This window comes from Osmerus mordax, chromosome 18 (assembly GCF_038355195.1).
Source record: "Osmerus mordax isolate fOsmMor3 chromosome 18, fOsmMor3.pri, whole genome shotgun sequence".
NCBI classification, from domain to species: Eukaryota; Metazoa; Chordata; class Actinopteri; order Osmeriformes; family Osmeridae; genus Osmerus; species Osmerus mordax.
The window spans coordinates 13,085,876-13,151,379 of NC_090067.1; the positions used below are offsets into that span (position 1 = coordinate 13,085,876).

At 49.5% G+C, this 65,504-nt stretch overlaps 3 protein-coding genes across 4 annotated transcripts in view; 2 read left to right on the forward strand and 1 right to left on the reverse strand.

Annotated features, from left to right (window-relative positions):
* The window catches only part of tgfbr2b (transforming growth factor beta receptor 2b), a 16,505-nt gene extending 15,849 nt beyond the window's left edge, over positions 1 to 656 (forward strand). For both annotated transcript variants that reach the window (XM_067255781.1, XM_067255782.1), the window contains exon 8: positions 1 to 656. This exon is cut by the window's left edge and continues 690 nt beyond it. The gene's annotated coding sequence lies outside the window, so the exon portion shown is untranslated.
* Positions 657 to 9,412: 8,756 nt separating this feature from the next.
* Positions 9,413 to 57,649, forward strand: stt3b (STT3 oligosaccharyltransferase complex catalytic subunit B). The gene is made up of 16 exons (XM_067255462.1): positions 9,413 to 9,861; positions 36,630 to 36,738; positions 40,412 to 40,699; positions 44,413 to 44,478; positions 47,642 to 47,741; positions 49,384 to 49,482; positions 50,140 to 50,286; positions 50,477 to 50,525; positions 51,351 to 51,505; positions 52,391 to 52,599; positions 52,710 to 52,897; positions 53,314 to 53,485; positions 53,994 to 54,167; positions 54,362 to 54,475; positions 56,565 to 56,771; positions 57,187 to 57,649. The coding sequence occupies exons 1-16, from the start codon at positions 9,602 to 9,604 to the stop codon at positions 57,259 to 57,261; spliced, it is 2,412 nt and encodes an 803-aa protein (XP_067111563.1). The 5' UTR covers positions 9,413 to 9,601; the 3' UTR covers positions 57,262 to 57,649.
* A 3,982-nt stretch (positions 57,650 to 61,631) lies between these two features.
* The window catches only part of LOC136962541 (oxysterol-binding protein-related protein 10-like), a 15,962-nt gene continuing 12,089 nt past the window's right edge, over positions 61,632 to 65,504 (reverse strand). Inside the window, exons 4-8 of the mRNA XM_067256333.1 lie at positions 64,636 to 64,783; positions 64,014 to 64,200; positions 63,431 to 63,613; positions 63,071 to 63,224; positions 61,632 to 62,894 (exon numbers count right to left, since the gene is read on the reverse strand). Of these exons, the coding sequence (XP_067112434.1) occupies positions 62,850 to 62,894; positions 63,071 to 63,224; positions 63,431 to 63,613; positions 64,014 to 64,200; positions 64,636 to 64,783 (717 nt within the window). The 3' untranslated portion in view covers positions 61,632 to 62,849. The remainder of the gene's footprint in view (positions 62,895 to 63,070; positions 63,225 to 63,430; positions 63,614 to 64,013; positions 64,201 to 64,635; positions 64,784 to 65,504) is intronic.

Sequence of the window (65,504 nt, forward strand, 5' to 3'; positions counted from 1 at the left end):
ATGGGTGACAGAAGGGACTGGAGCTTTGTAAAACGGAAAGAAAACAAGGAGTACATTAAGTTTCATTTCACAATTCCAAGCAGGGGAATCCTGTGACTTATAAAAGCGCAGATTGAAGAAGACTGAGAAGATGAACTGTACAATAGAGGCTGTGAAGTCATCTTTGGAAGAGGAAAACTAGGACAGGAAGAGGACTAGGGAAGAGGAAAGGAAGTTGTCTTCCCTCCTCTTACATTTAGTCATTTAGCAGACGCTCTTATCCAGAGCGACTTACAGTAAGTATAGGGACATTCCCCCCGAGGCAAGTAGGGTGAAGTGGTTTTATTCGCCATGTAAGTTTTCACAACACTGAATTTACTGCGGCAAGAAGGTGCATACAATAAACATATATATATATATATATATATATATATATATATAAATAAACATACACACACACACACATATATACACACACACACAGGCTCACACATACATGCATTCACATACACACATGAGTATCATCAACTCCATCTTGCTCAAAATGAAGATATGATGTAAGTGGTTGTGAAAAGGACGACTATCAAAGTTCTTTCTTTTTGAAGAGGTCAGTCTGACCTCCCCTGTGTATTATGTACAAAAGATATAATTAAAGAGTTTCAGTATTCATTCTTATAAAACAAGCTTTTTCACATTTTATGGGATTTCAAACTGAGGTTGTCAAATGTGTTTGTGTGTGTGTATCTGTGTTGCTGACTGTGTGTGTGTGTTGCTGACTGTGTGTGTGTGTGTTTCTGACTGTGTGAGTGTGTTTCTGACTGTGTGAGTGTGTTTCTGACTGTGTGTGTGTGTGTTGCTGACTGTGTGTGACTGTGTTGCTGACTGTGTGTGTGTTGCTGACTGACAGCCCTTTGATACCTGTCCCAGACTAGTCAGACAGAGCAGGTATGTCTGCCGCCACGGCAACAGCCCCCGGTTACCGCTCTGGTCCCTGCGTCCCCTAGCAACGCCATGGAAAACACACGACCGTGCCAGCGAGGAACGCTGCCTGTCGCCTCCTCGCCTGCCCCCTCGCCTGCCCCCCCGCCTGCCCCCTCGCCTGCCCCCCTCCACAAAGACTTCTCTCACAATGGTTCTTTCTACTACCAACAGATAAAGTAGGTGTGTGTGTCTGGCACCTGTGTGTGTGTGTGTGGGGGGCACATGTCTGTGTGTGTGTGTGTCAGCCAAGCTAAATTCACAAGGTTAAGAGCTTCTGAAACTCAAGTTGTTCATACAAAACCAGCTGCTTTTACCAGCGGCTCACTGACAATGTAACTGCTTAAGAGTTTTTCTTTCAAAACGTGTGTGTGTGTGTTATCTGAGGAAGCATGTACTTTGCTGGGGAACAGATGCAAACGAAGGCGTCATGTTCTATTTCCAGAGTGTCTGTGAACAAGTCCAAACAAGCTGTTTCTCTTTACTGAAACAGTCGCTATACACCATCTAGCAGTGCTGTGAGTCCACCGTTCTCAGACACAACATCTGTTCCAGTGGGGGGGGTTTCTCTCTCTCACACACACACACACACACACACACACACACACACACACACACACGTCAAGCAGTTGCCTTGTACTTCTCTTGCTAAATTTCTCCACAGTTTCACATTTCTCCACAGTGTGTTTCTGTCTTGTAACATAGCAAAGCTTTCCTGAGGCAGCGTGCTGTTTGGAACCAAGCCCTCAATAGCTCTGAACATGCACATCTACGGAGAGATAACCACAAAACACACAATTAAACCTTGAAGTTTTTCAAAGGTAAAGCTACATATTACTCTAGGATAGTGACCATGTAGGGGTAGCGTGCGTCTCTGAAAAGATTAAACCAAAACTGTGGTGTTGTATTTTGCTGAACACTAGAGGGCGAAGTGGTTCCATTAGAACGGACCCTGAACACATCTGTACTCTGACGTCAGAGAATATTGCATCAATACAGTAGTCTTAGCCTCGGTAAACAAGTTGTTTTATCCCCCAGATTACCATTTCCTGTCTCTACGGTGCTTCATGTGCATGTCATTTCCTGTTATGGTCCATTCTCTGGGCTGGTGGAATTGTACGAGTTGGGCTGCGACTGTAATGAGGTATATTTCCATGACTGAGAGGCACACTCACAGCCACTGCCTGCCCAAGCAAACACTGGAGCTGTTCTGTGTCCTAGTGTGCCCTGATTGGGTTTTAATGGCACCCTTTGGTCAACTTAGCTTCAGAATGACACATTCAGACTCACATAAACACAAGCCAAAGGTGAGAAAGTCGCCCTCTCTCTCTCTCTCTCTCTCTTCCTCTCGCTCCAACTAGTTTTTCTCTCGCTCTTTCTCTCTCCACCTCTCTCCCCTCCTCTTTCTCTCCTGTCTCTCTCTTTCTCTTCTTTTTCTTTCTGCCTTTCTCTCTCCCTCGCTCTTTAAAGTTCTCTAACTCTTTCTCAATCTGTCTAACACAGACAAAAACTTTTTCTGGCATTACATCACCACGTAAATTCACCACCTAACTTGTTTTCTTCCAGCTTTCCAAAGTCTGAAGAAGGCCCTTGAAGTTGTTGAAAATATATGTTTGCAACCTTCTGTCACTTATAGTCATCCTCCCAATTAAGCCTGTTGTCTCTAACCTGGCTAACTCAGAGACGATTGTAGGCGTGGGCGGTCAAAATGAGAGAAAAATATACACGATTGCTACGGTGGGTTTGTAAATTCCTGCCGGCGACCACAGATTGATGGAGTGAGGACGACGATCTCTTGCCAACGCCGAGACAGGTTGCCACGGCGACGCGTCGTTATTCGTCCCCCCCTGTGTGTGTGTGTGTGTACACCCTCCAGAACCCTGCTGCCTTCCAGTCACAGACTCATGGTCAGCAATGACATCACCCTCAAAAAGCCAACAGGGCTTGGCATGCTCCTGTTCACTCTTTCTCTCCTCTCCCTCCCTCCCCTCTCCCTCCCTCCCCATCCCTCCCTCCCCTATCCCTCCCTCCCCTATCCCTCCCTCCCCTATCCCTCCCTCCCCCATCCCCTATCCCTCCCTCCCCCATCCCTCCCTCCCCTCTCCCTCCCTCCCCTCTCCCTCCCTCCCCCATCCCTCCCTCCCCATCCCTCCCTCCCCTCTCCCTCCCTCCCCTATCCCTCCCTCCCCCATCCCCTATCCCTCCCTCCCCCATCCCTCCCTCCCCTATTCCTCCCTCCCCTCTCCCTCCCTCCCCTATTCCTCCCTCCATCCCCTCTCCCTCCCCTATCCCTCCCTCTCCTATCCCTCCCTCCCCTCTCCCTCCCTCCCCTCTCCCTCCCTCCCCTCTCCCTCCCCTCTCACTCCCTCCCCTATCCCTCCCTCCCCTATCCCTCCCTCCCCTATCCCTCTCTTCTCTATCCCTCTATCCCTCTCTCATCCCTCCCTCCCCGATCCCTGTATCCCTCTCTCCTCCATCCCTCCTTCTCTCCCTCTATCCCTCTCTCATCCCTCCCTCCCCGATCCCTCTCTCCCTCTATTCCTCTCTCGTCCACTCCCTTCTTTCCACTGAGACAAAATCGGTGCAACTTCGTTTTAGAGGTGTGAAAAATGCTCTACCAGACAAGAGAGGCCGACCTGAGGAGAATCGATTGGTCACGAGCAGAGCCCAGACACACAGTCCTGACTCGGGGCTGAGGACGGTCCTCTCTCGTTTTATGCATGGTTTTAATATTTGGATACGTATGACCTATATAATTCATCCAGGCAATAGGTTATCTTACGAAATATATGTCTGCAGTGGGATGTGACTAAAGGGGATAAAACCGTGCTTCTCTAAGTTACACTCATGTCTCAAACTCTCGTCCTTCTCAATGTACTGGTGTCGTGAAAAAGCCCATGAGAGCAAATATATGCATGAAGAGAATGTGAACCATTAATAACGCTCATGTCCTGATAACCCTTGCACTAAATTGAACCGAGGGAGGGTGTAGCTGAATGGTTAGTGCGTATAAATGCAGATTAAGAAAGCGACGGTTCAATCCCTCCTTCCAATACTGTGGCAATATGGGTTGTTTCTTGTCCATGGTACAGAAGTACATGTGACGCGAAAAAAGCCTGTTTGGTGGCAATCGGCTTTTCCGTCGGTGAGCCTGTCGAACGTAAACTTGGATGACTTGGAAGTTTTGAGTTATAATTGAACAGCACTCCTTATTTACTACATTGCCGCCAGACATGTCTCTTTTTCTTTCTTTGTTCAGTGCGGTAGCATCACATAAATCTGTTCCTGCTGGAATGGGAGAGTGGGTCTGTGAGGCCACTCAACAACCTGTGAGGGGAGTCATTTGTCAACTGAGGCAGCTTGGAAATTGGGAGCCACACTTTTCAACATCTGAATCCTGTTTCCCTCCGCCCCCCCAAGGGATGATGTCAGGCGAAGTTTTGTTTTTGTTTTCTTTTTCCTCACTAAATTTCCCATCCCTGAATGGCAGGCTCAGTCTCAGACTCAGGCGCTTAAAGCTTCTACAATCCGTAAGACAAGAGAACTGTTGATGATGCTTATCTTACTTCCGGAGGCAGAAACAGCCTCAAACATGTCAGAGCCTTCAGGCTTTGACATGTTAAATGATTAATATCGACGTCTCAGTTTCATGCCGTTTGACGTTCGTACCTGCAAGAGCGGTCCTACGTCTGGCGTAGAATGGCACAAATAGGCTACATTTACATTTAGTCATTTAGCAGACGCTCTTATCCAGAGCGACTTACAGTAAGTACAGGGACATTCCCCTGAGGCAAGTAGGGTGAAGTGCCTTGCCCAAGGACACAACGTCATTGACACGGCCGGGAATCGAACCAGCGACCTTCTGATTACTAGCCCGATTCTCTAACCGCTCAGCCACCTGACTCCCTACAATAGGCTAAGTAGCCTATTGTGCACACACACAAATGTATGTGAAACCATTTATACCATTTTAATAAAACCTACGACTGTCAATAGGAAGAGTAAAAACTAATACAGAAACGCAAATCCGGGCCCCCGTTGTATAAGAGACTGCCTCTGCCTCAACTATTACTGCGTGTGTTGGCAGTAGACGTAAAAAACTATTTTAATCTCTTGTAGATTAATTACTACATTAAAGAATGAGTGTTAGACTCTGCTGTTTTGAAAGAAAATATCACCAAGGGCGCGGTATTTATAAAGAATGTTAAAACGTTCACTTCACTTACATTTCCAATATTTTATTCATGTATTCGCCAGTAATTTGTCAGTAGGCAAGGATACAAGGTTCTAATCAGACATCTCATTACGTCAAATCAGGAAGTGCAGCAGCCCATAGGGTATCTAGAGAAGTTCTACTCTACTTATGTTTCATCTGCAAACATGGTCTGGAATGTAGGCTATACCATAAACTCAAAATATCACATCATCGTTTGGATGTAGCCTATATTTTTGGACTGAAATCTAACTGCGGGAGTGAGACTAGCAGGGGACAGACTAGCTGGGGACAGACCAGCAGGGGACAGACTAGCAGGGGACAGACCAGCAGGGGACAGACCAGCAGGGGACAGACTAGCAGGGGACAGACTAGCAGGGGACAGACTAGCAGGGGACAGACTAGCAGGGGACAGACTAGCAGGGGACAGACTAGCAGGGGACAGACTAGCAGGGGACAGAATAGCATCCCCAGCCCCCAGGTGTGCGAGGCAGCAGGCAAGGTCTCTCTCACACCTGGACATGTTCGGTTCGCTGGCCAACAGCAAGGTGAAGTAATGAGGCGTGTTCAAGGTGAAATGGCGCGTCACTGATCAGAGGAAGCAGGTGACCTGCTCTCTGACCGAAGACCCTCGTTGTCATGGGACCCGAATTTGACTGACAGCTCCGACTGGCCTGAAGACAAGAGCTCTGACGTTGACAGTGTTATTCATCAAGTTGCCCTCTTTCAGCCTCGACAATCAACTCTGCAGCTCCTACTGGGAGAGCAGGATTGTTTAACTGACTAGTTTTCATTCAACTTTTGAATCTATCAACAACAACAAAAAACCTTTCCTCTAAGAAAGCAGTTTAAGAAAAGACGTCGACTTTAAAGGTCCCATGACATGCTGTTTTTGGATGCTTTTATATAGGCCTTAGTCTTATAGCCATAATCCTAAAAGTCTAACCCTAACACAAAAAATGAAGGAAAAAAGGTTAGACTTAGGGATTGGGTAATGGCTATAACTAATCCTGATCCTGACTCTGCTACCACACCTGACCGTAACTATGTTGTTGGTTTAGAGTTAAGGTCAGCTGTTTCCCTAACCCTAACCCGAATTTTTTAATTTAGGCTAGGGGAACTCATATTAATGTTAAATAACATTAAGTGAAATTGTTGTGTCATGGGACCTTTAATAGTTCTGATCGTGTTAAAATAAAGCCTCTCTTGCTTTTCTACTTCCTGGTTCTTCGTGGTTATTCAAATATGCAGAACAAGGCAGATGTGCCGCTATGAATACAGACACCCACTGTGCCAGCTTTTAACAGCGTCGTTCTTGAAAACCCAACCTGAAGCAGATTGTGCCACCAGAGCACTCCGCTCTACAATTCACACACCATCTGCAGAGAAAGGGGGGCGTAGCTCAGAAGTATTCTGCGTGAAGGAGAAAGAAAAAAATAAAGAACCCAGGCTGTTTCCAGAGAGTCTGTATGCTAGCTTGGAAAGCTTGCATTACAGGTAACACAATAGTGGGTGATATCAGTGCAACTCAGGGGAGTCAGGTGGCTGAGCGGTTAGGGAGTCGGGCTAGTAATCTGAAGGTTACCGGTTTGATTCCCGGCCGTGCAAAATGACGTTGTGTCCTTGGGCAAGGCACTTCACCCTACTTTCCTCAGGGGGAATGTCCCTGTACTTACTGTAAGTCACTCTGGATAAGAGCGTCTACTAAATGTAAATGTAAACTCACAACACATTGCTCGGGTGATTTCAGTGCAACTCAGGGAAATTGTTGAAGCCAATGGATTGTGTGAGACGAGACATCTGTATCTTCCAGACCACTCTGTCTGCATCCTTTACACAGTGTCCTGTTTAAGATTGCTGCAACGCGGCCACATCAGCAGAGATTGCCCCTGATTGTGCAAGGACATGACAATGCCTAACAACCCTTTCAGTATGGCGAGGAAGAGAACAAGAGCTAGCTGATTTTCCCCCAAACACACATCCTCCCCTCCTAATTTGTGTTGTTTTCATGACAAACGTTGGTGAAGACACCTGCAGACTGCTTAAAATATTATTTCCCAGCATGCCTCCCTAATAGTACTCATGAAAGCTGGCAAACAAGCAGTCACAAAAGATAGCAAAGCAAACAAACACTCAGGGCTTTGTCTCTGGAGGAAAGGAGGAAGGCAGAGACTCTTTGCCCAGCAAGCAGAGACTCTTTGCCCAGCAAGCAGAGACTCTTTGCCCAGCAACTGGTCTTCTCTCTGCTGGTACTCACAGAGACCTTGACAATGGAAACAACATTTGGAGCTTGCATTTCCATTTAATTCAAAAGGTCACATTTTCTCACTTTGGGTATGTGTGGCATGTGAGTTTTTGTGTGAGTGTGTTTTTGCCTGGGTATTTGAGTGCGTACATGTGTGTGTGTGCACCCATTGATGCATGAGACAATCTTGGTGAATGGAAAGTATTGTTTGTGTGTGACTGGCTGAATCTCTCTCCTTGAAACAAGGATGCAGCAAAGGCACGCTTCTGCAGTGCTTTGTCTGGATTACCGGACTAATGTGATTCTGGTCTCACCCAGCAGTCATCTTCAACTCACACACTTTCCTCATATCCTCTCTCTCTCCTGTCTGCGTGTGTCTCTCTCTCTCGTCTCTCTCTCTCTTCCTCTCTCGTTCCTCCACCTGCTCACATCCAAACAATTTTTCTGATAATCACGCCTCTCTTTTCCTTTCTACTTTCTCTAATCTGTTTTCTAATTTAATCCTGTCCTCCGTTATTCCTCCTCCTCTCCTCCTGCATTCTGATCCCCCTTTTCTCTGTTCTCCTTCATCCCATAGGGAGTCAGGTGGCTGAGCGGTTAGAGAATCGGGCTAGTAATCAGAAGGTTGTTGGTTCAATCCCCGGCTGTGTCAAATGACGTTGTGTCCTTGGGCAAGGCACTTCACCCTACTTGCCTCGGGGGGGGGGATGTCCCTGTACTTACTGTAAATTGCTCTGGATAAGAGCGTCTGCTAAATGTAAAATGTAAATCCCTCTATCATGGCCCGCTGCACTCGCTACGCCGGCCAAAGCTTCCATTACCTACATCTTGTTCCACCATGAATATTCACCCCCTCGTCTATGTGCTTCACCTGTCTGTGTAAAGTAGCCTTTCACCCTGGTCCTCATGCTCCCTTGTCCTGCATGTTTTAGACGTTTCCCTGCTCAAACACACCAGATTCTAATGAATGGGTCGTTATCAGGCTTCTGCTGGGCTGGATAATGACCCGTTCATTTGAATCTGGTGTGTTGGAGCAGGGAAACATCTAAAACATGCAGGGCAGGGAGGCCCCAGGACCAGGGGTGAGAACCACTGATGTAAACTGTACTTCCTCCGGAACGCCGGGCCTCAGTTTGAGCTCGCAAGTCATGTGTTCTTGTTAAGACTTCCTTTTCTGTGTACAGATTATTGAACAAAACATGATACATCCTTTTCCTCTTTGATCAAGGACGTGTTGCATAGAGTAAATGTTAAAAATAAGCACTTTGAAAACAAACAAGGATCTGCAGGAGCAGAGTGATACCAGTGCAGTGGTGACATATTTAACACATGCTTTCAGCCAAAGTGATGCACAGATAGGGATTTGAACCTTCAGACTTTAGATCTGCAATAAAACGCTCTTATCATTGAGCTATAGCTTACCCATTCCAGTGCAAGACATAGTTTGTGCAGTGTTGACAATGACACAGCATTCTGATCTCACTCCCCTCACGTCCAAGAACACCGAGGGGCAAAAAACCCCATCACCTTTCACAGTCAGCATTTGCAATGTAACACTTTCTAATTGTACTATGATTTTATACTATCTCTTTGATGCGTCAGTGTGTGCTTTATTCGGTTTACCATCCAGGTGGGTCTCGTTTGAGAAACGTCTTGTTTGAGGGAGACGGCCTGTAAAACCGTTTCCTGTTCCAACAGTAAATATTTTTCAATGAAAAAACGTAAAATTGAGAAAAAAAATTACAAGGTTTTTAATGTCCCTTTTTTTTATTTCTCTCTTTCTCTCTTGCTCTCTTTTTCTCTGATTCCATTGAATATAAAATCTGTCCATCATTTTGGTTTCACCCAACACCAACACCGACCAACGGTTCAGCGGTCTTTGCTCCGCCCACTTTATACCTGTCGTTCTGTGAGAGGCTGTCAGAGATGCCTGTCCCGCCTACTCGATCCCTCCCTACCGGCATTCAATCCGATTGAGTTTTGCAGAGCGTGAGTTTGCATTGAGGATATAATGGTGGTTATCTACGCAAGCAACTGCAAATAAAGGCCGTTAATCGATAGAAAAGGGGAGAGAGAAAAACGTACTAAAACCAAGGGACTTGTACGCAACGACGAACAAGGCAGAAAGGGGAGCGTGGCAGCAGGGCGCTCGGTTAGACCCGCTGATTCCGCAAACCACGCAGAATATGGCGGAGCACCACTCAGCTACCGACGGAAAGCACAAAGCGTCCCCCAATGCCGGGGGCTCGGTGCAGGGCAACAGCCGACCCATCGCCGCGGGTGGAGGAGGGGGAAAAGTAGGCCTGTCTGGCGGTCTCACGCAGCCGGCAGGCTGGCAGTCTTTACTCTCGTTCACCATTCTTTTTCTGGCCTGGTTAGCAGGATTCAGCTCTAGACTTTTTGCAGTGATCCGGTTTGAGAGCATCATCCACGAGTTCGATCCATGGTGAGTAACCAGCTAGCTGTTTTAGCATGCCGTCTGTGTGTATGTGTCGATGGTCTTGGGGGTGGTTGGTACAAGCAGTATGGCGATCAAGTTGACAGCTTGTCAGAGGCTAGTGGCAAGTTTTTCTAAAGTTGCGCAGCCACAATCCAGTCATGCTGCTGTCAGTGGTTGAATTCTTGGCCTCACGTTACCCTGCCAGCTAGCTAGCTGCTCAAGTGTCCTGACCCTCTCCTTAATAATGCCGTTTCATCGTAGCTGTAGTTAGTGCTAACGTCAGCGAGCTAGACATCCAAGCCAATAAACTTTTTATGCACTTCTATGTGTCGTTCGATTTTCCAAGTAAGTTTTCTTAGGGCTAGACTTAGCAGAGCGTTGATAAAGTAGTTGGCTGGCTAGCGGACATATAACTAGTTGGCTAGCTACTGTAGCTAGCTCTAGCTAGGCTAGCTATGTGACGCTCCTCGTGGGCGTCCTACTCGGTTAACGTTAATTCATTATTCACGGTGAATCGCTAAAAGCTTTCCTGGCTTTGTTTTCCGGTGTCTCCTTGCCAGGACGAAAATATAGGTGTTTTTGTCGTTTTGGGTTTGAGTTAAAGCTAAATAATATGCATCCTGTCAATGAATGAAAACTCGATTTGAAGGATGGTCAGGTTAGCGGGGGCTGTCTAGGAAATTAGCTTGGTCCTGCAATAAATCCGTCCAGTTTTGCTTTTGACGATTTCCCTTCTCTTGTGGACGCCAATTTGGCTCTTTGCCCGCGTACTTTCAAAAATGTGACGTCTGGAATGTGGTTTATTGGAGAGGTTAACGTGGCGCTCGGCTATATGGAAGCGTACCCGGAAGACGTCCCCTCGTACTTAGTAATGCCTGTGCGTACTGTGCACTGCAAGGTTTAATGGTGTCCGGCGGTAATCTGTCTCCTAACATTGTTGTGTCATAATCCGCTAGAGAGTTTAGATCCGTCATCATCATTGTCGGTAACACTTTAATGAGAGGTGGAGGTCGAGCAGGTCTTGGCTATCTCAGAGCTTGCTGCTTTTTGTTGAAGTTCATTCTTAGTTTGTGCACTTGGTACAGTCTGCTTGTATTGTTAAGGTTTCGTAGCTTTTATTTTGGTCATAGGCGACATCCCTATTTTTGGGAATAAATAAATCATCCAAATTGATGTGCTTGACAGTGAAAACAAGTTCCGTTGCAACTAAACAAATTTCACAGTGAAATGAGGGAATTGGATGGTTAATCCGATTGCCCGGTGGCTAGAAAACTATTGATTTGCTCACAGCTGAGCGTCCTACTACTTTATAATGCAATACTAAGCATTATGTTGAACAAAGCAATTGGGAGAAGCTAGATTGCGTCATCATCAGCAAATATCAAGGAGATTGCGAAACTGGTAGACGCTGGTTGGAGTATAAACTAATTAGTGCAACGGTGATAAATCAATTCAGTTATTTATTTTCTGTTCCACTGGAGTTCCACATTATCCTTGTCTTGATTTGACCCTACCTGGAACTGATTGCAGTTGGCAAAAATTGCAACCATTTAGTCAAAATCGTATCTTATCTCGAATCCTGCAACCAAAACCAAACCACAAATTAAAGTACAGCTGAGTAGACTATTGCCCATCTAGGTGACTAAGGGGCAGAATCATTATAGTTCAGCCTTTCTTGCAGCAATATATCTACATTTACATTTAGTCATTTAGCAGACGTTCTTATCCAGAGCGACTTACAGTAAGTACAGGGACATTCCCCCGAGGCAAGTAGGGTGAAGTGCCTTGCCCAAGGACACAACATCAGTTGGCGTGACCGGGAATCGAATTGGAAACCTTCGGATTACGAGCCCGATTCCCTCACCGCTCAGCCACCTGACTCCAAATATATAACTTCCTTTGTTCAATATTTGAGATGCTCTAGCCTGTGTGTGCAGAGACTTTCAATATTAGTCTCTTGGTTGATTTACCACCCCAAGTCTGTTGGTACGTTGGCCGTGGTTTATTGATTGTGTGCATGTTGAGGAGGTGAGGTTGGGGTGTTCCACCGGTCAATTCCTTTCTGGCCCAGTGGGTCATGGGACAGAGAGAGGGTCTGTGTTTCCATGGGGGGGAGAGGGGGGCTGCGTCTGTCCAGGGAGGAGAGAGGGGGAGAGGGGGGCTGCGTCTGTCCAGGGAGGAGAGAGGGGGAGAGGGGGGCTGCGTCTGTCCAGGGAGGAGAGAGGGGGAGAGGGGGGCTGCGTCTGTCCAGGGAGGAGAGTCAGAGGCACTGTGTGTTAGAGGCTGAACTGGATGTTCATGTAGGGCCTAGCATTCACTCACTCACACTCGCGCACACACTCTCACTAGTTCTCTCGCAAACTCTCACTCACTCACAATCTCGCACACAAACTCTTTCTCTCCAGCTCTCTGAGACACACACACACCCTCACCCTCCTCCAGGGCTGCTCTGGTACGTATCCTGGATGAGAGCCGGACTGAGGGTGGACAACAGGTGCGTATCTGCTCCTCCAGCCCTTGTCTGCTGTCTGAGGCAGGGCAGAGCTGTGGGGGCAAGGCTCTGCAATCTGAGGCAGGGCAGAGCTGTGGGGCCAAGGCTCTGCAATCTGAGGCAGGGCAGAGCTGTGGGGGCAAGGCTCTGCAGTCTGAGGCAGGGCAGAGCTGTGGGGGCAAGGCTCTGCAATCTGAGGCAGGGCAGAGCTGTGGGGGCAAGGCTCTGCAGTCTGAGGCAGGGCAGAGCTGTGGGGCCCAGGCTCTGCAATCTGAGGCAGGGCGAGGGCCAGGCTCTGCAGTCTGAGGCAGGGCAGAGCTGTGGGGGCCAGGCTCTGCAGTCTGAGGCAGGGCTGAGCTGTGGGGGCAAGGCTCTGCAGTCTGAGGTAGGGCTGAGCTGTGGGGGCAAGGCTAGCAGGCTGTCCATCTGACACTCCCAAGCTGGAGTTGGTTAACCTTGGATCGACCAGGACAACCAGACGGCCGACTGCAGCCTGGCCGGTAGGGAGGGACCCGTGATGAGTTTTGGGTGTGAATGGAAAAGTAGAAAAAGAAAAAACGGTGATAAATTCATGTGATGTAGCCCATCCAGACGCAAGATTCATGTGATGTAGCCCATCCAGACGCAAGATTCATGTGATGTAGCCCATCCAGACGCAAGATTCATGTGATGTAGCCCATCCAGACGCAAGATTCATGTGATGTAGCCCATCCAGACGCAAGATTCATGTGATGTAGCCCATCCAGACGCAAGATTCATGTGATGTAGCCCATCCAGACGCAAGATTTTCTTTCTCCTTAGAGAAACGGAGAGATGAAAGGGTCCTTTGCTGTAGAGAACTTGCCATGGAGGCAACGATTGTTAATCAAGGTGAATTAGTCAAATGGAAAACACTTCTGTAAAAGAGGAGACCAAGGTATTGATTGATTTATCTAAGATCCCAGATTTCATTCCCTGCAGAGACCACAGGATCTCCATCGAGTGAAATATTCAGAATAATATCCTTTTTCCTACCTACATTTAGTCATTTAGCAGACGCTTTTATCCAGAGCGACTTACAGTAAGTACAGGGACATTCCCCCCTGAGGCAAGTAGGGTGAAGTGCCTTGCCCAAGGACACAACTTAATTTTGCAAGGCCGGGAATCGAACTGGCAAACTTCAGATTACTAGCCCGATTCCCTAACCGCTCAGCCACCTGACTCCCTTTTCACATGTTAATTAATAAGGAAATATAGAATTTGCTGTCCTTCTTACTCCCCTGTGTAGGAGTCCTTGAAGACACACACGACATCGCTAACGTCTCTTGTTGTGATTCCATCCGCTCATCTAAGAAGACTATTTGAAACCCCCTAAACCACAGCGAAGGATCAAACTAGCGTTTGATCGGAGCACGCTTTGTTGATTTAGTTGATGTGAAACTGTTTCCTACATGGAGGCAAGGAGGGAGGCAGGGACACACAACGTCTGGCCCAGTGTATAATGAATGACCCAAGGTTCCTAGTTGGCTGTAGATTAACCAATCTTTCCAGCAGCCCAGGGCCTGGACCAGACACCCTCTCACCTTCTGCCCTGTAACAGGGGAACAGTGTCATCTTTAATGGAGCGCTTGATACTAAGCTCAGGATTAACGGCCATTTCCCCCCCCCAGTCCTCCCTGCAAAGAGGGTGGATGTAGGGACATGGAGATCCAGAGAGAGGGATGGATGGATGTAGGGACATGGAGATCCAGAGAGAGGGATGGATGGATGAAGGGAGAGAGGGATGAAGGGACAGTGAAAGGAGAGAGAAGGATTGAGGATATGACAGAAACTTCGGTCATGGATAATCCTAAAACGAAAAAAACAAAATGCAATTCTAATGAAAATGAAGCTTTGCATATACAAGTCAAGATTAAAAAGGGAGAGGAAGAGAGTGTGATATTGAAGGATGGAAGAGGGAGGGATTGGAAGACAGAGAAGGATTGGAGAGAGAGAGGGAGAGACCGGCAGGCGCTGTGGCTGGCGAGGCGTGTGGTGGTGACAGAGCTGTCCCTGGGCTCCTGGTGCCAGGCGTTGGAGCTGAGCTGGCCCCCTGAGGGGGCCAACAGGAGAGCATGATAACCAGCCCTGCCTGCACATAAACAGCCTTTTCTGTTTGTTTTCTTCAGGATTAGCTGCTCCCAAGTCCGTACCCACACCAGAGCTCAGCTAGATACAAACGCACACGCACCCTCTTTTTCTCTCCTCTCTTTCTTTTGCTTACACACACACATTCACATCTTCTTAATACCTTGCTTCTCTTCTCACTACTAATGCTTTCATTTCATTGATCGTACAGGACTAGTGTTGCGTGGAGGGCTGTTTAATGGAATGTTTCTATATGAGGAAACCCAGGCGGGTTCCAGACGACTCTCACCGTAGCGGGATACTTGTGCTCCCCTGGTGGGGAGGGGGTGAGGGAGAGCAATATGGGATCCCAGCTCGATTAGCATATTTGCTGATGCCCCTTCACGAATTAATGAATTATGCATGGGCCAGGCCTGCCTGTGTTCACTAGCCCGTCGGAGTGCAGCACTGCTGTCCGGCTGACAGGAAGTAAGACTGCCGCAGCAGGAAGTGAGACCGCCCGGCAGGAAGTAAGACCGCCCGGCAGGAAGTAAGACCGCCCGGCAGGAAGTAAGACCGCCCGGCAGGAAGTAAGACTGCAGCAGCAGGAAGTGAGACCGCCCGGCAGGAAGTAAGACCGCCCGGCAGGAAGTAAGACTGCCGCAGCAGGAAGTGAGACCGCCCGGCAGGAAGTAAGACCGCCCGGCAGGAAGTAAGACCGCCCGGCAGGAAGTAAGACTGCCGCAGCAGGAAGTGAGACCGCCCGGCAGGAAGTAAGACTGCAGCTCTGCAGGCAGGTGGCTCTGCTGCTGCACCTGTACAACTCATCCATAGGAAAGATGTGCTTGTCATCTCTAACAAGGTTAGAGATGGCTCTGTGTCTGTATGAGTGCACATACAGATACAGTACATACCTGGAAGGCAAGTGTTGGACTCCAGCCATCTCCCCTCTCCCTCCCTCCCTCCCCCCCTCTCTCTTCTCTGACCATGCTCTGCCCACTCCCGTCCCAGAGAACAGATCTGGAATCTAGGGCATTAATGTTGCTCAGAGTCTAAGGGAGCTGATCTCATGTCAGCCAGCCACAGGGAGGCGAGTAGCCTATCCTTGTTGCCAGGTGATAATAGCCCTCCCCCTTCCTTACACACACACACGCACACACACACACCTCAGACAGACAGGGCTCACACAGAGATGAATAACTGAGTCGTCCGGCAGCGGGGGGCGATGGTGGAGCAAACACCAGACCCCCCCCCCCCCCCCCCCCCCCCCGCTGCTCTCCTTTCTCTCATCCTGCCAGCCTTTCATCCCGGGGATACAGTCTGTCTACCCTGGACGGAGGAGGAGGGAGGGAGAGGGAGGGGGGGGAGCTCTGAGGCTTTGACAGCCAGAGGTCGGAGGGGAGGGTTGAAGGAGACCTTTTGGTTATCTCGCATCCTGGGCCCTTACTGACAGGAGTCGTGAGCACACGGTGGGGAAGCATCTGGAGGGGGGAGGGGAAGGAGGGAGGGAGGGGGAGAGAGAGCGCGAAGGGGGGGGAGAGGGGGAGGGAGAGAGGAGGATGATAATGATGGAGGGACGGAGGAGGGGATAAAAAGAGTACACTGCCAGGCATAGGGGAAGGTTGTTGGAAGAGGTGGAGGAAAATCAATTGTCCAAAAAAACAACAACCTTGTATTATCAGTGAGTTTATCCTCCCTCACGTAGGTGGGGGGGTCATCAGTCTTCAGCCTCAAGTGAAATTGAATTTCTTGGGTGGCTTAAAGAGCACTTGGAGCCTAGTCTGTTTTAATACAATAAACTGCTTAATACGTCTCAGCCCGAAAGTTGAAATAGCTTCACACAGCTCATATTTGTGTCTCCCCCCTCCCTTTCCCCCCTTAAACCCACCCAAGCACAAATACAACTTTCTTGAAACTGCTTTCCTTCTTCTAACTTTTTCTAGTGTGTTTTGTCAGTTTAAGTGGGTTCTACAATACACGGCCTTGTCAGTCTGTGGTGTCCCGGAGGAATGGCTTGGCTGGTGGCAGGTTTCGTGGATTGCTAGCGAGCTGATTAGCTGGCATATTCAGTGCCTGGTGGGATGTTTGCGTGCTGATTGGCTGGCTTGGGCCTGCGCCGCGGGCTGTGAGGGGCCAGCTGGCGAGGTGGCGTCCCTGGGGACGGGAACGGGGACGGGGGGTTAGGGGAGACTGCAGAGGGGTGGGGGGTTGTGAGTGGCACTGTAAGAGGGTCTCCGACTGTTTCTGGTGCTGTATGTTCAGTGAACATGCACACTGACACACACAGACATTTGCATACACGCAGGCACATACATTCACACACAGTATTCAATTGGCTGATTCATAGAGGCTCCTCTGCACATTTTAGCTGTGCCAAAGGGTGTCTGCCGGCACCCTGTGTGTGTGTCTCTCCGTGTGTGTGTGTGTATGTGTGTCTTGAGGAAGGGTGTTTGTTTTCATCCTCAATCAACTTTCCAAACTGGATGACATAATCTCGATCCGGCGACATTCCAGAATACCTCTCTTCTCTCTGCCTCTCTCTTTTTTTCAGTCTCTCTCTGGCTCTCTCCCTCCTTGGGCGGGGGGGGGGGGGGGGGGAGAGCAGCGTCAGAGACAAGCAGATGCAGGGCAGACAAAGGGAGGGATGGCTGGGGAGGGGTGAGGACAATGATTGATATGGGAGAGGCGGGGGGGGAGGGGGAGTGTCAAAGATATCCAGATGGATGGGTTAAGAGTGAGGATGATTGAGAAGTGTGTGAGAGAGAGAGAAAGGGATGTCAGCTGGACGAGGGAGGAAGAGGGACCCGTCACATTCCTGGGGGGAGGGGGGAGGGGAGGAACTCCTGGGGCCGGGTCAGAGAGGTGTGTGTGTGAGAGAGAAAAAGCCGTTAAACCATTGATGGAGAGCAAATATGTGTCTTCAGACACAGTGGAGAAACTCGTCCTCGGTTTCTCAGGCAGATTCCTGCTTTGGAGTTTTTTTTTTTTTTTTTTTGAGTGCCGGATACTTTTCTGTAGAAGGCCCTTTGAAGTCTCTTACAGGCATGGCGAGGAATCTTGATTGTAGAGTTTGCCTGCGATTCATGGGATTTCTTTTAAAACCGGATTCTCGACCTTGCATTTATCAGTGTTGGAATTTATTTGATGTATCCAAGTGGTTTGGTGCATCCACACGTGCAGTGGAGCGGTGTTAGGCTGACAGCGAATCGAGACGAAATACGCGAGCAATATTCCGCCTCCCATTCATTTTCAATTGACGTAATGTGACAGCCCCTGCAGGACAATCGAGCCAGGCCGCCTAGCAACGGGAGTGAACCATGTTCTATGCGTTTATTTGAGCATTTGTGGACGAGCAACATCAATATGTTGCCAGTAAACACTAAACTAGACTAGCTAGCATAACATAGTTAGCACAATAAGGAAATATATTCAAGGACGTATATGCAAATCCAAGCTCTGCGGCTCTGCGCTGGTCATGAACTCAAGCCGGCTGTGTAGGTGTTGACTTGAAAGGGTGAAAGGTTGACTACGTGCAGCTAATTAGCTACGGTTGTTAGCTTTAAGAGTCCGCGTTTGCATTGTGTGTTTTATAGTAAACAGATGAGGATAGCGATGGCTAAAATGGTACTAACTAGCAGCTGCGTTTGTTTAAATCTCGATCAATCATACAAAAATGTATTAAAAAAACAAAACGGGCGATCAGAGATGGCAAGAATATGAACCTCACCTGTTTAGTTTACATGACGTCAGTTGATTGGTCGACGCGTCACAGTGCCACTAAAAAGTGGAACATTTCAGAACTTTTTTTAATGCTCCACAACGTTGGAACCCTTCACTCGGCACTGCCCCTCAGCCCCTCCCCCAATGCGCAGTGGCCCCTCCCTCCCTCAACTGCATGTTTGAAAAAGCCTATTTGCGGAATAGAACACAACCTCCAAGTCTTCTGGCAGTTGAAAAAGGATTTGAGACACAGCAAAAACATTTGTCATTAATTCAATTAAACCCAATTCGTTTTAACACTGTTAAGATGTGACCCTCAAATCCATAAGGGGCTTTTTATCATCCAGATTGAACGTTTGGTTTAAATTAAACACCCTCAAGGATACAGCCTAATTTGAGCCTAGTCAGTTTAATCTACTTTACAATAGGCTGGCTCATACAGCCTTGCTGACTCGTTATCCCTGTCTCACTTTCAACTGGCCTGTTGAGGAAATCCACCTGCTGGGGCTTAATCAGTAGCCTGCTATTTCACAAGCTGACGAGCGTTACTTCCACCTCAGGGTCCAGCTGGAAAAATTAGACGAGAAGTTAATGTTTGCGTGGTGGTACGGGGTGACAAGGTGGGGCGAGATGGGAGTCAAGCTAAAGGTCATTTGGGGGAGGGAGGGAGGGGTGGGTGGGGGGAGGGGGTAGAGATGGTTTGTTTGGTGCCTGTTTGGCTGCTTAAAAATAGCTTGAACCATGCCAGTTGCCAGTTCTTTCAGATGCTAGGGTGGGGTTTATGGCTATCTGATGCTGGGTTTATGGGCTGGACTGAGCTAGGCTATTGGGCGGGGCTAGCCTGCTATTTACCTGGGCTGGGCTATTGGGCGGGGCTAGCCTGCTATTTACCTGGGCTAGGCTATTGGGTGGGGCTAGCCTGCTATTTACCTGGGCTGGGCTATTGGGCGGGGCTAGCCTGCTATTTACCTGGGCTAGGCTATTGGCCAGTGCCCCTGAAAGTGCTGTAGGCAAAGCCCTTCTGGGTGGTCAATGCGGATAGGCATGGGTTGGATTGGATGCATGCTTAGGGGGTTAGTATAACAGGTGTTAGCTTGTCTGTTCGCTCCAGGCTTTGCTCAGACCATTATCTCAGCAGGTTGTTCCGGTCTAAGAGTAGGCCCTTTAGCCGTCCCTCAGGTAAGACTAGCGAGGCTCCGTGAGAGAAAACAACTTACAGGGGACTACACTAATTTGCTGAAGACTGAACCTAGCCCCAGAAGGCTTCTCTTGTTGAGAACTGCCTCAGTGTTTTCCTGCTGAATTCCAACAACCTTCTGCGAAACACCTTGGGTTTTCTCTGCCAGTGCTAGGAATTCCCCGCGTCCAGATTTAATCCGACATACCGGTCCACTTCAAACCCCATTCTCCCGTCTGTCGTCCAGACCAAATACATTTCCCCGAAATTAATAAATATTTTTTTTTCTTTTTTCAGCCAGCTCTTCAATTTAATTTGTCCTTGAGGCGTGGAGCCGGCTGAGCCAGGAAGTCATTTGCCTTACAAATGCTAATCAATGTCCCAAGTTTCATAATCCCCCCAGTCTGCTGATCTCCCCCTACTGTCTCAGCACCACGTCACTGTCTGAACCCAGCGGGTGTGTGTGCGCGCGTGTGTGTCTGAGGGGTTGTGCTTGAGGACAAGATGTTCGTGAGGGCTAGTTTTGTGTGTGTGTGTCGGAAGTCGGTTGTTCTCCCTGACCTTGAACATCCATCAGATTCCTCATCAGTGTTCTCTCCCGGTACACCGGTCTGAACAAGCGGGCCAGATCTAACATTTCAATCATTTAGCAGACGCATTGATCCACAGCAACATCCAAATGGTGCAAGTAGGACGAAGATCAAGGATGAGAATCTCGTAGTTCTAAAAGTGTTTCGATGGTCAGAGCTGAGAAACTGGTCTGGAAAGTACCAACATGGGTTGACGTGAAGCTACTGTTTGCTTGTCCTCCGCTTGAACGTTGATAAGTCAATTACCGAGTTAGGATAAGAATAAAGGGATCTGACACCTGTTAACCTCACTATAGAAATACAAGGTAGAAACCCTGGTTCGGTATGTGTGAACCAAGTGAAAGACTGCGATCCGTTTGTTTAACGAGACAGTAGGCGTAGATCTTACAGAACACTGCAGGCGATACGGAACCGTGCCAGCTCTACTACCAACCGTCTTCTTTCTGCTGTAGAGCACCAGATAACCGCAGAACAATTACCTTTTCTAGATTAGTCGCCACTATCAACAATCTGCTTTCCGCTCTGCGTTTTTTGTTGTTGTCCTCAAACTATTTTCTTCTTATTTAATCATCAACAGCTGGAAATGAGAATGCATATTAGAAGCTGTGTAAGTTTGGTCGCTGTGAAGAAGAGAAAATGAGTTGGCATCTGTTTGCCTGCAGCGACAGACCCGAATAAAACAGAGCGGCGGAGGTAGAAATATAGTCTGGAATTTTCCGTTTATTTTTCTCCTCAGTGTCTGAATGTCTGTCTCTCTGTCTCTGTCTCTCTCACTCACTCACAAACACACCTTGCTCAACACCATAACGTTAGCTTGGCCATAGCTAATGCTACCCTTACCCCCCCACCCCCCCCTCCCCTTTCCCCCCAAAAGACCACCATCAGAACAGTCTATGGATGGGTATTGCTCTGAGCCACACAACTGACTGACTGGTTGACTGGCTGGCTGGCCAACTGACAGGCTGGTTGAATGGATGGCTGGCTGAGTGGCTGGCCACCCTGGAGACCAGCCTGTCACCAGTCCTGCCTCAGGCCTCAAATATCCCGACACTCTTCCTCGGTGGGTCTCCACTACTCGGAGTGTGCTTTCTTGCAGCCGAGTCGATTATAAAACCTGCCGCCACGGTTCTCCAGAGAGCCAATTTCTCAACTGTCCTTTCGGTCAGGGCTTGTCCGGGCGCCAGCTGGGAGACTTGGCTCCCCTTTAGTTGAGCTTTGTTACTTGAGAGGCCTGTGCTGCTGGGCGCGGGGGTATAAGGCATCGCAACGATGGCCTTTTCATCTGATCAAGCCGTTAAGTCGGCACTCGGAAAAACAATGTCTCCCGGAATGAGGAAACTGCTACACCTGTACACCAGAGGACGATTGATTCCTCCATCACCCTTTCTTGTATCAAGCGAATCACGCCTTTTGTTTGCCAACATATTTCCTTGGCCCCGTTCTCTGGGTTGTTCTTGTGTTCTCTGTTTTGTTTATTCCCCACCCTCCTCTTCCTCCTCCTCTTCCTCCCACAGGTGCCTCTACAAGGCTGGGGGATTCAAAGGCGAAGACAGCCTTGGTTCTCGGAAGCTTTTGAATCATGTCCTTGTAGAGGGAGAACAAGAGTTCACATTCCATTTCATTCCATCAGCTGATAGAAACGACCGTCCAGGCCACTTCGAGACCCTTCCTCGACGCACATGCAGGCCACTGATGCAACAGAGCATCGCGCACGCAGAAACACCAAGCCAAGACTTGCATCAAGCAACTCGACTCCTCTAGCTTAGAAGTTCACCATCCCGGGTCTCTATAGCATCCTCCAGCAGAAGCTGGAGCATCCAGGCCTGTTTCTCTTGTGACTGGTGGGTTAGCGGGATCAAGGGAGATGTTGCAGACATTTCAGGCCAATCCCCCTCCACACCCCCCCCCCCCTGCCGTTGAGACCAACACCCTGCCACTAAACCCAACTCACCACTCCACCCCCACATCCCATTAGGAGAGTCTGTGTTGTAGAAGAAATAGATCATTAGACACTATATTCCTGTTCCCTCCCTGGATAAATGACTGAAGATTTGGAGTCCTCCCTGTCGATCTGGAGGGGCAGGCTGGTAATGACTACCGTCATTAGGCTGCCATTGACCATGACTGCTTATCTTGACCTTCAATGTGCTCTTGCTGCATGGGCATTGTTCTACAGTTCTCTCTCTCACTCACACCCCCACACCTGTCTCTTTCTTTCTTTCTTTCTTTCTTTCTCTGTACCTTCACTGGGATATGTAGATTTAGGGACTCCTTGCTCTCATTACCTACGTTCTTTCTCCTCTTCTGCCTTCCCTGGTTCCTTTTCTCTCCCCCCTCTCTTTCTCTCCCCCCTCTCTTTCTCCCCCCCCCTCTCTTTCTCCTCCTATCTCAGTTGTGTCGGCTGTTGAGTTGCGGACCTTTGAACAGAGTTGCCGAGCAACCCAGGAATGCAACATCCTGATGTCATTTGTGAGAGAATGTTTTGTGTGGACGAGGCATTTTACTGAGCTAATAAGTGGCTGGCATCTGTTACCCTCTCTGATTAGAATTTGGTTGCTGTGCAGAATGGGCTACTTGTTTCTTTGTCCTTTTAACTCACTTTGGGTCCTAGCCTAGTTTTTCCTGAGTCATTTCCCACCTCGTTACAGACATTTTCCTTCCTCTTTCCCCTCTTAAAACCAGGCTTGCGCTATTTCAGCATTTTTCCACAGATCTGTCTCCACAGGGTGGGCGTGTTCCAAATTGCGGTTCCGCGTACCGATAGGCTACTGTGCCGGAGTCGTGTAACATCTGTGCTCTGATTGGCTGTATTCACTCAGAAGTTGGGCGGACATTTTGAATGTTTACGGAGTAAAACGCTCTTGTACGTAGTAATTGGATTGGAACGCAGGGCGCAGTCTGTAGCGATACACCAGAGAGGAGGCTGAACTGGGACACACACACACTGGACAGTACACCACACCCTCTCAGCGCACACACACACACACACACACACACAGTTGATCACCAGACCGAGACAGGGACGGCTGTCTCCATGGCTGCTTGGTGCCACTACCGGCTACTCTCCTTTGTTGAGCTACGAAGACCCCCACCATATAATCCCAGTTCAACAGGCAGATTAGGATTGTTTCTCTGCCCCTCCGCCTCACCGGGGGCCATGAGAGAGAAACGGATCCTCACCTCTCCGGTTTTAATCAGCTTTTCCCTCTCCAGGGTTTAATCCCCTCACTTGCTCTCGGTTTCTTCTGGTGAAAGTTTGAAAGGATGTTATCCACAGGGATCCAAAATAAGGAGGTTTTAAACAGTCCGGTTAATAACCAGCACTCGGTGGGAAAGGTGTTTCTGTTCAATGTCTCGTGGCTCGACCCCCTGAGGGAAATCTCAACCCAGTGAGAAAGTGGCTGTAGCCCCTGCTAAGGAAGAGCATTATTTCAGGATTATATAGTTGAATTCCCACCCTAATTCAGGCAGGAGAGAGCCTGTGACCCATGGAAAGCAAACCCTTGATGATTTCAGTGTGTTTGAGGTCTCTTGCAGTTTTATATGAAGAGGGCTCATGGAGATGGCTGGCTAAATCAGTGTTAACATTTGCTGTCCACTGGCCAGGGAAATCAGAAAAGAAATTCACCCCTTTGTTTTTTTTTTTGCTTTTGTTCAATGCAGATACTTAAGTTTCCATTCCTTCGTGGAACTATTCTCTCATTCCACCATCCCTCTCTCTCCTTGTCTCTCCCTCGCTTTCTCTCTGTCTCTCTATCCCTCTATCCCTTGCTCGCTCCCTCTCTCTCTCAGCATTTGCCGCAGCGTAGAGAGCTGGCGGAATGTCATGATGAAGCTGCCAGCCAATCACCCAGTAGCTAGACACCCACCCAGCCAATCAGCCAGCAACTAGACAACCACACAGATAACTAGCCAATCACCCAGCTAGCTGACAAGACAACCAGCTAGCCATCTAGCGAGCCAATAACCTAACCAGTTAATAATTCAGCTAATCAGATGTCTTGATGCGGGAGAGAGGGTAGTGTGGGGTGTGTACTGAACTCCACAGATCCTCATGAGTCCCACTTTCTCTGCCTGGGATTTATATCATTTCACCCAGAGAGGACGAGGAGACTGTGTACTCGTTTACCATCCCAGATCTGTTCCATGCGGGGGAGAGAGAAGGAGGGGGGAGCTAGAAAAGAGAGTAAGAAATGGGAAAAAGAGAGGAAGGTGGGGGAGTGGGTAGAAAGAGTCAGAAATGGAAAGAGATATTGAGGGAAGGAGACAGTGGGATGGGAGAGAGAGAGGGGTGTATAGGGCAAGAAAGTGCCAAAGATTGAGAGGGAGGGAGCGGGCAGATTTTCAGTCTTCCAGGATGAATTTCTTGTAGCCTTTCATGTATTCTCATTGCTCGCTCCGCTCACGAGCTCCGCTCTCAAGCTCCGCTCGCTAGTTCCGCTTGCTAGCTCCGCTCGCTAGTTCTGCTTGCTAGTTCCGCTTGCTAGCTCCGCTCGGTGCCAGACCCATCGCAGTAGCAGGGCCAAGTAAGGACAGGTTTGTACGGTTGGCTGTAAAGTGGCAACTGGCAGGGTTTACACAGTCTGAAACTACTGTGACAGTTGGGATAGTATGCAGAATTTGAGTACACATTAAACTTCTGGCTGGGATTCTTTCCTACGGGTGTCATTGATATGAAATGTTCAGGTTTTAGTTCTGCGTACAGAATAGAAGTGAGACTTGAATAGCGGTTTGGAATTCCCTCTTCTTATTGGTCATCTGGGGTGTCAATCAAGCTGAGTGGTCCCGATTGGACCGTTTTGCCCTCTGGTCTGGTGCCGGTGATGTCACACGGTCTTGTGTTGATGATGTCATGATACAGATATTAGCGGACCGTGATGGCTTCATCTGAGTCGTGTTGCAAGTGTTTCAACTGTGTAGTAATAGGGGCAGTCGACATGGACTGCGGCTGCATGAAACGACCAGCGAGAGTAGCCGCATGCAGTCGGGGAGGAGTTAAAAACGGCTCTGAAGTCGGACATTCCTGCTTCTGGGTTTTCTGCATTGACGTCAGTCATGGCGGATCAAGCGCTGTTTGCTTACTTTACTTTATTTATAATTAAACTTAGTCTTTCCGTTAGTGAAGAGGTGGACTAAAACCCTTTCTTCAATTTTTTTTTTATTCAATTAAACTGTTTGGTCCGGATTTGAGAATTGGCGAAACTGAAGGCGTCAGAATAATTACAAAACACGTGTGTGAGTCTGGCCAATCATGAAATAGCTGTGTTGTCATTAGAACCCGTGCAGTTGCTCTTGAGAAAATGCGCTCGGCTACACAGCCGGCAGTTCTCGAATCGATCTCACGGTACTTTGATGGTGACGTCACAGTGACCTAGCCTCGGCGCCGTCTCAAGTCGGACAAAAAGTCTAACCAGAATTCAGTTTCAAATCAGACGCCTGCAGCCGGCTGTGGCGCTGCATGAAGTCAGTCCATGTCGAACGCACCTAATGTTAATGCGGGTATAGAGGAGGGGGGTGGGGGTTGTTTGAAGTGATGTTTACAGAAGGGATGCAAAAAAAATAAAAAATAGAAGGTCGATCATTGTCTTTACTCTCTCGGAAAACTAGAGCAGCAATTCCGCTCCACCAACCGTGTTCCGCCAGCTGTAATTACACATGCAGAGACACATCCACTATTAAGACGGGCTGTTTTTTTCTGTTTTACAAAGTCTTCCGTCCCCTGTGGTTCCCTTGCTATCCTGCATGATTACTCATTAAACTGTGTGCTTCATTAAGCGCCGCTACATCAAACAAGCGCCCCTACCCGCCACGGAGCTGGGGCACAAGCCGTGCCATGACTGAGGCAAGCCGGTATCCAGCCCCTATCTCTCTCCTTCAGCTTGTACAGCGAGAGGGCCCTGCAAATGGCTGCCGTTAACACAGAGCTCTTTGAAGCAGTCTTTCTTAACATTAAAAATAAAATTTATTCCCCCCCTCCCCCAAAGATGGAAGCCGGAGAGTTTAAACTGCTAATGAAGAGGTGAAATCAAATGCGGGAAGCATGGCGAGTGCGCCTCGAATGATTAAACTCCCGGGCAAATATTTGAATACAGAGTTATGCCATATGTGGGCTGTTTGTTCCTAATGGCCCTTAAACGGCTTTTAATTGCGGGGAAATTGTTTACATTCAGTCATTTGCACAGATAAATTCGTGCGAGGAACTTTAAAGAGGGTTGTTTGTAATGAATTCAAATTCTATCGGGAGCTCTGTTATATTAAGTTTATGTAGTAGTTAAGTGCTCAGTATTCATAGTGCGTTGCGTTGGGTTCAGTCTAACAGTTATATTACCTCAGTCTGTCAGGGCTTATTGAGTTAAAAACTGAATATTTACCCCAAGTATCTGTAACAAACTCCAAGGTCGGTTAGTTCTTAATGACGCTGCGGCTGTTGTGATTGTTGAAGATGTTTTCCCCAAGTCTGCTTATCAGAAGGTCTCTGACACGGCATGTTTTATTCAAAATGGAAACTTGTACCGCAACACACAGTCATCATACTCGTAAAAAATATATCAGGTACCACTGGAAAATGTCTGAGATGAACATGGCACAAACACGTAATCGCCTCTTGTGTGGTAGAAGTATTTAAATTGGGTGTCATGCCTCATAATTAATTCATCGCCCCCACTTGATTAATTCAGCGTTAGCGTGATTTAATTTTACCAGTACATTTTAATTGGCTGTGTTATTCCTAGCCCATTCCCGGCTAAATCTCAACGACATCGTTACGTGTATCTTAACGATGTAACTTAAAGTGTCTGGGTTACCCAACCTCGGTAGAGATATTCTAAGCCCCGAATCACCCCCCTGTCCTCTCAAAGTTGAATCAAACTAGTTAAGCTAAAAATGGATCCAACATTTGAAGTTTATTCCGGCTCCCCGTTGTTTTCCTGAGAAGAGTAGGCTCATATTAGTTACATTACTGGATCCTCCTGGATCCCTCTAGACTTCATAGTCCTCGTACCTGGAGCCTCCTTGGCCTCGTTACAGCCAGGAACAGAAGAGTGAGGGGAGGGAAGGGGGAGTAAAGTAGAAAGAGGGTTGCAGGTAGAGGGGGAAGGACGGGAGGGAGGTGGAGGAAATGAAGAGGGAGGGAAGGAAGGAGTGTTTGAGGCCAGAGAGGTAGGGGGAGAGTGGTGAGGGAAGAGGAGGACTGTAACAGAATGAGGCTGAGCAGAGGAAGAGGTATGTTAACCACAACTCTTCCTCTGCTCCCAGCCCCCCTGTTGGAGAGGCCAGACTAGACCAAGTGAAGCATGGGATTTATGCCTGCTAGTTTTCCCTGTGGGTAGATTATTCATCTCTCCATCTCTCTCTCTCCTTTCCTCTCTCCTTTCCTCTCTCTATCTCCCTCTCTCTCTCCACGTCTCTCTCTTTCTCCATCTCTCTATCTCCCTCTCTCTCTCCACGTCTCTCTCTCTCCACGTCTCTCTCTCCACGTCTCTCTCTCTCTCCACGTCTCTCTCTCTCTCTCTCCACGTCTCTCTCTCCACGTCTCTCTCTCCACGTCTCTCTCTCTCTCCACGTCTCTCTCTCCACGTCTCTCTCCACGTCTCTCTCTCCACGTCTCTCTCTCTCCACGTCTCTCTCTCCACGTCTCTCTCTCTCCACGTCTCTCTCTCCACGTCTTTCTCTCTCTCTCTCTCCACGTCTCTCTCTCTCCACGTCTTTCTCTCTCTCCACGTCTCTCTCTCTCCACGTCTCTCTCTCTCCACGTCTTTCTCTCTCCACGTCTCTCTCTCTCTCTCCACGTCTTTCTCTCTCTCTCTCTCCACGTCTCTCTCTCTCCACGTCTTCCTCTCTCTCCATCTACACCTTCTCAGCTGTAGAATGTGTGGTGGCGATCGTGCTTAAGAGCTGATGATCAAGCGGTGCAGGGCTGGAGAGCAGACAGTGTCTAATTATTGCTGCTCTGCTGGAACTCGTGTGATCCTGGGGACTGTGGGACTGGGGCTCCTCGGCTCCGTATCCAGCCTCATGCCTCCTCGATACGGACACTCCCAGGCTGTGCTAGCGTGTGTGGGGATGTTGGGCACCTCCACTTTTTACTCTGGTTATTAGGGGGGGGGGGGGGGGAGTGCTGTGGAGTTAGCCAGTATGCCAGGCTGCAGTCTACTGGAACGGCTGTATTGTACACCTAGATCGATTCAGGCAATTAGGGTTGCATGTCTTAGTTTTTCTGGGGTGTGTTGGGGTGGGAGTATTAACAATTAAATTTGGACTAGACCATTGTGCACAGCTGTGGTATTAAGATTCCATTTTATGCTTTCACCAAAAGTAAAAAAAAAAAAAAAATGTTATGGGGGGGCGATCTTTATATTTAGTATCTGTTTTTTGGGCATGTCTCCATGGGAGAGGGGAGGGGGGAGGGGGGGTGAAAGATATCTGATTTGATGACTTATAAGAAGACAGGTAGCATGTCGGCGCTACCTCATTGCAGGTGGTTTAGTCTCCTGGTGTTGCAGAACAGGAGATTGCGTGTGTGTGTCCCTGAGTTGTGTTAGACAGACAGTTGGAGTGTGTGTGTTCCTGCGTGTGTGTGTTCCTGCGTGTGTGTCCCTGAGTTGTGTTAGAGACACAGTTGGAGTGTGTGTGTTCCTGCGTGTGTGTGTTCCTGCGTGTGTGTGTGTGTGTGTCTGAGTTGTGTTAGAGACACAGTTGGAGTGTGTGTGTTCCTGCGTGTGTGTGGGTGGGTGTGTGTGTTCCTGCGTGTGTGTGTCTGAGTTGTGTTAGAGACAGACGGTTAGGGTGTGTGTGCGTGTGCTGTGTAGAGATTGGTAGCTTTCAGATCTGCAGTGCTTTCAAAGCTCAGGGCCTTTTCAGCTCCCTGGTTCCATCAGACTCCAGATAGGTACAGCCTTCACACCCCAGTGGTCCCCCCCCCCCCCGCTCCACTGCAGCAGAGCTACCACGACAGGCCAGTAGGACTTCCTGCCTTGTAATTGGGTTCAGGGGAACACTTCTTTGCAGTCCTGTGTACCTGCGTATTGTGGATTTATATTGTAGAACTTTGCATGTTTTGTATTTTGTTGCTGCCTCGGTGTTACCGTAAGAGTGCAATTTCTCCCTGGAGATCATTAAGGGTTTAATCTGCTGCCCTGTGCTCTGCTCTGCGCATGCTGCACTAAAAGGCGGCAGGAATGTGTTGCTTAGGCAGCCGCCTTAACTGAAAAGTGCTGCGGGAAACCCTGGGTTTGGTCCAGACTCCAGAACAGGGACGGATCACCTTTCATCTCCTGGTCGGCCTCCATTAAGGTCTCGGTGTGCAACGGTTGTTAATACGGAGCTACTGTTTATCTGTGTGATACCACGTTCATTAGTGCTTCAATACGAGGCAGGGCTTCTTGTCGGAAGGTAATTACAGAGTATCTGTGTGTTCGCTGGAGCCTGTTGGCCCCAGACTGTGTGCACGCTGGCCCTAATCACGGCCCTCGGTCACGCAGAGCTCTGGTAGAGAAGCCTCTGGGATCCCGGGCTTCATGTTGGATCAGCATGCCTTTTATCCTCCTGATTTGAATCACGCACAGCAGAACCGCGGCAGCGCACGGCCTTTTGGGAACTGTTAGGTTGTTGTTTTTTTTCTTTCCTTTTGAATTCCTCACCGTGATGCAAGCTCGTTTCGTGTGAATATTAATTGTTGTTTTGGGGGGGGGGGGGGGTTGTGTGCTGAATGCGTACCGTCCAATTACAAAACATGTATTACATGTTCATGCTTTATCCCCACAGTAGTAGGCAAATGGGGCCTACTACTGCCTCAGACTACCTAAATGTAAAAAAAAAAAAAAAAAAAAAAAAGCATCCTCCTATAGATGGTTGTATTGACACTAACAGTGACACCTTCAAGTTTCCACACACTGTTACACTGCTACTATCCTGCCTTGTACCTGCTAGTCATAAGCAGAGCAACAGGGCAGCAGATGGCTGAGCGGTTAGGGAGTTGGGCTATTAATCAGAAGGTTGTTGGTTCGATTCCCGGCCGTGCCAAATGACGTTGTGTCCTTGGGCAAGGCACTTCACCCTACTTGCCTCGGGGAGAATGTCCCTGTACTTACTGTAAGTCGCTCTGGATAAGAGCGTCTGCTAAATGACTAAATGTAATGTAAATGTAACACTTCACTACCTCACGCAGTCCAGTTGATGACAGTAGAACCTTGCTGTGGGCCATGTAGTCTCACTTCAGGCGTGTGTCATTGATATTCTCTGTGGGCTCTCACCAGATAAACCTGGCTTCTACTTCTCTCCATTTGAGCTCAATTTGGGCATTATGGCCTCAGTGATTCGTTTTTCCAGAGCGGTATTGCGACCAACAGGATGTTTTGTGCCGTCATTCTGAGTTAAGATTTTTTCAGCTGAGGCGCCATTAGTCTAAAATTGTTAAACTCAGAATCCAAGGCTAGGTGTTAAATCTCCGACCAAACGAGACGCTGCCTGGATGCACGCCTCCCCCCAACCCTCCTGCTCCCCCCACAAATCTATCCCATAATAAACACCCTTAAACACCGTTTCCCGGTCTGACTCTGAAGCTGTGGTCCTCGGAGGCCTGGATCTACTCTTTTCGCCTTCAGAGGCAGAACCCTCTTGTTACGGCCGTGCCAGGTACAGTGAAGCTGCATCTGGAATGGCCTTGATATGTGGATAACAGTGGAGAGGTGTTCTCAGTCCTGTAAGTCGGTTCTTTAAAGGGTTGGTTGTGTTCGCTCGCTGGTTTTCCAGCCGTGTGGAAACTGCAGGTTTGGGATTCTTGTTTGATTTGTTGGCCGTCTCCCGGGATGACGGCCAAGGTGCGTGGGGAACAGGGAGGTAGTCCGCGCTCGCTCTCTCGCTCTCTTTCCCTCTCTGATTTGTTTACCCCCTTCTTTGTTTGAATATCACGTCTGCTCTGTCTTTGGCTCTCAGGGGACAAAGGGGTCTACACTCCACCAGCCCCCCACAGGCACCAACCACCCCTGCTCAAGATGCTCTGGAATTATCTGTGAGGATTTAATATCGGCGTTGACATTTCACGTTTGACAGGCTACTGGGATTAGTGTTGCTATTTTTAGTTATTGGTATTTGTTGGGATTGTGATGAACTCACTCCCTCTAATTACAATACCCTGTTTGTAAAGGTTCTGGTTTTGAAGGCATTCTGTAAAATTCAACAGGTCTGATCAGACATAGATAATTGGTATCTGTGGAATGTTTTAAGGCTTTTGGAGACCCATAAGTCGGCATGAAAAACATTTTCTCGTCCGTTTTCAAACAGACTTTCAAGGTTGCGATGAGAAGCTGAATTAATCAAAAAAAAAAAGAAAACCCTCTCTCCCCAAGCCCATTCTTCTTGAAGGTGTTTCTTTCATCTCCATCAGATTCATCTAATTTCCGGCTGTAATTTCCGATCCATCTCTCACCTCATCCTCATTCCAGTGTTGCTCCTTGAGGGCGAATGCTGAGATTTGCCAAGAAGGCTTATTGATGGTCCCTTTATGCCCTTTTCTCTCTGCCTTGCTGTGGTTTGCACCAGTGAGGGGTTGAAAGCAGAGCGAGGGAGGTACTTTCAAGATCCAAACAATGGAAATACGCGACCCTATATATTATTGACCCTGTGGTAAACTTCTGTCAGATTCCTACGCTTCTCAGGGATTTGAATCCTGAAAGTCTGCGTTATTAAACTGCATTATTCAATCTGACAATGAGTTGTTTGTAGAACATACAATTTTAATTGGAGGCAGTGTGGTGAAAGCATCCCCATAGGTCACCCTTTTTAATAACCAAAATGGCGAGCGCTAAAGAAGCTTTTATCACGTAGCCAGCCTCTGGCTGATTTTGCCCTGATACTGTTGCTGCTGTAATAAAAATACCTCAGCGAAAGTGAAAAGACTTCATTATTTATTTACCACGGCCTAGCTGTCTCGTTTGCCGATTCTGTGGAATGCAGCAGCTACCTAGGCTGGCTTGTCTGTTGAAGTGAAGGCCTACCTTTTTTCTGGTGAGGTGTTGAGATCAAGAGGCTTTAGAATAGCCTCCCAAATCTCCTCTGGGTTTGCAAGACCAGCTGGAAAGGGTCTGGCCCGAGCCTCTGTCTCACAATCTTCTTCCTGTCTCCCGCCTGAAGCACCACGCCGTAGTCCTTGCAGCGGGTCAGGTTGGGCTGTACAGAACTGGTTTGTTACGTAAGCTGTGGTTTCAAGGAGATGTGTAGGGTTCTCCATGTTCCTTTGAGACTCCGCTGATGAGCTTCAGACAGCTGCCTGTGGGGCTCTGTAGTGTCGGGGTTTGGTAGGGAGTCGGAAAAGAGTCCAGATCGGTCGACCTTGCGAGTCCATCCCTTTTCCCTCCGTCGCCCTGAAGCGAGCTAACAATGTTGGGCTTCTGAGTCTTTGAGCCACGGCTTCTTTTATCGTCCTATTCTGTCTCGGGGAAACTGCAGTCCATGGAGTGTGAAATGGACTTGAGCGCCGAATGCCCTTTTATAAAGTTTTTAATAGAGTTCCGCGCCGATGCCTGTGCATTCGCTGTGCACAAGCCACCGAAGCTTGTGTAACAAGAGGTTAAACTCTCGCTGTTTCTGTCTGTCAGAAGCTGTGTACACATTTGTTTAAAGTTTGGTCATGCACCGTCGAGACTTGTAGAACAACACTGCAGTCTTTTAACGCCGTCCGACCTAGCGTATCCAATGCGGATGGAGCTCTCGATGGTCTGGGCATGGTGCCCCCCCCCCCCCCCCCCCCCTGCTGGGCCAGACTGCAGCTCTGATGCTGCACTGGTCAAAGGCCGGGACTGAGTATGTTCTGGTCCTGTGAGCGAAACCGTCAGAGCACGCAGCAAACAACAGAATGACTTCGCAAATCGCAACAGATGGCGAACGGCCACGTCTGAGGTCTGCATCAGACCTGACTGAGCTCCAGAAAGAGGAGGGGGGCGTCCACGTTCTGAGTCTGAGTCATGCTCGGATTGCGGCGGAAATGAGCGCTGGATAATTGGGCCCATCCGTAACAGGAGCTTCTGTGAAGTGAAGGTTGTTTTGGACTTGGTCTGTGTCGGTGACTCGTCTTGGAGGAGCAGGAGCGATGGAGTCCGTGTCTTAATAACGGGAGCGCCTATTTTAAGATTGGTGGGCTCAGCCCCTGGCGGGTTTGCTCAGCCCATCTTCTGCTTTATGTGCTCTTGTTTGTCTTCGCTCTCGTCAAAATGTGGAGCTGTGTTGAGCAAATAAACTGGCCTGTTTTATTGCCTGCTCTTTCCTCCTGGCTAGGCCCAAGCCCCGGACAGCAATGCAGTATCACGCCTCATTGAACTCCCACTGTCAATTGCTTGTTCAACATTTTGAAATGTGCGTATTTCGTCTTGACTTCTGAGAGTGTTTTCCTTATCAGATGACATTGTCTTTGTTTTCGCTTGGGCAGATGCCCTGACTCAGCTTGTAGTCTCTGGTGCCCTGATTTGAATTGTCAGTAGCTAAGACACTTACTTATTGACACCATGGCTGTATGCCTCACCTGGGAAGCGAAGCGACAACCATCTGGTCATGGTTTCCCCAACAACCACTGCCAGCTGGCTTGTTTTGAAAAGTTTAAAATGGTGACATTTGAGTTTAGGCCTAATGCGATGAAATTAATGAGCCTTGTGGCTAATTTGACAGTGGGGATTTTTCTTCCATTGCCATGGTGATTTAACTGCTTTCCCCCCTTGATGCTTTTTAAAATCATGAAGCGTTCATGGAAGTGCTCTGCGACGTCGACGAGGCTTCCAAGTTTTTAGCTTTTGTTTACTTTCTGAAATTAAGCGACTTCTCATTGGCTTTTCCCTAATCCCTGAAATGGTTGATTTGGCAGAATCATTAGCATTATCGTTTTATTCATCATCAACACACGCAGACTTTAATCTCGGTGGTCCAGTTTCTCCATCCTGTTCTGATTCACACAAACACCTCTACATCAGCAGCGAAAGAATCTATCTAACCCATCCCACTGATGAGCAAGTGATTACAGCAAACATTTCAATCCAGAATAATTAACTAATTTCCTGTAGCATCTGTACGAGATTGCCTTCGTGCTACGAAGAGAAACCAATTTACAAGTTGCCGGGGCATTGAGCATAAATCTCGGTAATATCACCCTGTCACATGTAGCCGGTCAAGCCGCAACCCTCAGCTTGCCTAGTTGCAAGCAATCAGCCCTTCTTCTTCTTGTCATTGCTGAATGTTGGGTAGTCAGCTGTATGATAGTACAAGACTGGGTGCCCTGGCAGACTGTGTGCCCTGGCAGACTGTGCCTCCAGAGTCACCTTGCTTCTCGTTCTCTTGGCCCCAAGGCCCCATTAGCATTTGGTCTTCTGAGAGAGATGGAGAAACCTTAGCTAGCCAGCTAGTTGAGGAGGGGGAAACCTTAGCTAGCCAGCTAGTTGAGGAGGGGGGAACCTTAGCTAGCCAGCTAGTTGAGGAGGGGGAAACCTTAGCTAGCCAGCTAGTTGAGGAGGGGGGAACCTTAGCTAGCCAGCTAGTTGAGGAGGGGGGAACCTTAGCTAGCCAGCTAGTTGAGGAGGGGGGAACCTTAGCTAGCCAGCTAGTTGAGGAGGGGGGAACCTTAGCTAGCCAGCTAGTTGAGGAGGGGGGAACCTTAGCCAGCCAGCTAGTTGAGGAGGGGGGAACCTTAGCCAGCCAGCTAGTTGAGGAGGGGGGAACCTTAGCTAGCCAGCTAGTTGAGGAGGGGGGAACCTTAGCTAGCCAGCTAGTTGAGGAGGGGGGAACCTTAGCCAGCCAGCTAGTTGAGGAGGGGGAACCTTAGCTAGCCAGCTCGTTGGAGAGGGAGGAGGGGGGGGGTTTCCCTTAGTGCCATAGAAGTGGTTGGAGAGTAGCCAAACTTGGATGCAGTAGGGGAATACATTTTGGCATCTGTCATTCCCTATTCTCCTCCCATTGGTCTTTCTTGGTAGTTCACTGTGTTGGCTAATCCAACTGGTGCTAATCCAAGCAGAACATCCGGTAAGTGGTTGTTAGCTAGGCGTTTCCAGGCTGTTGTAATCCTGCTATTCAAGGAATAGAGGGGGTTATAGACACTGGCGATGGCTGATTGAGGCAGTGAGATTAATGAATCAGCCGTAAACGGCAGTGTCGTGGGTTATCCACTTCTGAAGGAGTTACCAGCGCTTTACTGAGGGATAAAAGTATCTGGTTGCCGGGTCATCCCTTGAGACCTCATCAAGAGACGTTCGAACTCCGCGGCCCGAGAATGTTCCCCCCCCCCCCCCCAGAAGTTTGACGGAACAGCTCATGTGGGTTTAGGGCAGCGAGCTGGAGCAAACAAGACCGAGGTAGAACAACGGCGTTCAGACACTGAGGGGGGCTGTTTGCTCCGATAACCACACCGTGGCCGCCCTGTTGATTGGTTTTGTTAGCTTAGTTGAGTTTGAAACATCGACCCCCTGACTTAGTAAGGCACGGTGATGGAAACTGCTGCCGGTAACAGCTGGTGTCTGTTGTGACTAGCCTGCACGTATCGGTCTGAACGAAAGGACAGAAAGGAAAAGTGTTTCCTTTTGGTACCCGGTGAGCCTACGGGTTTGTTTAGAACCGTGTCGCCGTTGAGTGGGGTTCCAGTTCACCTTGGTCGGACATTTTTTCTTCTCCCTTGGCGGTGAAAGAGCTTCTGCGGTGTAGCTCGAGCCGCTGTTGTGCTGGCACCTGAGCTGGGATGGGGGTTGTCATGGCACCTGAGCTGGAATAATGGGGGTTGTCATGGCACCTGAGCTGGGATGGGGGTTTGACTGGTCCGTCTGCCTGGGTAAGTCTCTGACCTTTTGACCCTGCCAGGTAATAGATACTCAGTAATCAGTTAACGTTGCTGAGTCGTCTAGGAACACATTCCAGCTGGACCGCTCAAGGGGACTGGGCGTGAGTGAGTGAGTGAGAGTGAGAGAGAGAGAGAGAGAGAGAGAGGTGCAGCTCTAGCAGTACCAGACATTAGCGGGCATTTGTCAAGTGAGCCCAGGTCCACCACACAAAATGTAGCAATGATGGACTGGAGTCACCAGCGACGCTTTCGATCCCCTCTCCTCGTGTCTGAACTCGGGGAGAGATCTCTGGTTGGATGGGGGTCCACGACAGCAGGAAGCTCACCTGCTTGCTGCTTAGGACCGCTCTGTCAGACTGGAGCTTTCAGCAGCCTTGTGTTGAACTGCTAATGCATCTGGCAGGCCACTTTATCCACGCCATCACTGACTGAAGCAGGAAGGAAACACTTCGCTCTGCTGTCCGTGAGATCGCTGCTAAATGGGTTTTCCCAACTGCAGTGAGGCACCAGGGAACATTTATTTATTTGTCAAATAAATTTAACTTTGTATTAAATTAAATTTAATCCCAATGTGACACAAGGCCTTGAAGCCCTCATTCAAACTATTATAGTGGTATAATTATCGGGTCATTGTAATATAGACAGTGACACTCGTAGAATTGATCATCTGGAGTACCACTTTGCCCCGCGTCCCTCAACAAGCACGCAGAGATTAAACATGTCATGTTTCCAGAACAGTCATTTCATTTTTTATTTTTTATTTTTTTAAGTTTAGAGCTGCGAGGAAACTAATTTGGTTCCACTTGACAACGAATTTACCTGTACTTGTTACGATTGGCGGACATAACGTGATAAAAAAAATAATATATATATTTGTTTAACGGACTCTCCTTTCTCCTCCGCCAGGTTCAACTACAGATCCACGCATCACCTCACCACCAATGGCTTCTACGAGTTCCTCAACTGGTTCGACGAGCGGTCGTGGTATCCCCTGGGGAGGATCGTGGGGGGGACGGTACGTCTGGAAACACCACTCGTTTTAGTTGTTCTAAGATATATATTTTGGGGGACAGTCTCCATGTTTTGAAGTGTGAGAGAGAGAGGGGGAGAGGGAGGTAGGAAGGGAGAGAGACTGGGGGAGAGGGAGGTAGGAAGGGAGAGAGAGAGGGGGGGAGGGGGAGAGGAAGGGAGTGAGAGAAGGGGAGAGGGAGGGGGAGAGGGAGGTAGGAAGGGAGAGGGAGGTAGGAAGGGAGAGGGAGGGGGAGAGGGAGGTAGGAAGGGAGAGAGAGAGAGAGAGGGAGGGAGGGGGGAAGGGGGAGAGGGAGGGAGGAAGGGAGTGAGAGAGGGGATAGAAAAGGGGAAGACATGCAGCAAAGGGCCCAGGGCTGGATTTGAATCCAGGCTGCTGCAGTAATGCCTCAGCCCACATGCTACGCACTCTCACACGGTATGCTGCGGGGGCACCCTAGGGAGAACCTTGCTCTTGAGGGTTTAAAAGGAAATGTTCCCCAAACAAAGAAATGCATGGTAATAATAGGAATTTGTCTACACAGCCCTTGAGTTACAACCTTCTGGTAGCAAAGTATTTTCTTGACAGCTGTGTGGCTTCTGGAGACAGAGAATCGCCTGTGGTCCCGAGGAAATCATGTCAGGTTTTTGGGCCTCACCTGTGTGTTGACCATCAGTCTTCCCTGACCTGTTCTTCCGTCTGTGTGGCTGTGGGGGCGAGATAAGCCGGCAGCAGTGACCCCTCCTCCTCTCGTCCACCCCCTCCACCCCGCCCTTCTCTGTCCCTCTCTCTATATCACTCTGTCTGTCTCCCTCTCTCTATCACTCTCCCTCCCTCTCTCTATCACTCTCCCTCTCTCTATCACTCTCCCTCCCTCTCTCTATCACTCTCCCTCCCTCTCTCTATCACTCTGTCTCCCTCTCTCTATCACTCTCCCTCCCTCTCTCTATCACTCTCCCTCCCTCTCTCTATCGCTCTGTCTCCCTCTCTCTATCACTCTCCCTCCCTCTCTCTATCACTCTCCCTCCCTCTCTCTATCGCTCTGTCTCCCTCTCTCTATCGCTCTGTCTCCCTCTCTCTATCGCTCTGTCTCCCTCTCTCTATCGCTCTGTCTCCCTCTCTCTATTGCTCTTTCTCCCTCTCTCTATCACTCTGTCTCCCTCTCTCTATCACTCTGTCTCCCTCTCTCTATCACTCTGTCTCAATCTCTCTATCACTCTCCCTCCCTCTCTCTATCACCGTCTCCTTCCCTCCCTCGCTAGCATCCTTGCTGTGTTCTCCAGCTATCTGCTAGATTTCTCTCTGCCATTAGCATCCTAGCTGCTGGCGTGTGAACAGCCCGATGTTTACGGGACCTCAGTCATTTTTTGAAAATTTGTTCTGTTATGTTGAGCTCCGGCTAGTGATGGTTCTGCTCTCTGAAGAAGAACCGCTCCCGAGTGAGGGCGGGGGGGGGGGGAGTGGGGGTGGGGAGAGTGGTGTCCTAGGGTGGGGCAGGGGGAGAGGGGGGGTCCTAGGGTGGAGAAGGCCAGTCTCCAGCAGGTGTTGGAGGCAGCCTGCAGCAGATGGCTGGGGTGATGGATCAGCTCTCTGGAGGAGCGGACCCCTGTCTCGGGTAATGCACCTCCACACCTATAACCCGGAGTGGCAGCGTGTCACTTCCTCTCTAAGTGGCGTGTCACTTCCCCTGAACTCCCGAGGAGAAGTTACTCAAACTGAGGCTGTTCTCACTTCCTCCCTCTGTCCTTCATCTCTCTGCAGGTCTATACCTCCGTCACCTCTCCTCCCGCTCCCCCTCTTTTCCCCCTTTCTTCCCCATCTAGCAGCTCCCTGTCCCCACACCTCCCCTCCTTCTTATTCTGGCTGTGTCTGATAAACTGGCAGGCCTCATTAATTGTATATGATAACCTGAGTCTCTTAGCACAAGATGGGCTCAGCGTTTTAAAGATGGACGAGCAGATAGCAGTTAATGTGACTTTGAGTGCTGCCCGCTTCCCCCACTCTCAGGAGGAGGTAGGTGACACTCTCTCTACCTCTCCCTGTCTCGCTCGCGCTCTCTCTCTACCTCTCTCTCTCTACCTCTCTTTACCGCTCTCTCTCTCCCTCTCTCTCGCTTTTTGTCCCTTGTTCTGTCTCCTTCCCTCTCCCAAGCCATCGATAAAAAAAGACCTGAATTAATGTGACACCCCGTAACAATAGCTCCCAGTGGAGCCAGCAACCCAGCTCTGTGATGGAGCACAGAGGGCCAGCGCTGCAGGTCCACCTGGAGGGCCGTCACATCACAGCCCCTTCTGCTCTGGGGCTGGCCTGGTGCTCGGAGTTCACACTCCCAGGATTGTGGTTCTCGTAGTTCTTGTACATTTAGTCATTTAGCAGACGCTCTTATCCAGAGCGACTTACAGTAAGTAAAGGGACATTCCCCCGAGGCAAGTAGGGTGAAGTGCCTTGCCCAAGGACACAACTTAATTTGGCAAGGCCGGGAATCGAACCGGCAACCTTCAGATTACTAGCCCGATTCCCTAACCGCTCAGCCACCTGACTCTTGTAGTTCTTGAGGTGCCTGTGGCTCGCCAGGCAAACCCAGACCTCGGGACTGGGAGCCCTGCGGTCTCTGGGAGCCCTGCGGCCTCTGGGAGCCCTGCGGCCTCTGGGAGCCCTGCGGCCTCTGGGAGCCCTGCGGCCTCTGGGAGCCCTGCGGCCTCTGGGAGCCCTGCGGCCTCTGGGAGCCCTGCGGCCTCTGGGAGCCCTGCGGCCTCTGGGAGCCCTGCGGCCTCTGGGAGCCCTGCGGCCTCTGGGAGCCCTGCGGCCTCTGGGAGCCCTGCGGCCTCTGGGAGCCCTGCGGCCTCTGGGAGCCCTGCGGCCTCTGGGAGCCCTGCGGCCTCTGGGAGCCCTGCGGCCTCTGGGAGCCCTGCGGCCTCTGGGAGCCCTGCGGGGACCCTGGGGGAGGGTGTTTCATCCCTCCCCCTCCTGGTGATTAGAAGTGAGGAGAGGGGGAGGAGAGGGAGAGGGGAGGAGAGGGGGAGGAGAGGGGGAGGAGAGGGAGAGGGGAGGAGAGGGGAGGAGAGGGGAGGAGAGGGGAGGAGAGGGGGAGGAGAGGGAGAGGGGAGGAGAGGGGAGGAGAGGGAGAGGAGAGGAGAGGAGAGGAGAGGGAGAGGGAGAGGGGAGGGGAGGGGAAGGGAAGGGAAGGGTAGATGTGAAGTGGACTCGTGGTATGTAGGTTATACTGGGAGTGAGGCTGTATGGAAGTGACGCTGTGAATGTTGAACAGGGATGTTATCGCAATTCGCGTTATCTGTGTATGCAAATGTCATGTATTCATGTTCCATGCAAATATATATGTTCCATGCAAATGTTTATGTGCCACTAATTATGTTCTGGTCTGTTTCTCTCTCTCTTTTTCTCTTTCTCTTTCTTTGCTCTCCCTGCCCCGGTATTTTATTTGGTTCCCTCTCCTTCCCTCCCTCTCCCCCCTTCTTTCCCTCCCTCTCTCTCTCTCTCCCCCCTTCCTTCCCTTCCTCTATCTCTTTGCCTCATCCCTCCCTCCCTCGCTCTCTCTCTCCCCCTTCCTTCCCTCCCTCTATCTCTTTGCCTCATCCCTCCCTCCCTTTCTCTCTCTCTCCCCCTTCCTTCCCTCCCTCTATCTCTTTGCCTCATCCCTCCCTCCCTCTCTCCCCCCCAGGTGTATCCAGGGCTGATGGTGACTGCGGGCCTGATCCACTACATCCTGAACCTGCTCCACATCACGGTTCACATCCGAGACGTGTGCGTGTTCCTGGCTCCGGTGTTCAGCGGCCTCACCTCCATCTCCACCTTCCTGCTCACCCGCGAGCTGTGGAACCAGGGGGCGGGGCTCCTGGCTGCCTGCTTCATCGCCATCGTCCCCGGTTACATCTCCCGCTCGGTGGCGGGCTCCTTCGACAATGAGGGCATCGCCATCTTCGCCCTGCAGTTCACCTACTATCTCTGGGTGAGGAGGGGGGGGGGGGACGACACGCACACAGGGACGCGCACACAGGGACGCACACACAGGGACGCACACACAGGGACGCACACACAGGGACGCACACACAGGGACGCGCACACAGGGACGCACACACAGGGACGCACACACAGGGACGCACACACAGGGACGCACACACAGGGACGCGCACAGATGTACAGAGAGGCTGGCTGGCTGGTCATCACCGGTCATCACTCGGACCTCCAGACTCCAGCCCTGACAGGACAATGAGCTTCAGCCATTCTCCTACTTTCTTTATACTCTCCTTCTTCTCTGTCTCTCTGGTCTGTCTCTTTCCATGCTTCCCTCTCGCTCTACCTCCCTCCCTCCTTGTCCTCCTGTTCATCCTGGGCCCAAGGACAGTGAGTGGTTCTAGGCAAGTGATCAGGCCTCTCTGCCTGGTTGGTCGTGTGTGTGTGTCTCCCCCGGTGAGCTTGGCAGAACACAACAACCTTCTGTCTTGCTCTGCCTGGACGTGTGTGTGTATGTGTGTGTGTGTGTGTCCGTGTTTATGTGTGTGTCCTTGTGTGTGTGTCCGTGTTTATGTGTGTGTGTGTGTCCTTGTGTGTGTGTCCGTGTTTGTGTGTGTGTGTGTGTCCTTGTGTGTGTGTGTGTGTGTGTGTGTGTGTGTGTGTGTGTGTGTGTGTGTGTGTGTGTGTCATTCAGCTCCAGCATGACTCAGCAGTCAGACTGTAAGCAATGCTTCAGACACCTCTCCAAGCACACTCATCCTCCCCACTAAGGTCCCCACTCAGCATGTGTAGAGGTCACGTGTGTGTGTGTGTGTGTGTGTGTGAGAGAGTCATGGAGGCTCAATAGACTAAGACTGAGCTTCACCACAGTACAGCACTAAAGGGTCTGCTGTCTCCACAGCCAGTCTAACACACCCCCAGGCAGCCCACTGGTGTGTGTGTGTGTGTGTGTTTTTTACTCTTTCATCATCTTTTCTCTCTCTCTGTGTGTGTGTGTGTGTGTGTCATGACACCATTATATTTTCCGATGTCTCTGGTTTTTCCCGTAGGTGGTTATCAACACAAACGCACACCTTCACGCACGCATGCACACACACACACACACACACACACACACCTACATACACATACACACTATATAAACATACACACACACACAAACACACCTACACACACACACACACACACACACAGAATGTATCAGTGCACGCACACTTTAAGTTGCACCCGGCGATCCATTTGGCGAGGGCCTCAAAAGCAATCAGAGCTCCCATGCATCACAGGCCTCCATTATCAGTCTCATTTACCTACATTTGTTTCTCTCTTTAACTCTCTGTCTCCCTTTCTCTCTCCCTCTCTGGCCCTCTCCCTCCCCCTCTCCATCTTCTCTGCTTGGTAAATGGTGGTGGTTTCTCCCCTCTCTCTTCATTATCCTGCTCCTACATGTTATCTACTAATAACCCATTCAGTCCTAGTCTCCACATCTCCCCATGCAGGGCCACCCTCTCCCCTCCCCCATAATCTATAATTAAATCCCCCTCACAACCCGGAGAGATGGCCTTAACACTGGCACTCGACACACACACACAGAGAAAGAGACACACACACCGTGCACCCTGCTTACTGTCGCACCTCTAATTCCGCAGTTTCTCCAGGTTGCCGTTTAATTAGCCCTAACTTATCCTGACCAACTTTTCTTTGTGTGTGTGTGTGTGTGTGTGTTTGTTTGTTTGTGTGTGTGTGTGTGTGTGCATGTTTCTGTAAAGGGCTGCAAGGTGGGACATGTTCTTAAACATCACAAACACAGTCTGAATCAGGCTGTTGAATGCTAAGCGTTAGTGCTTGCTAAATGTGTCTTTGATATAGGACAGCGGTTCCCAAACTGTGGTCCGCAAGTGTAATGCAGGTGGGCCGCCAAACCAACGAACCCTAAAATAAAAAATATATCAAAATATGTACATATACTGTTGGTAAATGATTATTAAAATTATTAAACGTTTAAAATAAAATGTTGTCGCGTTAACTTGTATACGCATTCAGTTCCCTATGCACGCATCACTTCCGCTTATTGTGCAAGTCAGGCTAACAACTTCCGGTAGCTAGCAGATGCACTCAAAATGCCGGTTTTTACGAGGAGTTCGGGTTTTCTTCCCAAAATAACTATTATTGATGTACATCCTTAATGATGTAATGATTCTATCTTGCTGCCCCTTCAAGCAAGAGGAAAAAGGGGTTCAAATTGTACGTTTCGAGCTAAATCGGCAATTACGAAGGTAAGGTTTATCGAATTCGCACAGTAAAAGTATCTATCTAGGATTTGAGCAATGTCGCGTTAGCTAAGCTAGCTAGCCAACAGTTTTTTGCGACATATACATATCATCTATGGCTAGATCATTAGCAATAGCTAGCGGTGCGTTAGCGCAGGCTAATTGTCCATGGCCAGAAAAGTAGCAGCACATAGCGCTGCATTAGCGCTGGCTAATCGTCTATGGCTGTAAGTTAGCGCTAGGGTTTTTCCTGCAGGGGCCTGCATCTCCAGCCTCCGTGGCGTACAGCACCAGAGAACAGGAGCATGTTTTTATATATGTGAAGGAAGAGGGAGAATCCTGCGATGAGAGGCTGACAGGATGTTGGAGAGCAGAATGAAAGTGTGGGTGTTGAGGCGTATTGTTGAGAGGTGTTTGTGCAGTGGGGAAGCAATCGATAGACGCTAGACAGAAGGTTGCACTGTGGAACTGACATAGTATTGTGTGCGAGTACCCGCTACATTGCACCAGTAATCGATCAATCCATCCTTCATGTAAAGAGGGAGAGTGGGTCAGGTGTTTGATAAGGTGTTACATTTAGTCATTTAGCAGATGCTCTTATCCAGAGTGACTTACAGTAAGTATAGGGACATTCTCCCCGAGGCAAGTAGGGTGAAGTGCCTTGTCCAAGGACACAATGTAATTTTGCACAGCCGGGGAATCGAACCAGCAACCTTCAGATTACTAGCCCAATTCCCTAACCGCTCAGCCACCTGACTCTCTTGTTGTTGTCATTCGTACTGCAGCCCTCGTCCACAGTGGCATCGTGACAGGTAGAATCACCTGTCAATCACACTCCATTTCCGAAGTAAAGTCAGGGCCTTGCTCGGGGGCGGGGCCAGCTAACTCGTCTGTTCAAACACAAGCACACAGCTGGCTGTCCCTGGCTGGTTAGAGGGTGTAATTAAAGTGCACGAACAGACAATTTATGGAACAACTGTTTAGCTTCACTCAGGGCAAGAGTCCCAGCGACAGCCTTTATGCTGTTCTTTCTTCCTCCTCCTCCTCCTCTTCTTCCTCCCCCCTCCTCCTCCTCCTCTGGTGCTAGGAGCGCTTCAGCTCAGAGCCAGGCAGGGCTGATCTTAACTTTGATGTGTTTTTGATCCCGTTTGAGTTTAACACTCTCTTTCCCTTTGTTCTCCTGTTTCCTCTCTCTCTCTCTCTCTCTCTCTCTCTCCCCCTCTCTCTATCTATCTCTATCTCTCTCTGTCTCTCTCTCTCTCCCCCTCTCTCTCTCTCTCTCCCCCTCTCTCTCTATCTATCTCTCTCTCCTTCTCTCTCTCTGTCTCTCTCTCTCCTCTCTCTCTCTCTCTCTCTCTCTCTCTCTCTCTCTCTATCTATCTCTCCCTCTGTCTCTCTCTCCCTCTCTCTCTCTCTCTCTCTCTCTCTCTCTCTCTCTCAGGTGAAGTCTGTGAAGACTGGTTCAGTGTTTTGGGCCATCGGTTGCTGCCTCTCCTACTTCTACATGGTGAGTCACACTCCGATATGTACACACACACACACACACACACACACACATATATATATATATATATATATATATATACAACCTGCCAGACACACACACACACACACACACAATCCCACACCTGGTAGACCCACATACGCACAGCTTCACACACTCCACAAATGCACACAGACTAACAGACACACACAGACTAACAGACACACACAGACTAACAGAGACACACAGACTAACAGAGACACACAACACAGCCTTAGTTTCCTCCTCCCAGGAGCAGCATCTGGATGATTACATTAAGATGGCCGGCAGATACCATTGTGATCTACCATGCAAGTGGAGGAGTATGGAGAGAGGGAGTGGGGAGGGGCTGTGAGAGGGAGGGGGGAGGGGCTGTGAGAGGGAGGGGGGAGGGGCTGTGAGAGGGAGGGGGGCGAGGCTGTGAGGGGGGAGGGGTTGTGAGGGGGAGGGGGGAGGGGCTGTGAGAGGGAGAGGGGCTGTGAGAGGGAGGGGGGAGGGGCTGTGAGAGAGAGGGGGGAGGGGCTGTGAGAGGGAGTGGGGAGGGGCTGGGAGGGGGGGCTTGGTGTGTTAAATCTTATATTGTAACTCCCTCCCCAACCTCCAAACAGTCAGGAAGTTGATAGAGAGATGAAAGAAATGATGAATGTAGCTGACTGCGTCTGGGAACACTCTTGTGATTGTGTGTGTGTGTGTATGAGCATGCATGTGCAGTAAGGGGGGGAGCGAGTGAGAGGCATTCCTGAAGATCTCTCAGCTCATTCAGAGTTAAATCTCGACTTCCATGAGACAGGATGTCAAATGAAAGAAATTTGAAATCTCCAGCTCCATCGATCAGGCCGGGCACAGCGTCTGAGAGGAGGGAGGGAGGGGGAGGGAGGGATAGAGACAGAGACATTAATGGCTACATTTGATCTATCAGAGGGAGGGATTCTCTACCCAGGGAAACATGTGATTAATAAGCCCATCATCTCTCTGTATCATCTCTATCTACATCTCCTCTGTGGCAAGACATCTTTTCTCCCACCCCCCTCTCTCTGTCTCTCTATTCTCCTCAGTTTCTCATCCCTCTCTCTCTCTCCATCCTCGTCCATTTCTCACATCTCTCTGTTCTTCTCCCTTCTCTCCCTCCCTCCCTCCTTCCCCCCCCCCTCCCTCCCTCCTTCCAGCCCACTCATATTTAATACTCCCTGCTGTTACTTGCAGTTAGCTAGCAGAATATCTCAATCACCTCTCTCACCCCTGCTGTTTCTCTCACCCCGCCTGTCTCTCTCTCACCCCCCATCTTTCCCTGTCTCTCTCTCACCCCCGCTGTTTCTCTCACCCCGTCTCTCTCTCTCCTGCCCTCTAGTGGCCTGTGTGTGCCCTGCTTCTTGGACCCAGCCACCTGGTGGCTGACAGCAGGTCTAGTAGGCTCGACGAGAGAGAGAGAGGGAGAGAGGGAGGGAGAGAGTCCCTGGGTGACTGTTGGCAGAATCAGGGTAGGAGAGGGAGCCAGGGAGAAAAAGTGAAGGTGGGGCGTAGGTGGGGAGGTGGAGGGAGGGAGGGAGGTCCTGATGGAAGGTTGCTGTAAAAACTCCCCCCTCCACCTCCCTCCGCCTCCCCCTTCCCCCAGCATCTAGGGTGCTCTTGAGAAGTAACTCCCTCATAAAGAATGGATGATGTGTTCTCTGCAGAGCCCAGCTCTTCAGGTGATTGTTTGGAAGGCGCTCTGCGCTGGTTATTATTAGAAGCCGAGAGATAAAATCACACCTCCTTAAGACCCTCCCACCTTCACCACCATCATCCTTCTCTTGTTGAACACCGTCTGGGAACCAATCACTGAGAGACAGGGCTGCCGTCGGTGTCTACAACCAGACTCCCTCCCCAAACCCCCCCTCCTCCTCTCCTTCTTTTCTTTTCCTATTGTCTCCTCTCCTCCCCCTCCTCCTATTCTCAGTTTACAGTAGATATCATAGTTTACAGTACAGATGATCATTTACCACAGAGGTAATAGTTTACATTAGAGCTGGTAAGAGTTTAGATTTGCATTACCATAAGTGTGGACAGAACTCTCTCCAAGGTGTGTGTGTGTGTGTGTGTGCGTGCGTGTGAGATAGAGGCAGTATATGGCTTGGTGCCTTCAGTAAATTGCATTACGACTCGTGCAGCTTTTAGAATGGCGAGGGAGTTGAAAATATCTGGCTAATCCTTCTTTCGTTTCCCTTCTTCCACACACGCTTATACACACATTATACACACACACGCTTATACAAACATTATACACACACACGCTTATACACACATTATACACACACACGCTTATACACACTCGAAAACATAATGTGGAGTCATTAGTAGGAGTGAGGTCAACCTGTTGCTGGGACTCGGACTGTACAGACTGTATATACACACACCTCCTCTCTCTCTCCCCTCCACCCCTCCTCTCTCTCCCCTCCACCCCTCCCTTCCTCTCTCCACTCTCTCCTCCCTCTCTCCCTCCTTCCTTCTTGTGGAGTACCTGCTCCTGACTGTGTAAACAGTGTAAGACACAGCAGCGAATGGGAGAGCTGTCGTTTGGATCCATTTATGTTCTGGTTGAGGTGTCTAATTAGCAGGCATCTGATGCTCTCATCCAAGCAGCTATGAAGAGATAATTACCTCCCGCCACTCCGCAAAGGAACTAGTTCTCCTTCCTGTGTTAATGAACTGCATCTCCCGGATTTGAAAGTATTTCTAACAAGTCGACAGAAACCATCAACTATTTTAAGAGCAGAATGACGGACGCACACATGCGGTGCTAAGCATGTGTGCGTGTGAGTGTGTGTGTGTGGGGGGGGGGGGGTAGGTGTGTGTAAGTGTATGGAAGGATGGACGTAGGTGTTTTGCTGTTGATTTTGCCGTGACTGATGTTTTATAGACTCCAGGTCTCAGAAAGACTCACATCCACACAGCGCTCTATAAGCTACTGACACCTTTACTGTTTCCATCACGAGGCGGAAAATGGGATTGGTTTTAGCCCCTGTGTTTCTGATGCAGGTGAGCAGGTTTGATGTACTGGACTAATTTGTGTGTGTTTGTGCGTGCCTGTGCGTGTGTGTGTCTTTGTGTGTGTGTGTCTTTGTGTGTGTCTTTGTGTGTGTCTTTGTGTGTGTGTGTGTGTGTGTTCCAGGTGTCAGCGTGGGGAGGCTATGTGTTCATCATCAACCTGATCCCGCTCCACGTGTTTGTTCTGATGTTGATGCAGCGCTACAGCAAGAGAGTTTACATAGGTGAGAGCACACACACACACACACACGTGCTTGGCCCAGCCTAGCCTCTAGTAGCCTAGCCTAGCCTCTAGTAGCCTAGCCTAGCCTCTAGTAGCCTAGCCTAGCTCGGGCGCAGGTTGTCCAGAAAGTAGATGGCTTGGCTCCTGGTGAAGTGTCGTTGAGGCTTGCTGATACATCACAGTCACAGTAAGCAGCGCCACCATGCCTGCCCTGGACGTGATGAACGACTTCCTGTTTTAAACGAATCCTTCTACGTGGTCCTTGAACCATTCTGCCTCCCCCCCAGCCTCTACAGCAGCCACCCTGACTTCCACAAAGGAAGCTATCCATTACGGAGGGCCCTCTACTCCCACCTCGGTTGTTAGGTGGCATATACACGTTCATGTGCAGCTCCTTGCCCTCCAAGTGACTTTTAATAGATGATGGGAAGTTAGCGGCTAGCTAGGGACAGGAAGTTAGCGGCTAGATAGGGACAGGAAGTTAGCGGCTAGCTATGGACAGGAAGTTAGCGGCTAGCTAGGGACAGGAAGTTAGCGGCTAGCTAGGGACAGGAAGTTAGCGGCTAGCTAGGGACAGGAATTTAGCGGCTAGCTAGGGACAGGAAGTTAGCGGCTAGCTAGGGACAGGAAGTTAGCGGCTAGCTAGCCCTGCTGTGCAGCCAGTGTTTTGGGGTTCTGCAGTTGGCAGTTGGAGCGGTTGGATCTAGACCCACTCCATGCAGACCACCACAACTGCAAAACTGTGTCCAAAAAAAACACTGCCAGCTAGCTAATCATCTTAACAGAACACCTCTGTCACCCTCCATCTCTCTCTCTCTCCTGTTCCCTCTCTCTTTATCGCTCTCCTGTTCCCTCTCTCTTTATCGCTCTCCTGTTCCCTCTCTTTTTATCTATTTTTCTCTCCTGTTCTCTCTCTTTGTCTACTGTTCCCTCTCTCTCTCTCTCTCTCTCTCTCTCTCTCTCTCTCTCTCTCTCTCTCTCTCTCTCTCTCTCTCTCTCTCTCTCTCTCTGTGTCACCTGTTCTCTCTCTGTCTCTCTCTCCTGTTCCGTCTCTTTCTCCCCCTTAAGCAGTCAGACATTAGAGGACAGCAGGCTGGTCATCACTGCATCTCAGAACTCGTTTTGACCCCTCCACACACACACGCTCGCTCTCGCTCGCTCTCTCTCTTTCTCTCTCGCTCTCGCTCGCTCTTTCTCTCTTTCTCGCTCTCTCTCTTTCTCTTTCTCTCGCGCTCTCTCTGTCTCTCACTCACACACGCACGCACGCACGTTCCTCTGCAGCACAGCCTGGGACGAGACCCCCTCTCCAGATCCTGGTTCTTCTATTAATGACTGGAGATACGATCTGGATCTGGAGAAATCAATAGGCATTAAGTACCTTAGAGAGAGGCTTATTTTCCTCCACAGCCGAGAAGGCGGAGGGATGGAGGGCGGACGGATGGAGGAGGTTGTACAGCAAAGGGCATCTGGGATTTACCTTATCTGTAAACTTATCTCATTCTCTCTCAAGCACAGTCTCCCTCTCATTCTTATGCTCACTGACACTATATCATTTTTGCTCCTTGCAGCTTTCCTACTCTGCCTCATTCCCTCCCTCTCTCTCCTTCTCCGCTTCCTCTCTGACCTCTGACCTCTGTCCCCAGCCTACAGCACCTTCTACATCGTAGGCCTGGTCCTGTCTATGCAGATCCCCTTCGTCGGCTTCCAGCCAATCAGGACCAGCGAGCACATGGCAGCAGCAGGTAAGCCCCGCCCCCTCTGCATCTCGATTGGCTCACAGGCCACGGCTGACAGTGCGTGCCTGCGCCTTGATTGAACCAGCGGCTTCTTGCAGGGTTGTGCTAGTTACTGTGTTGTTGACTGGAGGACTGGTAGAGTGTGTGTGTGCGTTTCAGTTGAAAATGCAAACTAAGTGTCGTCTCCCGTGACGACGGCCATCTGCTCCCAGCGTTGCGTTAGTTAGATCCAAGTAGCAGGTAGCACGTCCTCTGGGTTCGCTTGTTATGGCAGCAGGGCTGGAGAGGAGCAGGGGCTCTCTGGTGCTCCGTGGCCTACGGGGGGCGCCGCCACCGGGAGCAAAACTAACGCACCTCGATCCGTGTCCGTCGGCGAGACGCAGATGTCGGGAACAGCTGGCACTCTGACGGGGGACAGGAAGGAGATGGGGGAGGGCAGGACGGGTGGAGTTTATATTTGCTGGGGAGTGAAGGGCGTGTTGGAGCGAGAAGTCGTAGAGATACGACCTTGAGGGAGGGAGGGAGGGAGGAGTGGGGGAGTAGAGGCTGGTGAGGGAGAGGTAGAAGGGGGGAGAATCTCTCTGTCTCACACTGTCTCTGTGTGTGTGTGTGTGTGTGTCTCCTCGTGTGTGTGTGTGTGTGTGTGTGTGTGTGTTCTTCCAGGTGTGTTTGCGCTGCTCCAGGCCTATGCCTTCCTGCAGTACCTGAAGGATCGTCTGACCAGGCAGGAGTTCCAGACTCTCTTCCTGCTGGGCGTGTCTCTGGCTGCTGGCCTGGTCTTCCTCACTGTCATCTACCTCACCTACACAGGTCTCACACACACACACACACACACAGGTCTCACACACACATACATCATACAGAGACAGGTCTAGCTCACCATCATCTATCTCACTTACACAGACCAGTATATACACACACAGACATCCCCCCCCCCCAGCCTCTCAGTGTCTCCAGGTCTGTCCAGGCAGGTGTGTATTGACTGCGGTTGTTCCTCCAGGTTATATCGCTCCGTGGAGTGGACGCTTCTATTCCCTCTGGGACACAGGGTAAGCTCTGGTGCCTTTCACACACACACAGCCCTACAATCACACACAAACACACACACACACATGCACGCGCAGAGAGCAGGCAATGTGTCTGATTTCTGCATTAAAAGACAGATCAATGCTGTGTGTGTGCTGCATGTTGGTACTGTGTGTGTACTGTGTGTGTGTGTGTGTGTGTGTGTGTGCTGAATGTGGGTAGTGTGTGTGTGTGTGTGTGTGTGTGTGATGAATGTGGGTAGTCTGTGTGTGTGTGTGTGTGTGTGTGTGTGTGTGTGTGTGTGTGTGTGTGTGTGTGTGTGTGTGTGTGTGTGTGTGTGTGTGTGTGTGTGTGTGTGTGTGTGTGTGTGTGTGTGTGTGTGTGTGTGTGTGTGTGTGTGTGTGTGTGTGTGTGTGTGTGTGTGTGTGTGTGTGTGTGTGTGTGTGTGTGTGTGTGTGTGTGTGTGTGTGTGTGTGTGTGTGGGAGTCAGGTGGCTGAGTGGTGAGGGAATCGGGCTAGTAATCCGAAGGTTGCCAGTTCGATTCCCGGTCATGCCAACTGATGTTGTGTCCTTGGGCAAGGCACTTCACCCTACTTGCCTCGGGGGAATGTCCCTGTACTTACTGTAAGTCGCTCTGGATAAGAGCGTCTGCTAAATGACTAATTGTAAATGTGTGTCTGTGTGCTGACTGCAGCAGTTTTATTTTCTTTTTCACTCCTATGTCACGTTTCTTACTCTTCTCATCCCCCCTTCTCTCCCCCCCTCCCTCCTCTCCTCTCTCCTCCCTCCTCTCCTCCCTCCTCTCTCCTCCCTCCTCTCTCCTCCCCCCCCTCTCTCCTCCCCTCAGCTATGCTAAGATCCACATCCCCATCATAGCGTCGGTGTCGGAGCACCAGCCCACCACCTGGGTCTCCTTCTTCTTTGACCTCCACATCCTGGTGTGCACCTTCCCTGCAGGCCTCTGGTTCTGCATCAAGAACATCAATGACGAGAGGGTCTTCGGTAAGGAGCGGGAGGGGGAGAGACGGGGGGGAGGCTAGTGGGGACAGTGTCTCGTGGAGACTTTGAGTTTTTCTCGTAACGGTTAGTAGGGTTTATAGACAGGAAGTAGATCTGATGGTGTTAAGTTGTAGACAGTTACTTGGTCTCAGTTAGTTACTAGCTCTTAGAGAGTTACTTGGTCTCAAACAGAGTTAGTATTTCTCAAAGTCACTAGGTTGTAGACAGAGGTACTGGTCAGTGGTTAGGGAATCGGGCTATTAATCAGAAGGTTTCCAGTTCGATTCCCGCCCACAAATGTTGTGTCCTTGGGCAAGGCACTTCACCCTACTTGCCTCGGGGGGAGTGTCCCTGTAGTTCTCAAAGTCACCAGGTCTCGTGGAGTTCTGCTTCTGCTGATGGAAGTCGGAGAGACTGACCCAGCCCCCCTACCCCAGACCCCCAGCGCTGTCTGACACTTAACGGGCCAATTAATGTTATTGATCGCTCAAAGAGCTTACACCTGTTCCTGGTCTGCTGGTGTTTGGGGGCGGAGCCACAGAGCCCGGCGGGGACAGGGGAGTGCTACCTCGCACCGCCTCCCTCTAACCATCTCTCTCTTCTTCTCTCTGTCTCTCTCTCTCTCCTTCCCTCCCTCTCTTTCCCCCTCTCGCTCTCCTTCCTTCCCTCTCTTTCCCTCTCTCTCTCTCTCTCCTTCCCTCCCTCTCTCCCCCTCTCTCTCCCTGACTCTCTTCCTCCCTCCCTCCTTCCCTCCCACTCTTTCCCTCGCTCTGTCTCCTCCTTCCATCCCCCCCTCTCTCTCTCTGACTCTCTTCCTCCCTCCTTCTCTGTCCCCTCCTTCCTTCCCTCTCTCCCCCTCTCTCTCTGTGTCTCTCTGCTGCCCCCCAGTGGCGCTGTATGCCATCAGCGCTGTGTACTTTGCTGGGGTGATGGTACGTCTGATGCTGACTCTGACCCCGGTGGTGTGCATGCTGTCAGCCGTGGCCTTCTCCAGTGTGTTCGAGCACTACCTGGGAGACGACCTGAAGAGGGAGAGCCCCCCCGCCGACGACAGCAGCGACGAGGACGACCGCAGGCCCGGAAACCTCTACGACAAGGTCAGGGGTCACGGCATCCAGTGTGTGTGTGTTGTTCCTTGCTTGTGTGTTGTAACCATGGTGTGTGTGTGTGCTGTAACCATGGTGTGTGTGTGTGTCTCCGCCCGCAGGCTGGCAAGGTGCGGAAGCACGTGTCGGAGCAGGAGAAGGCAGAGGAGGGGCTGGGCCCCAACATCAAGAGCATCGTCACCATGCTCATGCTTATGCTGCTCATGATGTTCGCCGTGCACTGCACCTGGGTCACCAGCAACGCTTACTCCAGCCCCAGTGTGGTGCTGGCATCCTACAACCACGACGGGTACACACACACACACACACACACACATATTCTGACGCCGTGGTGGTTTTGCCTGGGTGAGGTGGTGTTTCTGTTTTGAAGGGTGATATTTTGAACTATTCTGGAGTGACCCGTGACTGCAGCTGTACTGCAACTTCTGTACGGCTGTTGCAGAGACTTGCATCAGACCTGTCGGTCAAGAACACACACAAAACACACATAAAACACACACACACGCATGCACAAACATCACTGTGGCTACAGCCCAAATGTCCTTCCCAAAACATACACACACTTGTGAACACATACACACACACACACACATCCCTCTTCTACCCTCCAACTCTCTTACTCCCTCTCTCTATCTCTCTCCCACCATCCCTTCTTTCAACCTCCCTCCCTAACCATACCTCTCCCCCCCTCTCCCCCCTCCCCAGGACCAGGAACATTCTGGATGACTTCAGGGAGGCCTACTATTGGCTGCGTCAGAACACTGAGGAGCATGCTCGCGTCATGTCCTGGTGGGACTACGGCTACCAGATAGCAGGCATGGCTAACCGCACCACGCTGGTAGACAACAACACCTGGAACAACAGCCACATAGCGCTGGTGAGACACACACTCAGACACACACTCAGACACACACCACACACACACACACACACACACACAGACTCTTGTGCACACAGACACCAGTTTCAGCTTTTTATACATACATATCTCCTCAGAACATAATATCTGCACGGGATTCTTGGGGGTTGAGTTCTTAGGGGATCCACATTCCCAGCACAGCAGGTTCCTTCAAACACTGGAGCTTATCTCCCAGCCTCTTACTGGGCTCTCACGCTGCCGTTATGCCAGGGGGGTTCCACATCCTTAATAGACTTTCTTTGTCCCAAGCTTCTGAAAAGAGAGAATTATTGTGTTTTCCTCGAGTCTGATTCAGTGTTAATCTAATCCTCCTCCACCTCATCTATCGGTGACTTTGTAAAAGTTCCTTCACCTTTTTTCTTTCTTGTTTCTCTTCATACTGTCTCTCTCCTCCCCTCTCTCCTCTCTCCTCCCCCCTCCCCTCTCTCCTTCTCTCCCCTCCCCCCTCCCCTCTCTCCTCTCCCAGGTGGGTAAAGCCATGTCGTCCAATGAGAGTGCAGCGTACGAGATTATGCGGAGCCTGGATGTGGACTACGTCCTCATCATCTTCGGCGGTGTGATTGGCTACTCAGGCGATGACATCAACAAGTTCTTGTGGATGGTCCGAATAGCCGAGGGAGAGCATCCCAAGGACATCAGGGTGTGTGTGTGTGCCAATGAGAGTGTGTGTGTGTAAAAGTGAATCTATACATCAAAGATGTTGTAGTTTTTTGGGGTGAGGGGGTTTTATACAAATGTTAAAAATCCACAAATCAGATGCCTCATTGAAATTCAACAGGCCCAGTTCCAAACCTGACTCACCTCTTCTCCTCTCTGTGTCCTTGTGTCCTTCAGGAGAGTGACTACTTCACCCCCCAGGGGGAGTTCAGGGTGGACAAGGCTGGCTCACCCACCCTGCTCAACTGCCTCATGTACAAGATGTCCTACTACCGCTTCGGAGAGATGCAGGTGAGCGAAGGAGGGGGCAGGGGGGGGGGGGCAGAGGGGGGGGGCAGAGGGGGGGCAGGGGAGAGCTTGTGGTAAACAATTACAACCTAGCAATGCGATGCTAGCTTCTGTATAGTAAACAATTACAGCCTGGCGTTGTGGCGCAAGCTTTTGTTTAGTAAACAATTACAACCTAGCTTGAGCAAAGCTAGTTATCACACAGTAAACAACCATGACCTAGCGTTGTTTTGGGTGTTTAGTGGCTAGATTTACAAGTACAACATAGCATTTTGAAGCTGTTGTCAACAACCGTGACTTAGCACGTGTGGAGCTAGCTGCGAGTCAGCAGTGCTAACTGGCTGGAAGGTGGATGTGCCAAGCTGAAGGACAAGCTAGATAGGAGCTCTCCAGAGAGGCTCTCTGCCTGGCGTGGGCAGCGAGAGGGGGAGGGGAGGAGATGAAGGGAGGAGAGGAGAGGGGGATCTGAGATTTGGGGGGAGGGGGGGGGGGGGGGGGGGGGGAGAGGAGCTGAGGAGAGGAGCTGAGGAGAGGAGCTGGCAGCCAGGTTCTTGTATCCACACAGCCTCTGCTGCCCTGCCAAACCACTCACAGGGGAGCACGATCAAAGTGAAGCGATGTTTGTGTCGGTTCCTCAAACGGCCAGCCACAGCACACCAAAGCTGACTGAACCGGAGAGAGAGAGAGGTAGATAGAGGTAGAGAGAGAGGTAGATAAAGAGAGAGATAGAGAAAGGTAGATAAAGACAGAGGTAGATAGACAGAGGTAGATAGACAGAGGTAGATAGACAGAGGTAGATAGACAGAGGTAGATAGACAGAGGTAGATAGACAGAGGTAGGTAGATAGACAGAGGTAGGTAGATAGACAGAGGTAGGTAGATAGACAGAGGTAGGTAGATAGACAGAGGTAGGTAGATAGACAGAGGTAGGTAGATAGACAGAGGTAGGTAGATAGACAGAGGTAGGTAGATAGACAGAGGTAGGTAGATAGACAGAGGTAGGTAGATAGACAGAGGTAGGTAGATAGACAGAGGTAGGTAGATAGACAGAGGTAGGTAGATAGACAGAGGTAGGTAGATAGACAGAGGTAGGTAGATAGACAGAGGTAGGTAGATAGACAGAGGTAGATAGACAGAGGTAGATAGACAAGACAGAGAGGTAGATAGACAAGACAGAGAGGTAGATAGACAAGACAGAGAGGTAGATAGACAAGACAGAGAGGTAGATAGACAAGACAGAGAGGTAGATAGACAAGACAGAGAGGTAGATAGACAAGACAGAGAGGTAGATAGACAAGACAGAGAGGTAGATAGACAAGACAGAGAGGTAGATAGACAAGACAGAGAGGTAGATAGACAAGACAGAGAGGTAGATAGACAAGAGAGAGAGGTAGATGTAGAGAGAGAGGTAGATGTAGAGAGAGAGGTAGATGTAGAGAGAGAGGTAGATGTAGAGAGAGAGGTAGATGTAGAGAGAGAGGTAGATGTAGAGAGAGAGGTAGATAAAGAGAGGTAGATGTAGAGAGAGAGAGAGGACGAGTTGTGTCCTTGTCACGTTCCACATCCTCAAGTGGGAGAAACTGGAAGGACAGGATGAAAGAGAGATAAAGGGATTGAGGGATGTTTAAAAGGGGTTTACCAGAGAGATAATTAAACTGCAGTGCTTCCAGGTGGAATCAAAGAACAGTACACCTCATGGTGTTCTACGGGGCCTAGTGGGCTGGTACACACACAGCCTTCTCTCTCCTCCTCATTTATAGCTTGGAGGGCTTAGTGGGCCGCCTTGTCAGGAAAAACTCATTTCTGAAAGGCGTTCTCTCTCTCTCTCTCCTTCTCGCTCTCTTTTTCTCCCTCTCTCGCTCTCTCTCCTTCTCGCTCTCTTTCTCTCCCTCTCTCGCTCTATCTCGCTCTCTCTTTCGTTCACTCCAATCCCCCTGTTTTCTTAAAGAGCTTCCCGCCTCCACCCAACCCTCTCTCTCTCCACTTCTCGCTCTCTCTCCCAGACCAACACCTCTCTCTCTCTCCTTACGTCACAAACGCCTCTCTCTCTCCCATCACGAACACTCACCAACTCCTCTCTCTCCTTCCTTAAGCTGGACTTCCGGACACCTCCTGGGTTCGACAGGACGCGTAACGCAGAGATCGGTAACAAGGACATCAAGTTCCAGCATCTGGAGGAAGCGTTCACCTCGGAGCACTGGCTGGTGCGCATCTACAAGGTGAAGAAGCTGGACAACAGAGAGCCGCTGGACCGCAAGCTGCGCTGCGTCTCCCCCAAGCAGAAGTACATCTCCAAAAAGGTACCGGGGGGAGTTATGGTGATGATGACGGTGGTTATGGTGATGATGATGGTGGCTATGGTGATGATGATGGTTATGGTGATGATGACGGTGGTTATGATGATGGTGGTTATGGTGATGATGACAGTGGTTATGGTGATGATGATGGTGGCTATGGTGATGATGATGGTGGCTATGGTGATGATGATGGTTATTATGGTGGTTATCATTATGATGCTAGTGATGGTGTTTAAGTATGGTTATTTCCTCTTAAATTTTTTAGCCGTCAAATGGAAATGTTCATAAAATGTGAGCCAACTGACTTCATTTCCTACAGTTAATAGTGTGCCCACATTTTTATTCAGATATAGGAGCGCTTTTTAAACGAGGTTTGATTAGTAAGTCGCTTTTTTTCCTTTTTTTTTTCTGCTGGCAGACTTCTAAGAGGAAGCGGGGACATATCAAGAACAAGCTGGCCGTAAAGAAAGGAAAGAAACTGACCAAGAAATAACGAATCTGGACTCGACGAACTTCACACACACACAGAATCAAAAAATGCAACTGGCAAAGAAAACTCTACCAATGAAGAAGAACACGACGCCCATGGTCTGGAACGTTAGTTAGCGCTTATCCTCGAGCGCAAGTCCTCAGAGCGCCCCCATGTGTTGGGAGGCGGATGATTCATCTGGTTTAGCTCCAGAAGTCTTAGTGCGTTTTATCCAGAGGACATTTGTCTTGTTCTTTTTTCTCTCTCTTTCTCTTCTTTTTTTCCCCATTTCTATTTTTTGTACTTGAATGTGTGGCAAGACACAGACCTGCTCGATTGAGGTCAGCATCGATTACTGAATTAATTTTTGTGGTACATTTAGCTCTGTTGTCAACGAGGGGAGGGGGAAGGGTGGAGGGAGGGGGGGAGGGGGGAGGGGAGGGAGGGGGGGAGGGGGGGAGGGGGGCGGGGAGGGAGGGTAACTTGAAGAGAGGTGAGTGGAGGTTGGGATAAACTGCACCAAAGAGCCCTCCATCCTGCCTCCTGGCAGTAAACTAGTTTCCTGGGTGAGGTGGGGAGCGCTGGAGTACGAGAGCGTTCCTGACACGTGTACAGAAGTGCGTATACGGAATGGAGGAACTTCAATATCTGGGCACAGAATATCTCTTAACGGTGTTTGTTTGTTTTTGCCTCTTTATTATTTTTTATTATCTGTATTATTATTTTTTTTTGTTTTTTTTGCTTAGCTCTAATTTGTCATTTCCAAGAAAAAAATCTTTCGAAAAAAAGGCCTAATGTGTACATATGTGATGTAAAGAAATGTCTAAAAGGGTTATAATATATTGGTTTATTGTGGTGATTTTTAAACATGCAGATGATCTTTTCTCTTTACTTTGTTGTGATGTTTTTTTGTAAAACAGATAGAACAGTGAATGCAATAATACTCACTAGGAAGGAACTTGAGATTTTGTCAAAAGAATGTGAATTTATTTTCTTTTGTTTTTGTTTGTTTGTTTTTATAATTCCCCGTCAGAAATTGCTTAGATTGTATGTTCTGCTGCTAGGGTTGAAATAAAATTAAAGCAATTCTATGTAAAAAGTAGTTATTATGAAATAGACCTCCCCTCCTATAGGGGGCGCTCTCTGGTCCAGTGCTTCACTTCTGGTCTCTTCAGCACCATGTTGTTTGGGTCATCCAGCATCTGCTAAAAAACTTCTTTCTGTACATGCGCGTGTCGTCATGTGAATGGCTGACTAAGACCAGATTCGTTTTTTGTCTTTAAGGTTTCACCTGCAAGACCCGTGTAGGGAGGGAAACACTCCATCCTAGAGGAGCGCCCTCCACACTGTTGGTTTCCTCACGTGTGTCATTGATGGAAGGGCTCGTGGACTTTTGCACATGCATGAAACTGATGAGAATACCCCTCCCCTCCGATCACAATAATTAGGATTTGACAGTAATAGGAAATAGTCATGAGTAGTGTAATTCAATGTGTTTTTTTTTTTTTTTTTTAGATAATTGACATTACTCCAGGTTTTCCTTCTCCTTGTGAGGTAACACTGTGTACAGTCTGCCTCCTAAGGGACTGGAAGAGTAACTGCCACGACATTTGCTTTTAGTACCCCGCTCTCTTGGGGGAATTCCTGTGTGTGTGTGTGTGTGTGTGTGTGTGTGTTTGGAAGACTTAAGGTTTGAATTTTCTTTCTTAGATTTCTTTCCGAACGCTAATATGATTGTGTGGGTGTGGAGCCTGCAGAGGAAGTGACATCAAAGACCGAAGTCGACACATCACTTTGTAGGACCACGCTGCTTCTACTGCAGTCGCTCAAACGTTTTCTGAACACTCAGAATGTTGTTGTTTATTAACTTTCTCTCTCTCAGCGACCGGTCGCTTTGTTCCCTGTCCTCCTTGATCTTCTTGTGAGAAAGATTTAAAATGTCACTACTTTGAATTTGTAGCCCTCGGTTGAGCGGAATGCCCTTGCTCATACGCAGATTCAATCACACAATCCATGTAGACTCATTATATAGTTTTTTTTTTTTCTCTTTTTCTTCATCTTGGGAGGAAACTGAGAATCAGCATCACAAAGCCTTTGCATTAAGTACGTTTGCAAATGATTTATTTTTATGCTTTAATCCTTTTTTTTTGTTCTTGATTTAATACTATAAATACAATTAAAACACACGTGTCCTAATGTACCCCTCTTAACAATAACCTATGATTTGATTGTTTTGATTTGTGTTTATTTCCGCAGTAGGAGACATGGCACCAGCTTTGTACTTGATGCAGATATCCAGTGGGTTCGACCCCCACAGGTTTTTGGATTAAGCCTTAATGTGATATAGTATGTGTACAGATCGTTTGATCTCCATGTTTCTTTCATTTGTTTCATTTTTTATTTAAGTTTTCTTCCCCCCTCCGTTTTCTGTTCCATCCCCTCATATCTTCTCCCCCACTACTCTCCTCCCTTCCTTGCTAGCCCCCACCCCCCCCCCCCCCCCCCCCCCCCCCTCCACTGCCAAGTTTACATCGACGTTCATTTCGGTCATGTTTAAATGTTGACAAAATAAAAAGGTTCAAATTTGTGTAAGACGTTCTCATGTTATTCCCGTCACATCGATTGATGTCGCTGATAATAAAAACATATTTATTTTTTGGGCCCAAAATTATTGTAGCAGTCTGGTTAAGATATACCATTAGACCAACTACTAAAATACTGTGAGAAATATTCTGGTCCTTGATTATCTGCTTTACTTACTAAATGCACTATTTTGCATGTCGCTTTGAATGAAAGCAAAATTAGCGGAAATTGAAATGTTTCAATGTCTGCAATGGAGATTTGCGCCACAAGAGGGCAGCATTAGTCAGGAAGTCACAATCTAGAATACGTGAATAAGACTTGTGACCCTGTTTGAAGAAAAGCTATTTCATGCTGGAGATGACGTTGGTTGTGTAGGCCTACATGAGGGTTAGGTTTAATTATACTTTCGCTTTTTGAAAACGTCAAATTGCTCCCCACACACACGCACGATTATGAATATAATATTTAACGACTCAGTTATGAAAAATGTTTTGTAGGCCTAGAAAAATGTACGTAGGCCTAGTACAATAATTTTTATATCAAACAGCTGAACTTTGTTTTTTCGATGTTTTTTATAAAAACGACAAGGACTATAGCTCGATTGCCGTGGCACGTTTATTAGAAGACCACATGTATGTTAACCCCCCCTCCCCTTCAACTCTCTAACTTATGTGATGACAAATTAGGTGTTGCATAGGCTTGTTACCTACATGATTGACCACGGATTTTGGTTCAAGCTTTGGATACATAACAGGACACTGAAACAGAACTTCAACTCAGCTGTAAAACACATTCAGGATATCTCAGGTGTACATGTTTCATAATAATAATAATTTTAAAAAGCATCCATCTTGCTAGACAGTCCTCTATAGGCTCCGCTTTGAAACAAAGGTCAACACGACTATTATGAAAGTGCGTTGTACAAATAAAGCCAGGCCAACACTGAATACAAACTGGCTTCTGGTGGGAGTCAGGTGGCTGAGCGGTGAGGGAGTCGGACTAGTAATCCGAAGGTTGCCAGTTCGATTCCCCGGTCATGCCAACTGACGCTGTGTCCTTGGGCAAGACACTTCACCCTACTTGCCTCAGGGGAATGTCCCTGTACTTACTGTAAGTCGCTCTGGATAACAGCGTCTGCTAAATGACTAAATGTAAATGGTGGGTCAAAACGTAGTGATCACAGGTCGTTTTCTTGGTAAGTGTTATTGACGTTAGCAGCGAGACGGGGGGTTTTCGATACTAATGAGTGAAACACAAGCTTGGTAAAGGAGCTGACACAAGGCTTGCTTGACACGTTCAGCCATTCCACAGAGGCCTAGGTTCAAATCCAGCCTTGGCCCTCTACTGCCTGTCCCCACCCCCTCTCTCTGCCTTCCTGTCTACCTTGAAACTGACTCTCCAATAAAGTATGAAAATGCCCAAAATATATATTTTTTTAAATCTTTTACATGTAATTACAGAAATGTAATGTAAAACATACAGATACGTAGCAGCAGTAATACTTTAGCCTCGGTGCCTTCTGAACCCTGCCTTCCACCTTCAGAGTCACGGGTGAACAAAAGCTTAGAAGTCCCCGCGGTGTAGAGGGTTGAGAACAAGGACCTCAACCACAACGACCTGGGTTCAAATCCAGCACAGAGCATAGTGCCAAACACATCCGTGGGCCCAGATCCCTCTAACCGCAGCGCGCTCCCCGACTGTCCAGATCCCCTCTCCCAACTGGCTTTCCAGGTACCCAACTGTCCCACCAGGAAAGGCTCAACCAAGAGTCTAAAAGAGTTACCGTTTATCACTTTTATTTCTAAGTTGAGTTTTCGAAGAGAGTTTCGAGAGTTTCGAAGTCGAAGAGCAAAAATTTAGATGTAAGAAGCTCCTTCAGCCAGATTTGAACACAAGACCCCTCTCACAGTATGCCCACATCCTTAACCACTGAGCCAACAGAGATCATACTCTCCACTCAACATTGAAATTTGACATTGAATTGTAAACCGTGCCCCTTGCCGAGGCGCTAAATGTGCTAGGACCACCATTGGGCGGCTGTGTTGGCCATGTGAAGCAGGAAGTCAAGGGGATGTTAAGGGAGTGTTTGAGAGAGAAACAGAGTTTGGGTAGCTGTGTGTTTATTGCAAAGCAATCATACAGTCAGTCGTTCATGTTCTACGATGGACCAGATGACCTGCACAGTTCTGGATAGATCAGGCTGGGTGGAATCAGCCAGTCTTGAACACGTCTTCAAGCATGTTTCAGTGATGCTACAGTGAAGTCCAACAGGGTCACCAACTACTGTTTTTCCATACTGGGATAGCTACAGCTCAGTGGTTAGTGCATTTGACTGATCCAGAGAGCTCAGGTTCAAATCTATCCTTGTACATCGCTATGGATAAAAGCGTCTTCTAAATGAACAACATGCCACCAGGCTCTGATACATACATGATCTAGAAAGCACCCATCAAAAGCTGTCACGCTATCTAAGATGGCCCCTCGAAGTAGGTGACACAAAGGATTAATAAGGTAATGAGATACTGAAGGCCGTCACTGCTACTGTTGCATTGTGATGCTGTGTTTACAAACAAAGGCTTGGGAAGGAAGGTGTTTGTGCAGAACAAGAGAAGAATAAATAGTAGAAGAAGAACTAACACACCAGAGGCAAACGTCCTACTGGGCATGTGCAAAAAAGGCCTTGGCAATGTGAAAAATAGAAAAACTCTACATTGTGGAATACTGTATAAAAAAAACGATATATATATATATATTTATATACTTCATCACAACCTTATCCCTCTAGGTTCATATGAAGACCACTTTGGCACCTTGCTCCTGTGTGTGTGTGTGTGTATATTTTGTTCTGGTCTCCATAGCTACCCTGCCACTCAGCATCTGTGTGTGGGGATCCAGAGGAGGGAGGGAGGAGTCAGGATGGCACTGCCTCCTCTGATGGCTGTTCCGTACACCCCCCCCCCCACACACACACACACACACCACCAGAGGAGAGGCTGAGTCTCTAGAGCCCTGGCTCTTCAGCTCCTCGGTCAGTGAGACTTCCACAGAGGGTTGTTGTAGATCCAACCATCTCCCTGCAGACAGAGAGACAGACAGACAGACAGACATACAGAGAGACAGACCCACTTTCAGTTCAGCCATAATACATCACACAATTGAATCCCAAATGTATCCCAAAGCAGGTCTGCACCTCTAGGTAATGCAGTGGGGGCAGCAGCCGTGGTGATTGTGAAGATAGACTGAACTGCACCTCTTTGCTGAAGTACGTGGGCGTCCAGGGTGTGTTGTTGGCAGAGCGCTGGCGTTCCTGCGCACGCTGCCGTTCCTCCAGGACGTGCTTGTGTTCCGTCGCCTCATCCATGTTGCCCTCCTTCAGAGACCTGGTGACGTGCTGCCACAGCTGCCTGCACACGCACACACACACGTCTCTTACTCCTGGGTCACACTGTCAATCTCTGCGCATGCAATCTCTACACATGTTGACTCCAAAACATTTTCAAAACGGATCCGTACGATCAGAACACAGATGTTTCAACAACAAACCCCCCCAAAAAAACTGGTCCGTAAAGACACGCCCCAGTGTGACCTCTGACCTCTCTGTGACCCCTACCTGGACTCGGTCCGCCCCTGTTTCTCCACAGGCCTCAGCTTCTTCTTGATGATTGGCAGCTTGGTGGTGTCGATCACCTTGGTCTCGCCGCTGCTGTAGGTGAACTCCAGGGTACCGTTCCACTCGCCCTGGGCCTTGCACACGATGGTGTTGGTCGGGACGTGTTTCACCTCGGCCGTCACTCTGACCGGGAGACAGGAGGGCATGTTAGAGGCAGGAGGGCATGTTGGAGGCAGGAGGGCATGTTAGAGGCAGGAGGGCATGTTAGAGGCAGGAGGGCATGTTGGAGGCAGGAGGGCATGTTAGAGGCAGGAGGGCATGTTAGAGGCAGGAGGGCATGTTGGAGGCAGGAGGGCATGTTAGAGGCAGGAGGGCATGTTAGAGGCAGGAGGGCATGTCAGAGGCAGGAGGGCATGTTGGAGGCAGGAGGGCATGTCAGAGGCAGGAGGGCATGTTAGAGGCAGGAGGGCATATTAGAGGCAGGCAGAAAGAGATAGGAAGGAAGAGAGAGAATGGGAGAGAGAAATATGGAGAGAGACAGAGAGAGAGAGAGACAGAGAGAGAGAATAGAAAGGGGACCCACCTGTGTACCTTGCCCCCGTAGAAGGGCTTGGTGTGGAAGGTGACTGTGGCGGCGTAGCCACTCTTGGCACAGCTGATGGTCACCTTGCCCCCCAGCTCCACCCAGGGCACGGTGAGGATGGAGCGGGCGTAGGCACACGGCAGGGTGAACACGTACTCCTCATCATGCTCCTGCAGACACAGGACCCCTGGTGAGGGAGGGGGGAGAGAGAGGGGGGGAGAGGGGGGGGGAGAGGGGGGGAGAGAGAGAGAGGGGGGAGGAGAGAGAGAGAGGGGGGGGGAGAGTGGGGGAGAGAGAGAGAGAGAGGGGGGGGGAGTTAGAGGGGGGGAGAGAGGGGGGGAGAGAGGGGGAGAGAGAGAGAGGGGGGAGAGAGAGAGAGAGGGGGGAGGAGAGAGAGAGGGGGGGGGGAGAGAGAGTGGGGGAGAGAGAGAGAGGAGGGGGGGGGAGTTAGAGGTGGGGAGAGAGGGGGGGAGAGAGGGGGGAGAGAGAGAGAGAGAGAGAGGGGGGGGAGAGAGTGGGGAGAGAGGGGAGGGGAGAGAGAGAGAGAGAATAAATAAAGATCAGAGATCACTTTGGACAGGTGGGTTAGGGTTAGGGTGTTTCGTAAAAGACACACACGTACATAACGTGAGTCGACATCGGCTGCTCAGGTTCTGACTCGTCACGAGACGCAGGCTGTAATTACACGTCTGAGTCTCGATCAGTAACTCGATGACTCGAATCGTCTCGGTATGCGACTCCCGCTGTTTCCCCGTAACTTGGTTACGTCCCTAATGCACGAGAGCATTCCACTCATCCAATCCCCTTGTATTACTGGAGCACTCGGCTTTCAGAGGAGACTGGAGGAAGCCTATCTCTGCATGCTATAAATACTCTCAAAGATGAATATGAGAAGTTGGTGTTTAAACTAATAAAATAAAATAAATATCGCAACTGCAGTGGCATCCGCCTTCAATCTTAATTAGCGCCGGTACCGCCAGATAAACAAGCACGCAGATCTAGTTCGCCCGCATGACCAGAGTGATTTAAACCTCATTAACTAAATTAATGGCGAGAATCATTAGCTTGTGAATGAGTGGATCCTCTCTCATATTGCATGAAGGCAACTCACTGGCAGCGACACCTGTGAGGCCCCATTACCCCATAGATGTCCGTCCCTCTGTGCCTGTAAGGGTCGTGGCTTGAGATGGAAATCCGACAGTAGAATGTTACTACTACAGTACAGTGACAGAACACAGTGTCCATGTTCGCCTTAATGGTGATACATGCAAGCAACTTCTCATCTTTGTGGATGTCTTCAGTCTCTCTCTCTCTCCTCGTCTCTCGCTCGCTCTCTCTCTCTCCTCTATCTCTCTCTCTCTCTCTCTCTCTCTCTCTCTCTCTCTCTCACACACACACACACACACACACAAACACAAAAACCACTTAGCTGCACATAGAAAAAACATTATACAAGCCTTAAGGGTGTAGCATACTGCATTGTGAGCAGAA

Coding starts and splice junctions, on each gene's coding strand:
- stt3b (XM_067255462.1), top strand. CDS start 9,602: ATGGCGGAGCACCACTCAGCTACCGACGGAAAGCACAAAGCGTCCCCC. Junction 9,862..36,629: donor ATCCACGAGTTCGATCCATG/GTGAGTAACCAG, acceptor CTCCTCCGCCAG/GTTCAACTACAGATCCACGC. Junction 44,479..47,641: donor GCCTCTCCTACTTCTACATG/GTGAGTCACACT, acceptor TGTGTGTTCCAG/GTGTCAGCGTGGGGAGGCTA.